This window comes from Sinocyclocheilus grahami, unplaced genomic scaffold (assembly GCF_001515645.1).
Source record: "Sinocyclocheilus grahami isolate Dianchi unplaced genomic scaffold, SAMN03320097.WGS_v1.1 scaffold195.1, whole genome shotgun sequence".
Classification (NCBI taxonomy): domain Eukaryota; kingdom Metazoa; phylum Chordata; class Actinopteri; order Cypriniformes; family Cyprinidae; genus Sinocyclocheilus; species Sinocyclocheilus grahami.
Window position 1 is genome coordinate 8947 of NW_015505374.1, and position 61979 is coordinate 70925.

Here is a 61979-nt window from a genome sequence, read left to right on the forward strand (position 1 = left end):
GCGGTGGGTGAGTGAAAATGTAACATTTTAAGAAGTGGATATTGAAAAAAATTCACAGAAATAATCCCCTGACAAATATGAATTCTGAGGGAATATGCCCTCCTCAATTTCTATGGTTGTTACAGTAATACTACTAATATTAATAGATTTAAAAAATGTGCCATAGTCACAGAATGTGTGCCCCAAATCAGGTCCTGGATTGCTCCCAATAATGCACAATTACATTTTGTATGTTATCACAATCAAACACAAACTCATCAACTCATTAGTAGAGACTCCAAGACCTGAAATGGGTCTGTCATACAAGGGAGACATCCAAAATGTGTACTGCTGTGGGTACCAAGGCTGTAATAATTATATTACATTATATTGTAATAATTATATTGTAACTAATATGAGAAAAGCCAAACACACAGATAAATTTAGAGATCATGACACATACCTTTCACTGATGAAAAACAGAATCAAGAAAGTTTTTTTCTTTGAAGAACAAGATTTTAAAAAACAATGCTCTACTCCCTGACAAAGTCTACACAGTCTAACATATTTTCCCTGCTACACTTTAACCCACTTTTGCCACTGATTTATCTCATTTATGGCTAAAATATGTTTAGTCCAACAAGATTGCATGTAAACTGTTACCATTAATGCCACATACTATGTGTGTTACCATTGAAAAATGAAAGCAGAAATTATAGTGACACCATGGTACCATTTTTATCGCCCACCGCATTATTTTTAGCATCATCTTGATAGAAAGTAGCATTACAGATTTAGCTTGTACATTCACCGATCTATGAAACTTTCCTCGTCTTTACTTTTACAAAAGTACTAGAAGCAAGACTTTCAAGGGAGTATTATGAGGAATTTCAAACACAACTTATGTTTACTCATCTTCTCTGCCAGCTTATCTTCTAGCCACCTCCTGGGGCTTTTGTTGCAGACATGTTTTTACTGTCCTCACCACTTAAAGGGATAGTTCACCAAAAAATGAAAATTACCCCATGATTTACTCACCCTCAAGCCATCCTAGGTGTATATGACATTCTTCTTTCAGACAAATACAATCAGAGTTATATTAAAGGGGTCATATGATGCGATATCAAGTTTTCCTTTCTCTTTGGAGTGTTACAAGCCATTTGTGAATAGATAAGATCCCTAAAGTTGCAAAGACTAAAGTCTCAAACCCAAAGAGATATTCTTTATAAAAGTTAAGACTCGTCCATGCCCTCCTAAAACACCTCATGTAAACACCCCCCCACATGTCTACGTCACTGTGTGGGAAGATTTGCATAACACCGCCCAAATGTTCACGAAAAGAAAGAAGGCTTAACTTTATTGTTGCTGCCACCGCCGCCGCCATGTTGTGAAGACACTGTGTGTTTCGTTGCGAAAGTGAAACTACTTTGTTTGGTCTTCCAAAAGAGGACATAACTAGAAATCAGTGGTTAAGTTGTATTTACAACACTGTTCCAGAACAGTTCAACCCAAATATTCAGATGTGTGCAGCGCATTTTATGAAGGACTGTTTCCTGATCCTGGGAGAGTAGACTACAATGCCGGCTGTTCTGACTCACGGACTGTAAGTACGCTTTCATATTTAAAGAATTTGCCACTGATGATTCAAACGCGAGTTTTGAGCAGTGTAGAGTAGCGCTTGTTGTTTGTCATTTCTCACATCACAAATGCAGACATGGTTTTATGTTTATGCGGCGCGATGGAATGCAACACGTAAAAAGACAGAATAAGTCATTATAATCAGTAATTATGTCCCCACTGGACGCAACAAATGCCTGGTTTATAATGGGTTTGAATGTTTTTGTCTCGTCGCTCAGGCCGGGACACGGCATCACACTATGGTAAGGGGCGTAACATTTCCGTCACGCACTTGAGGTATTCGGCCAATCACAACGCACTGGATAGCTGGCCAATCAGAGCACACCTCGCTTTTCAGACCGATGAGCTTTGTAAAAGTCAACACTTTTCAGAAAGGCGGGGCATAGAGGAGAAACAATAATGTACAGTGTGTGGAAAATAATGTGTTTTTTTAACCTTAAACACAAACACATTTCATTACACCAAATACACAAAATAATGTTCTTTTTAGCAACATCATATGACCCCTTTAAATAATGTCCAGGCTAATCCATGCTTTATAAAGGGAGTGGATGGTAGCCCAAAATTTGAAGTCGAAAAAATTGCACCCATCCATTATAAAAGAAGTCCACGCGGCTCCGGGGGGTAAATAAAGGCATTCTGCAATGCGTTTGTGTAAGAAAAAATATCCATATTTACAACTTTATAAACCTTAATCTCTAGCTTCCGGTAACTGTCATACGCACGTTCACGAGAGAGTGGCGTCCAGTGGATGATGTAGGACGTAGGCGTAGCATAAGCTCCAGTGAGAATATGCTAGTCTCATGAGAAACAAGTTTTGTTTACAGCAAAGGAAAACCAGTGTCCTCTTGGCTTATATCGAAATCCTCCGACATTTTTCTTTACAAATCCTAATTTTGTACTTCTAATTCGTGACCGGTGTTTTGTTTTGCTCTCTCCTCTACGCTTCCACGTTCGTCACGTCCACGTTTGTCACTTCCGCGTTCGTCACCACATTTGCCTACTTCCTACGTCATCCGCTGGACGCCACTCTCTCGTGAATGCGCGTACGACAGTTAGCGGAAGCTAGAGATAAAAGGTTTATAAAGTTGTAAATATGGATATTTTTCTTACACAAACGCATTGCGTCGCTTCAGAAGGCCTTTATTAACCCCCCGGAGCAGTGTGGACTTCTTTTATAATGGATGGGTGCAATTTTTTCAACTTCAAATTTTGGGCTACCATCCACTCCCATTATAAAGCATGGATTAGCCTGGACATTATTTAATATAACTCCGATTGGATTCGCCTGAAAGAAGAAAGTCATATACACCTAGGATGGCTTGAGGGCGAGTAAATAACAAGCTAATTTTCATTTTTGGGTGAACTAACCATATATAAAGACCACAACCACAATAATGCCAAGCACCACTGCAGCTACAACTGCTGCTATTATCACTTTGTACTTAATATTCTCCCAACGCTTCTTCTGTTTCACCTTAGTCGAGGTCTTTGAGAATTTTTCGCTCTGAAAAGAAATAAGTACAATCATTAAAATAATTATTTTAAGAGAGAGAGAGATTCTTGATGGCACAAGTGGAGTTTTTTCAGAATTAGAACTGACTTCATTTTTGACTGTTACAAAGACTCCTCATCTGAAAAATAAGAGTGGAAAAACATGCAAGGCTTTGTACTTTTGTACAGGTGTTTTGTTTTCTTAACTGTAATTATAATATTTGTTTGAACCAGTAACTGACACCAACCACACAGTGTAAATCATAAATCACACTGTGCTTGTTCATTTAGGCCACAGAAGAACTGGCTCTCCGACTGAGCCTGGCTTCCTGGGGGTTTTTTTTCCCTCCACTAGTGTCACCTGTTAAGTTTTGGTTACTTGCAACTGTTGCCTTTAGCTTGCTCAGTTAGAGTAAACACATTTGATCTGAATTTAACTGGATGACACAAACTTTGCAACATCAACATTGAACTGAATTGAGCTGAATAATGATATTGCATTATGAATTGAACTAATTTCATAATTTTATATTTAGCTTGTGATACTGAGAGTTATTCAACTGAATTAAACTAAACTGAGGTGAATAGTAACACGATTATCCTCTGTAGAGCTCCTTTACAGCTGAAATTGAATGTGTTGCTTCAAAACTGATCAATTTTACAAGTTACACTATTTCCCCTTTTATTATTGTGTTTTTATTCATTTTTATGAAGCTGCTTTGAAACAATATGTATTGAGTAAAGCTCTGTATAAACAAATGTGACTTGACCAACCAAGACTTCCAATGGGATTTTTAGTATGTTTACATAATAAAAAAAACACGAAACTAAAGTGAACTTGTTGCCTGACTGCAGGGCATGTACTGCACAAACAGCCTGCTACACTATTACACAAGTGTTGTTCATTTCATAACAAAAGGAAATGGCGTTCTAAAATTAACAAGGTAAACTAAACTCAGGATGCAAATTGTACACTCTTTTTTCCGTACACCCCACCTAGACACTATTAATAGACTCCAATTTGACATGCCATTGCTTTCCCTAAAAACACTTGAAACTCCAGAAACCTAGTTTTTGGTCATAAGATTCCTCAACAAACCATAAAACAAGATCATAGAACCATAGAGTGCATAATTAATTGGGCATGCTTTTTGTCAAGCAGTTTTAAAGGCATAAATTTAATTATATTTATTAAATGATAATATAAACTAACATGTTCAAGTAGTTTATCAGCTCGGTCCTCAAGCTCCCAGAGTTTTCCCGCACGCTCGTCAGCCTTGTTCACGTTATCCAGCATGATAACTTTGATTTCCTCCACATCCTCCTGGGCCTGACGGAGGCGGCTTTGCCCATTCTCCTGGAGACAGATGAAATAGATTTATTGGGAAACACAGAATGACTGGCAAACATCCTTTACAATACATACATTATCATCAATAAATTTCTGCAACAACATAATTTTCCCTATGAGAGACTAAATTGTCCTATTAGATGTTTAACAGAAGAGAAAAGCAATCAATGACTGATTAAACACAAAAAGTGGTAATGAAGACTTCCTGGACACCTCCCATGCATAATAGTCTTGGAGTTCTGTTGACAACAAGCACTGGGAATGGAATTCTGGAACAGAGCCTCTGCTCTCTCACAGTTTATGATGTAACAGCGCAAGGGAGAGACAGAGAAACTGTGCATTTCTACAAGCTATTGCATCAAAACCCACAATGAGGCCTTTGTGAAAACAACATGGCTGAGATCCACGAAATCCATGAGATTCATTTAGAGACAGTGACCTCTATGACATTAGCAGTCTACAGCGTCTGACACATTGTGTATATCAGCTGAGTCAGAATGTTAATTCCTCTCTTTGTGCTCAGAAGGATGCAAGTGACTTGAGGTCAAGGTTTAGTTGATGAGTGGCTCATCGTAGATGGGAAACTGTCACACAAAGATCAATGAAATTATTCATTTTACAGGAAATACCACTTATTACTCATGCCATCTCACATAAGAACCGTACACAATAGAACAGTGGTTCTCAAAAATGGGTCATAAGTTTTAACAGGAACAGCAGGGATAAAAAAAACAATGCTAAATGCAAATTGTAAGAAATGCAAACATTATAACATTGTGTCTAGACTATCAAAATAATAAGTTTATGTTTTACAAGGAGAAACCCATATATTGTTTTGTTGACACTGAAGGCTTTGCATGAATTTAAACTCTAGAGTAGCGCAATGAGCATAAATTTTTTTTTTTTTAAATATTAACAGCATGAATTTTCAAGAGACATTTATCATCTAATAATAGACCAATTAATACTTGTCAATGTTTGAATTTAAGATTTTATGAATTGAGTGTTGAATTGAACTGTTTACATTTGTACTAGAAAAAATACATATAGAATTTAAAAAAATATCTGTGTATTAATAAATAAATAACCACATATGTATGCTAAAGCAAAGCCAGTGATATAGCTAGTCTTATGAATAGAAAAAAAACAACTTCACAAAACAATCTAAACCATAAAATGGGCCACACACTGTATACATAAATATATCATGTATAAATAAATATGTAAATATCTGGATGCTAAAGCAAAATGAGTGATATAGTCTTATCGATTTAAGTAAACAAGTTTTAGGAGACAAGATTTTAGTCAAACGTGGACATTGCATAAATAAATAAATACAATTGTAATATATTGAGATATAGTATAGAAATATTCATCTTTAAAATAGTAGAAGCACAAAGGATCAAACAAAAACTTATTACAGAAGAGCATGTTGATAATGAGCTTTTCATCACACTCTTTGCATATGAACAGAACTGCAGGATACACCTCTCTTTTTACATCCTTTCTTTGCTTCCATCCTTCCTCTCTCACTTCGACTGCTATAATGAATATGGAATTTCCTTGAGACTAGACAAAATCCCCTCTCATATGTGTTTCAACTAAACACTAAGTGTCACGTTGTCATTTCAAGCCACCTGAGATGAACCAACAATAAGGGTTAAAGAGGGGGGGGGGGGGAACTAGTCATGTTAAAAAAAATTCTGACAACTTAAAAACTAAATGTTGTCTGACTTGAGAAATCAATGCTAATCAACCAGGCCCTATGTACTGTATCATATCCCTCAAAATGCGTTTGAGTGAAAACTGCTATTCTATAGACTTGTCAAAACAGTAATCGTCTATTCATCAAAATCAAAGTCAGTGTATAATTTCACTATCATAATGCAAAGTGACAGTTGGTATATATAAATACATGATGAAAGAAACTAAACCTGCTTAGACCACAGCATTTAAAGCAACTGTTTGAGTCGACAGCATTTACCTAACAAAGTTGCTTTCAAGTTTGATCTAAACAGCTTGCTTTTAAAAGTTCTTCACCCGTTACATGGCCATATTTGACCTTTTAATAACTAATGGCATTCAGCGCAAAACGAAACAAAAATAAGGCAAAGCTTCAAAGACAAAACAACTTACCATTGTTTAATCCGTTTTGTTAATACACCATAAACTGTCGCCGCATATACCGCATCTGAAAGAGACACCACCAGCAGCTAATAAGAGAAAATAACACAAGCTTGATATCTTAAAACTTCACGCACGTCTTTACACAACTCTTCCAAAGCTTTCATCTTCTACTCTACTGCTGTGAGGAGGCGCCTCCCATACGCTGGGCGTGTAAGGAACTCGCAGTGCGCAGCTGCGTGAAAGCATCTGTTACTTATTGCTATCGTTTTTGGCCATGTACCAGAATGTGTACTTTAAAGTGAGCGCACGGCAGTATTGGTAAAATATTCACAAAAAGCTAATCAAGCTGGCACGAAAGGGCTGTGTCCTAAAACATAATGTTAATCATTGTTTTGTGAATCGATTCTTTGTAAAGAATCATTTGAACCGATTCGCAAATTATGCTAATAGAAGACTTACTGCCGAAATCTGAAGGGAAAACTTTGTTGCAGATGGTGTAGGAAAAAACAAGATAAAATCACAGCTGGGGAAAATGCTGGGATAATGGATTGGTTAGTGTTCAGGTCTGGCTGTACTTGCTCTTCTTTAACCATTTTGTTTTAATGTAGCGCTACAGCTGCAGTCAAAAGTTGACATATACACAAAATCTGCAAAATGTTCATTATTAGGGATCATACAAAATGGATGTTATTTTTTTATTTAATACTGACCTGAATAAGATATTTCACATAAAGGATATTTGCAAATAGTCCACAAGAGAAAATGGAAAATGCAGATTTTTGGCTCTTAAAGGGGTCATATGATGCGATTTCAATTTTTCCTTTCTCTTTGGAGTGTTACAAGCTCTTGGTGCATAAAGAAGATCTGTAAAGTTGCAAAGACTAAAGTCTCAAATCCAAAGAGATATTCTTTGTAAAAGTTCAGAGTCAGCCACACCTACCTAAAACGGCTCGTTCTAACACGCCCCCACATATCTACCTCACCATGTGGGAAGATTTGCATAAAGCGGCCCAAATGTTCATGCAAAGAAAGAAGGCGTAACTTTTATTCTCGCTGTAGTATTGTTGACGCTGCAGCCATGTCGTGAAGACACTGTGTGCTTCGTTGTGAAAGCGAAACTACTTTGTTTGGTCTTCCAAAAGAGGACGATATCCACTTCGTCATGCCTAGAGCTTATCTGTGCTGGTCGCTGAGGGAATACATCAACTTTCATCGTGGACAAAGCGGAGTCCAGCCCGGGGTCCATCACATGTGGTTGCCGCTCATTCGTCGCATCCGCCGGGCTCAGCCGGGGCTTTGGCTCACGCTAGCCCGGCCTCAGCGCATGCTAAGCCGGGGCTTCCCCTCACGCTAGGCCGCTGTGTTTTTCGTTGTGAAAGCCAAACTACTTTGTTTGGTCTTCCAAAAGAGGACACAACTACAAATCAGTGGTTAAGTTGTATTTACAACACTGTTCCAGAACAGTTTAACCCAAATATCCAGATGTGTGCAGCACATTTTATGGAGGACTGTTTACTGATCCTGGGAGAGTAACGTTAGACTACAATGCCGGCAGTTCTGACTCACGCAAGTACGTTTTCATTTAAAGGATTTGCCACTGATGATTCAAACGCAAGTTTTGGGCAGTGTAGAGTAGCACTTGTTGTTTGTCATTTCTCCGATCACAAATGCAGACAGAGTTTTATGTTTACGCGGCGCGGCGCGATGCAATGCAACACAACGCGTAAAAAGACAGTATAAGTCATTATAATCAGTAATTATGTCCCCACTGGATGCAACAAATGCCTCGTTTGTAATGGGTTTTAATGTTGTCTCGTCGCCCCTGGCCGGACACGGCATCAACAGTATGTGAGGGGCGTAACATTTCCGTCTCACGCTTGAGGTATTCGGCCAATCACAATGCATTGGATAGCTCGCTTTTTCAGACTGATGAGCTTTGTAAAAATCCACGCGTTTCAAAAAGGCGGGGCATAGAGGAGAAACAATAATGTACAGTATGTGGAAAATAATGTGTTTTTTTAACTTTAAACCGCATAAACACATTTCATTACACCAAATACACAAAATAATGTTCTTTTTAGCAACATCATATGACCCCTTTAATGCATCATTTTTCCTTCTGGAGCATCAGTGAGCTTTGAACCCTCCGTAATAGTTGCATATGAGTCCCTCAGTTGTTCTCAGTGTGAAAAGATGCATCTCAAAATCATAGTCATTGTTGGAAAGGGTTCAAATACACAAAAATGCAGGAAACCAAAGAATTTGTGGGACCTGAAGGATTTTTCAGAAAAACAGAGGGCAGTTTAGCTTTTCAAGACAAACAAGAGACTCATGAATAACTATCACTACACACAAAAAAAACAAAAACAGCTGTGGATCATTCAGGTAACAGCACAGTGTTAAGAATCAAGTGTACTGTATATGTAAACTTTTGAACGGGGTCATTTTTATAAATTCAGCTCTTATTATTATTATTATTTTTTTCTCTTGTGGACTATATGTAAACATCTTTTATGCGAAATATCTTATTCAGGTCAGTATTAACAAATAACATTCATTTTGTATAATCCCTCTTATTTTGGTAAAATAATTAACATTTTGCAGAGTGCTATGTAAACTCAAAAGGTGTATGTAAACTGTTTGACTTCAACTGTATATGAATCTAGAGTACACAATCCACTACCTATAACAATAACACATTATTTTCCTATTGGTGTGTACATCACTTAAGTTTGTTTGGTGGCTTTCGTATCAGCTAAGGTCAAAACTTGCTTTTTGTCCCTCTCTAGAGATGTAATGCAGATTGGTGGATGTACCAAACTAAATTAATACAAACTCATACAAATAATAGAAAATTGTTTACCATTAGTGTTTTAAGATTGAAAATGAGAGGACGATAAAAAAACCATCATACTCACTTTTGCTGAGAGATTAAATTTTTATTTACAAAATATCACATTTCATTCCAGATATTTATGCTAATAAGATTCAAATCCAAGGCACTTAAATGGTTTTTAAATTATTACTTGTACTAGATGATTAAAAAATTATTCAATGTCTTGATCAAAAAGGTTCGTTTATAATAATGAGGGATAATAACATATACAACTGCTTAAGATAAGTAAGATGTTAATGGACGCAACATGAGATACAGCATAATAAGAATAAGGTTTACAAACATTAAACACAGTCAAGTCATTCTGACTACACATAGACATCCAATGCCTTGACCTCTCTGAAGCAAAGTGCATAAAGCTACCCAGAAAACAAGAACATTCAGAGAAGCGATTTTCATTGGCTGAATTGAGATATGTAAAACGTTTTTAAACAAAAACTGCAAATTGAAAAATACAGTACAGGCTCTAAAACATTCCTCCTTTTCTCGAAACAGGAAAAAGTGACATGTCTTGGGTTTCATTAAGATCCTGCAGTGCAAGGCCAAACTTTTGATGCAGTACACTCAAATTCTGATCACAGTACTGACTGCATGTGGTACAGTGCAACTGTTACACTGCATGTCAAATTCAATGCAGTGATCTGAGGATACAGAAAATATCCATCATTCCTATCTAAATGACCTTGTTCAGGTGCTCTTGTTCCATTAAAAAAAAATGATAGTTCATTCTATAAGATGAAAATCAGTTTCTCTGTTTTGAAGTTTGGGGCATTGCCAATTTTCAGTAAATATTTAAGACAGGAAATTACCCTAAACATCTTACAATTTTATAATTTCCATAATGAAATGGTGTTTTGGGTAATGCAACAGTAATAAGAACACATTTTTGTTTGACCTTTTACAAATAACATAATTGTGGGCAAAAGCACAAAGACAGTGACCCATCAAACACAAAATAGAGACACTTGAAGATCTAAAAGTATTCCATAATTACATGTAACATCTTATGTAATCGAATCTAACAGTCTTAAATACACTTCATAATTCAAAAGATAGAACTTTCACTCATTACCTTCGCCGAATCAATGCCAGTTTATGACTATTTCAAGGGTACCTTCATTATGAATAATATTGCAAGTATTTGTATACAGCTGTGGCATTTTATCAGGCTTTAGAGAACCATAAATACCACTAGGATGATCTTTTGAGGAAGAGAAAAGTATGAAAACAGACAGCATTGCGTCTATAGGCTATTTAAAATCCTTCACTTCAAGGTTTCGAAGCTGTCATTATGGAAGCTACTCATTTTAAGGTGGTGTGATACCATAAGATATGAAGGTATATGAGCTAAATGTGCAAATAAAAGGTATGTGTGTGTGTTCCTGAAGTTATGACATGTGCTGGTGTGTGGACTTGGTTGCATATATCTGTAGGTGTATGTGAGAGTGCTTGTAACTGATAGAAATCCTATGGAGTGGGAGGTTTGGGTGCGGGTGCACTGGTCGGGATCACACCAGTAGCAAGGAATATGACAATCAGTACAATGATAAGGACTATCACAACAATAACCACAATCAGCTTCACGTTCTTCCACCAGTAAGCGCGAGCAACCTTCTGAGAGGTGTGCTTAAAGTTCTGGGCCTAAGAAGCAGGAAAAAAAAAAAAACAGTAAAATGTCAACTAGTGTGCGGCTAAAGCTACATACATTAGCCTATCAGTTAGAAGTGTGGGGAAAATAAGATTCAGCAAGGATACAGTAAAGGCAGTTTTTTAATGTTACAAAAGATTTCTATTTTAAACAAATGCTGTTTTTTTTAACTTTCCATTCATTATAAATTGAAACACAGCTAATAAGTAATGTTTCTTGAGCACCACATCAGCATATTGATGAATGATTTCTGAAGGATCATGTGACACTAAAGATTGGACTAGTGACTACCGGAAATTCAGCCTTGCTATTATTATTTACATTATAAAATATATTAAAATAGAAATCAGTTATGTTCAATTGGAAAATTATTTCACAATATTATTTTATCAAAAAATGCTGATTTTTTTCATGAATGAACAGAGGCAGAAAGAATATTTTTTTCAAAAATACAGAAAAATCTTACCATCCCTAAAATTATGAATGAGAATGTACAGGTGCATCTCAATAAATTAGAATGTCATGGAAAAGTTTTGTAATGTACAATTTATTGAGATGCACCTGTATGTTGTAAAAAGGTGTTCTGGGATTACAGCTGTAATATGTGATTAGAATCAAAATTTTTGTACTGAAAGACACACCCCAGCTTGCAGGTCTTCGGATTTGCCCATAAGATCATCCAGCCTTTCTCCACGGGCCAAGATCCGATCTACATTCTGGGTCATAATATCCTTGACCCCATCCACTTGAGACTGCAGAGATTGAACTCGGTCCACATCCTGTGACGACTCTCCTTCTCTTGGCTCCTGCATTGAGAGGAATTAAAAACCAAAACATGATCAAAATAGCTCCAAGCATACATAGTTATGAAAATCTAGAAAGTTTGTAAAAAGTTATTTTGGTCAAAAGCTCATAAACCTAAGTTTAATATATATATATATATATATATATATATATACACACACATATACATATACATATACACACACACACACACACACAGTGGTGGCCAAAATTATTAGAACACTAGTATTTACACCAGCTAAAAATGGTTTTAAGTTCCTTATTTCTATTTTCTATCTTTTGCTGTAGTGTGTCAGTAGGAAATATTAGTTGACATTTCCAAACATTCATTTTGCCATTAATTGTAATGATCAAGCAAGTTTTTTGTTTGCACAAGGAGTCTGACAACAGATAGTGCTCCACACAGAGATCTGATCATCATCCAGTCTGTGTGGAATGACATGAAGAAACAGAACAAACCGAGACAGACTAAATCCAGAAGAACTGTGGCAACTAGGGCTGAAATGATTCCTCGAATACCTCGAGTAACTCGAATACAAAAAGTCATTGAGGCGTCCATTTACTGTAACTACACACGGAACACCGTGTTTCCCCACGAACCATTAATACTGACGCACAACCCGATAAACTCTGGACCAGACCATAGACTGTATAAAAACAGGGACCAGACTTAAAAAAAAAAGCGCTGGACATATTTATGACCGTAAATCAATATGGTGGCTAGTTATAATGTCCCTACGTTAGCTATGTTTTGTGAAAGACTAAACGCCATTGTGCATAAAAATACCACAGAAAGAAAGTTAGTCAATATCACACGAAGAGTGCCAGTTTTCACCTCTAAAATCAGCATGATTACAAATGTGATTTTATTCAACAGTTCAATAAACAAGAAGGTAATATTAGGAGACTTACGTTTTAGACACTATATTGCCTAGTTTTTGCCAACAAAAAAATTCCAAACACAGCCACAGCGCTGTTTTGTGTCTCTGAGCAACATGAAGGCGTTTCGTTCCTGAATGAATCAACCGTTTAAATTATTCGGTTCAATCGCAATGACTCACTTCTTAACAGTGACTTGCTGCCACCTGTTGGCGGTTTTAATTTCACATTTAAAGGGGTCATATGATGCGATTTCAATTTTTCCTTTCTCTTTGACTAGAAATCAGTGGTTAAGTTGTATTTACAACACTGTTCCAGAACACTTCAACCCAAATATTCAGATGTGTGCAGCACATTTTATGGAGGACTGTTTACTGATCCTGGTAGAGTAGACAATGCCGGCTGTTCTGACTCACGGACTGTAAGTACGGTTTTTTATATTTAAAGAGTTTTTATATTTTATATTTAAAGCAAGTTTTTTGGGCAGTGTAGAGTAGCGCTTCTTGTTTGTCATTTCTCCGATCACAAATGCAGACATGGTTTTATGTTTACGCGGCGCGATGCAACGCAACGCGTTAACAGACAGTATATTCTATATAAGTCATTATAATCCATAATTATGTCCCCACTGGATGCAACGAATGCCTCGTTTATAATGGGTTTTATAAATGTTTTTGATTCATCGCTCCGGCCTGATAGGGCATCATCACAATATGGTAAGGGGCGTAACATTTCCGTCAAACGCTTGAGGTATTCGGCCAATCACAACGCACTGGATAGCTGGCCAATCAGAGCACACCTCGCTTTTCAGACCGATGAGCTTTGTAAAAATCAACGCGTTTCAGAAAGGCGGGCCATAGAGGAGAAACAATAATGTACAGTATGTGGAAAATAATGTTTTTTTTAACCTTAAACCGCATAAACACATTTCATTACACCAAATACACAAAATAATGTTCTTTTTAGCAACATCATATGACCCCTTTAAAGTATATTTTCGTTTTTTTAAATAATTTTAAATATCAATATTCAATTTTTTATGTTTAAAATAACAAAATATGATTTATGCATTTGTAACTGCAGGTTAAATGCATTCATGTCCCTCTGTGTGGGAAATTCATCCCATGCAGCTTCTGTGTTTCCTCTGCATTGCAAAGATGAATTTTGATACTGATATAATTTGTTTGGTAACAGCCCAAATGTCTTTTAATTTTAATTGACTGATTAAATGTAAGAATTAGACTCAAAAGATGATGCACACTTTTATATTAAAAAAGGCTTTATAAAGGTAAAAAAATGCCCATAAAATGTAAAAATCAATTTAAACAGGATGCCGGGCCGTCTAGCCCCTCCCCATGCCGGGGCCAAGGCGAGAAGGATGCAGCCGCTGGACAAAGCCGCCGCCCCTCGCGTCGCGGACGGGAGAGGGGAGCACGTGCGGCCGCCGGACTCCGCCCCTTACCTGGACCCCTCCTTCCTGAGCACTGCCCTTCCCTGCACGAAGCCCGCAGCACGACGAGGACACCAGATTCCTGGTTTATTTTGGACACTAGAAGCCCCTTTTTCCCTGGACACTATAGTATTTGTCAATAAAAGCCTCTCCGAGGCCTGACGCCACACCCCCTGTGTCTGTCGTGTGCTTCCCCCGTGACAATATATATATATTTGTATTTGCATTTTGAATGTAATTTGGCAATTAAATATATTAAATGGGTTTAGTTTTCATGGTTATTAATGTATACAATTTCAGCAATAAAAATGTAAATTTTTCTAAAAAGAAAACAAATTAGTTGTTTATTTTAAGAGATTATCTTATTATCTCTTGTATATTTAGTATTGCTCTTTAATAAAAAAAATGACTTCTTACCCGATTACTCGATTAATCGATGGAATAATCGGTAGAACACTCGATTACTAAAATAATCGATAGCTACAGCCCTAGTGGCAACATCTCCAAGATGCTTCAAGAAACCTACCTGCAAAGCTACAGTACTGTTAAAAGTTTTAGGCACTTGTGTAAAAATGCTGTAAAATGAGGATGCTGTCAAAAATAATGTCATAAATAGATTTTCTTTATCAATTAACTCGTATTAACTAAATGAAATCAACATTTGGTGTGACCATCCTTTGCGTTTAAAGCAGCTTTTGCTCTGGGTGCACTTGCGCATAGTTTTTCAGGTAGCTTTGCAGGTAGGTCTCTCGAAGCATCTTGGAGACGTTGCCAAAGTTCTTCTGTATTTAGTCTGTCTCAGTTTGTTCGGTTTCTTCATGTCATTCCAGACAGACTGGATGATGATAAGATCAGATCTCTGTGTGGAGCACTGGCGTGCACTGTGTGCGATAACATTAAAACCATGTCTTTGTATGATTTTTAAATGCATATGAATATATGGAGAGCTACATTTAATCATTCTGATATAAGAAAATTACTGATTTAAGCAATTAAAAACATACAGAAAAGGCTGATATACAGTGCTGCAATTCTCAATTACAAGAACTACAATACATGACATGAAAAACCGTGCACAGTAATACCTTTAGATGCGAGATCACGTGTAATATTGACAAAAGCGATGCAACAAGATAGCTTTGCCACATTCACACCTCGAAACACTAATAAAGTACTGTAACACTGGTAAATGCAGCGCAAGACCCCATAAGAACCACCTTTTGCATTGTTCATTTTGCCATTTGAGTGCTTTCCCCCCATGTTTAGCCACATTAAACACTTTTAAGTCCTCTTGAACTGCTGAAGCTTCATAAACAAATGGTGTTACCAGGAAACCAAAAGCAATGCTGCGTCACTACCTGTCCAACCCTTTCTATTCTAGTCACTGGCTGAGTGTGTTGGTGTCACAAGGCCTTCAGAATGGCAGAAAGCTATTGGGTAACATTGGATACTGATGGCCTGAAGTACCATTATTGTGGCAAAATGGGGCCATGTGATATCTATTACTATAATGCGATGACAACAACATAATAAAATGTATCCATCCAGTTATCTATCTTCTTTAAAGACCCTCTAATACCAGCAGCCAAATGTTTTCAAGACCAAACATCACAATTTCGAAAAACGATATTTAAACCACAAAAAATGGCAGAGGATGTCTTATATTCAGTGTTGACAATTTAGCTACTTCGTAGCTAGATTTAACGACTTCCCCACCCCTTTTGAGACTTTTTTTCAAAAGTTTAGGGACAAATATAGCAACTTCTTGGACAGACCTCATCTTGCCTGCTGATCTACGTTCATCTTTATATAAATCAGTGAATTTGCCATTGTAATGTCATCTAGTGACATTTAGCTACCAGTTTTAGCTACTTTCAACTGAAAGCAGTTGGCAACACTGCTTATATTGTGGAACTGTTGAAATTGACTGAAAAAAGGTCTACTCTTGGTCAACTTCATCTTAAGCAACCCAGCATGCGGATCTCACACTTATGGTTCACTTCAACAGTCAAAGGCGACGTGTGATGTGTTCAGCATATTTGTAAACGCTAGTTAAAACATATTTAAATTAAGTAATCATTTAATAAGTGTTGAGCTCAATAGTTGGTTGTGTCTTGTAAAGCGGTTATGCTTCACAGCTCAAGGTAAATTCAATCTATCTGTGTAAACAAATCTGTACAAGAACTTTGCAGAGCAAATTGGATGAAGCTTAAGTATAAAAGTATTATCTAAACAGCACATTTGTTTTAGAAATCTCAAGCGAATTATCGACGTTAACTCACAACAGGAACGTAGAAATAAGTCCAACTTGAAAAACGAGCTTCGTCCTGTTTTAAGTGCGTCAACCCTCATCAACCGGTAAAACTAAAACTTCAAAAATATCAATCTGCTCTAGCGTAAACCTTTCTACCGCTAAAATAATACGATTTACATGGACACAGACAGAAACCGAGCTTCCACAGTAGGTTAGTTCATTTTAAATTCAATAAGCGATGCAACAACAAGAAGCACCTGCTGACTATTGTTCATTTCGTAACTTACCGTACTATTTTGATCAGCCAACCCCATGGTTTCACCGTTTGGTGTTTTAACTTATTCCACGTAAAAGGAACAATTGCACTTTTATCCTTTGAAGTTAAAATGTTTGTAACTGTTTCTTCGAATGACCGACCGATGTAAACCGCGTCTACACTTCCTGGTCTCTAATTCAGTCTTTTCCTCCAGCGAATGAGTTGGCTTTGGTCCACCTCTCTGGCCACTTCTCAGAACATCCTCAAGAGGGCGCTGGGTTCATGACGCATAAACACCTGTGAGAGCGAGAGAGAGCGAGAGAGAGCGAGAGACTCTTATGAAGCGACTCTTATCCAGCCACATATCTGCACTTCAGGAATGACAGGATTGCTCTCGTAAGGCCAGACATACCAGTGAGCCAATTGGTCTTTTCTACAAAAAAAAAAAGGATTTGTGATTTTTTTTTTTCTTCAATATTGTTTATGTCATGATTTTATTTTTTAATTTTTTTTTTTTAAGTTGTCAACATTTTTAGGGCAAAACGATTAGACTCCTGTGAAGGAAACAAAACTCTTTTCTTCCGCCAATGTAATAATTGGCTCCACCTAAATGCCTCAAGCATTACATGTATTCATGTCCAGCAGTATAACGTTCCAAAATGTCATCATACTAGACACAAAACAATACATAAACAGATGAGCTTTCCAATACTTTGATAAGTTTTATTTTTCTAAATTAGATGTAGAACATACATCGAAAAGAAGTCATAAAATGAAGTTTTACAATTTAAATAAAACATTTTTTAAAAATAGACACCAACAACAGTAACTTCATATTTACTATTACTGTAAAAAAAAACAAGTGATCAAGTTTTTTTTTGTTCCCCGGGTACGTTTTTGAGCTTTCAGTTTCACTCAGAAAAAAACAAATTCTGTGGTAGTTCCCTGTACAACATTTGTAACATGATCCTGACATCATCCTTCTCTTGACTATACTGTTTTGGCCACACATAGGTATTTTACATGACAAAGAACATAAGAAACAGCATTTACATTTTGATACAGTTAAAGACTTTTGTAAGATCTGTATCAGTTTTCAGTGGCCTTGTTTAATGATGATATCGGTCATGCCGTCAATCTTGTGCAGCTCCAAGTTCTGTTGATGGAAAGAAGAGCTTTTAGATTTACAGCAATAAAATGTTGTGATAATTCAGGAGATCACAAATATGGAGAAACATGTTTCCTCATGTAAGCTACAAAACATTCAATGCATACTAATGCAAGACAGATCTATAGACAAAAGACAACATGGTGTTATTAAATCAACAACAGACCTCCATCTACAATAGTTTTTGAAATCATTCTAAATAACAGAGTACCCACTTTCTCATTAGCCAAGTGTAGAAGGGCCACAAAAGCCAATGGTACTGAGAGATTGGTAGCCATGGTTGAGGGAAGCCTAGGGGAAAAAGAGAAAAGAAGAATTTATGTTAGGGGTGCGCTGATCCGATATTCAGTATCGGTATCTCTCCGATACTGGCATTTTTGGCCGGATCGGGTATCGGTCAGATGAGACCGATCCAAATCCGATATTCTGCGTATACTATTCTGTGTTATTGTTAAGCCCCACGAAAGGCATAAACTAAAGTAAAGTTTGTGCACTATATTTCAAGTGTTCTGAAGCCGTTCCATAGTTTAATGTGAGGTACAGATTAATATTTAAAGGGGTCATATGATGCGATTTTAAGTTTTCCTTTCTTTTTGGAGTGTTACAAGCTGATCGTGCATAGATAAGATCCCTGAAGTTGCAAAGACTAAAGTCACAAACCCAAAGAGATATTCTTTATCAAAGTTAAGACTCTGCCACGCCCCCTAAAACGGCTCGTTCTAACACGCCCCCACATATCTAGGTCACTATGTGGGAATATTTGCATAATGCACCCAAATGTTCACGCAAAGAAAGGCAGCGTGGTTTCAGTAACCGCAGTTAGTGTTGAAGCAGCATGTCAGGGAGACGCTGTGTGTTTCTAGGCGAAAGCAAAAGTACTTTATTTGGCCTTCCGAAAGTAGATGCATTTAGGAATCTTTAAGATCACTTACAACAGAACAGCAATACATTTTATGGACGACCGTTTCATGAACCTAGGAGAGGAGGTAATTCTGACTTTGCTATGACAATCTGGCGCTTCTGAATCAGCTACTGTTTTGTTATTAAAGTATTTGCTATTGACTGTTCAAATGCAGAGTTTTGCATATCGTGTGTGTGTGTGTGTGCGTGTGTGTGTACGCGCGCGCGTGTGTGTGTGTGTGTGTGAGAGAGCAGACTGCGCTTATCGGAAGGAGGGCCTTTGTAAAAAACGAAGCGTTTGAGAGAGGCGGGGCATAGAGGACCTACAATAATGTACAGTATTTGAAAAATAATGTGTTTTTTGAACATTAAAGCATGTCAACATATTCTGTTACACCAAATAATGATCTTTAAAAAAGCATCATATGACCCCTTTAAGTCAAATTTAAGTTCACTTAAACTCTTCTCTCCACTGCAGCTGTGTCATCCTCCATTCAGCGTTCAAACTGCGCGTCGGTTACGACAGTCAAGAAGACAATAAAACTCTCTCCAGGATGATACAATGTTCCTATTATTATACTTGATCTGTAGATAAAGGACTATAAAGGATAAGAGTACTTTATCTTGCTGGAGTTTAGCGCTGTTTCTGAAGCATGTTACTTTCTACCGGATGTGTTAGAGATCACTACACTGGAGTAGAAAGCAGGGCTGTCAAAACGGCTGAAAAACTAAATTCAAATTTTGTGCTTAAATATTATCAAAATTCGAATTATATTCGAATTTAAAATGCATAATTTCAGTTAGGGTGAAGAAAAGCTTTTGGCTTCTCTCTTGACAGCAAAAAAACAGGCGCATCGAGCAAAATATTACTAATGCACGTTTATTCAAAGCATAAGACAACATGACTATCTGTGAAAATAGTGCATAATGTTTATAAGCCAATTATAATTAAGTTGCTTAAACAACTGTAAACAAAACAGCATCATGTATGTATGCATAGTTTAATACAAACCGCGAAAAGCCAATCACACAGAGTACATTTTTCATTTAAAAACATGAGATGCAGTGGGATGGGGAAAAAACCCACCATAAAGTCTTGATATGTTTTTTTTTTTTTTAAGTTAAACTTGCATTAATTTTACATGTCTTTCTAAACATGCGGCTCCTTTGTGCGAGATGCGAGTGCAATGGTAATAGATGTCCCTCTAGAAAATGTGCGAAATATGCATTCTGTGTGAACGGCTTCGTTTCAGTTTTGATGTAAACAAGATCTTCTCCACATTGATGTTCTCTTTTTCCGCAATATTTTTAATTAACAACGCAGCAGCGCCGCATCTAGTGGCTTCAACTGGACAGGCTAACAAAAACATTATAATGCAACGACACTTACATCGTCATCGCATCTCATGCGCCACTGATAAGGCTGCCTCAATGCACACCTAAAATTCGAATGCAACGTTTTTGCATTCGAACGTGGATTTTTATTTCAAATTTGACGAATATTCTAAATGTTTTTTTGACAGCCCTAGAAAAGCACTATGAATTGTTCTTCATGCGCACAGTAACTGAAATTTAAAACTGTTAAAAGAAAATGCTCAATAAACCATCACACAGATACACTACACATCAATGTCTCTTCCCTTTGTGCTTTGAACTTTTCTATGCGGAGCGCTGCACGCTGTGACTCCGTGTTGCGTCAAGTGCATCATTCTGCGCACGGAATGCGCATAAGCGCTTTGTGCCGCTCCGTATGGAGCCTTTCATGTTAAAATACGTTTGCGCAATGAAAGATTAATAAGAAATGTCTTTCAATTTTATAGTATATTAATTAATATACATTAATGTATTTTACAACAATACAAAGAGCAACATGTAACATTTTACCAGTTTTAGCCCTACACTTACTCACTTTAATTTGTTCCCCACTCTTTTTTTTTTTTTCACTAAATGTTTAGATTTTATAAAATTATTGTGCACTTAGGATTTTTCTAGAGTAACTTTTGCTACTGAATTATCCACTAACCTTGTTTATAGTAGTATTTTTGTCATAGATTATGATTATATATTTATAAATTTGTTGTTTTTCTTCACAATTAAGTTGTCTTTATGTGGTAGGTTGTGTTTAACACACAAAAGAGTGATGATCAGGCCAACACATTGAGGTATGGAAATTCTACACTGATTTTTTTTTAAAAAACTGCATTGGTATCAGATCGTTATAGGCCGATACTCAGAATTTCTGGTATCGGTTCTGAAAAAGTGGTATCGTGCCAGCCCTAATTTATGTACAGTACATGCAAGAAAAATGTCAATCCTTAGTATTTCTTCCATGGGCCAGAACAGTGAAAAGATACATAGCACCAAGTTAAAAAAAAAACTGTACCTTTGTACAAGATTCCTGACAGACTGGCTGAATGATTTTTCTCCAGGTACTTCTGTTGTTTCCTCACTGTCCATCTGCTAGAAATGGTAATTTAAGTAAATAATTTAAATAAATAAATGTTCTAAACTTAACTAAAAGACTGAAAAATAAAAGAGCTTCAATAAGCCCAGAAAGTTACAATTACAAACCTTTGCTGGTTTTTCAGGACTCTCTGTTAGGAGACCCCACATAGTTGTCTTCAGCTTCTTCATGTCCATCTTTTTGGCTGTCTTGGCATAGTTTATCTCAATAGTGTTTACCTAGAGCAAACAGCAAATACAATTAAAGGCTGATTTATACTTCTGCGTCGAAACTACGCCGTAGGTTGTGCATAGTACACGCAGGCTACGGTGTAGCCTGACGTGCACCTCTCCAAAAATGTCACAGCGTGTCAAATCTACGCGGACCGCAAGGGCTGTGATTGGTCTGCTAGTACCCCTCCCTCCGTATGTATTTGAGTTTTGTGAGTGTGTTTTGCACTTTAATATATTTTAATGTTACACCTTCTTATTTAAAATAAAACAAAGCAAAGAACATGGGTCTTATCATTTATTATAAAACGTAGCATTACATCACTTTGTTGTCCGCGACAAACAGTTGTTCTGCCATGGTACAAGTCCTTGTGGAGATTGAAAGAATGCCATCTTCTCCTGTTACATTGTCGTCTCTTTTTTTTGTAGTTTTAAATAAATGATCTGTTCTTTGATATTTATTTGCCGCAGTCACGGCTGATGCTTCTCCGACAAGCTGTTTCTTCTTCAGCTTTTGCCGTGGTACCGTGCGGGTTACACAAGCAACATGGCCCTGGACACTGCAGACTAGCGGTTTGCATGTGTACTGCACGTCGTCGCGGACAACGTCGCGTATAAATGAAAACCGACGCACAGCCTACGGCGTATGTCTAACGCAGAAGTATAAATCAGCCTTAATTCATGAGTTATGCATCCAAAACATTTGAAATAAAAACAAATAATGTAGTGTACAGGGATTAAAGTTCTGTCGCTACGATGGATTTCCGTCAGTTCATAAAGACAGTCACTTGCTTCATTCCTGAATGATTCAGGCGTTCGAAGGAATCAATTGAATGAATGATTCAGTGATAAAATCAGTGACTTGCCGCCACCTGCTGGCGGATTTAGTTTAATTTTTAGCGTATAATTTCAGTTATTTGAATCATGTTTCTCTATTCAAAATTTTATATTTAAAACATTAATCTCCACATGAATTTATGAATTTAAATTGCACTCATGCAACTTCTGACCCTCATAAAACTTCTGAAAATGTACCTACAAGCCACTTTTGTGTTCTTCTGTGCCACCTCTGTAGTACAAATTAATTTATTAATACTCATTTCATATGATTGGTAACTTATTTGTCTTATTCTACATATTGTTTTAAATAGAAATTTTAAAAAGATTATAAACAAATTTTTGAATTTGACATAGATGAACATGATGCCATTACAAAGGTAAAAAGAAAATACTCCTGTAAGTCACCTTGTATTAGGAAGGCTAATTTTTGATCAGAATGTTTGATTATTGATCAGAAGGTGCTCCTAATTACGAGAAGAAAAAAAACTGCTCTTAAACTGGGTGTGTGACAGGTATGGCTGAGGAATGGGGTTTGGTCGAAGAAAAATTTCAGTCAAAAGATTTCTTTTTGCTTTAAGCAATATAATAAGACGCAGAATAAGACAAATAAGTTACCAATCATATTAAATTAGTATTAATAAATTAATTTGTACTACAGAGGTGGCACAGCAGAACACAAAAGTGGCTTGTAGGTACATTTTCAGACGTTTAATGAGGCTCAGAGGTAGCATGCAGGGGGCGGCAAGTCACTGATTTTATCACCGAATCATTCATTCAATTGATTCGTTCAAATGGCTGAATCATTCAGGAATGAAGCAAGTGACTGTCTTTATGAACTTACGTAAATCCGTCATAGCGACGGAACTTTAATCCCCGAGTGAAGGGAAGTAACCCAACATCTCTACTCTCATTTTACCTTGTGAGGCTCAGGGACAAGACAGTCCTCTCCATATGTAGAGATGTCATCCGTGTCCAGAGAGAAAGGGGTCGGTCTGTCTGTTTGGGAGTCATCGGATCCTCCAAAGCCTTCAGCATCCTCACTGTCCCCTTCCTGTTAACAGAAATCACTAACCGTTTAACAGACCATCTTCATGACTACCTATGACATTTAGCAGTAGTGTGTGCTGTACCTGAAGACCAGGACAGAAGTTGGCTGTGTCATTAGCGTTGTTGTAATCATACTCTCCTATGTCCTCACCAAGCTCTCCTGATAATCTTTTCTTTCCTTGTGCACTGAGCTGGAGTGAGAAAATAATCAGTCATATTTGTAATATGAACAAAATGAACCAATTTGGCAGTCAATCTCCTGTACAGCATTCTTCTAATGTTGTTTTAGATGTGCCACAACCAATATTCTGTAGGGTACACAGCAATGCAGACAGGAATATTAAACATTCAAGCACTTACTGTGTTGGAGGGTTTGAGGCTGAGCTGTGACAGGTTACTGGGTGGATACTGGAAGTCTGCTGGAAGTGTGGTTTTCTTATTGCTGGTGTTCAAAGCTGATTTACTAATAGTGGTTGCTGCCTGGAAATAAGCATATCATTGTCAGTTTGTCGCCAAGTAATCTGCTGCTTACTTTTACAAGCTTTTGCTGGAGGGATTAAAATGCATAGTATGAATTGCTGTTATAAAACTTTCGTCCATTTTGGTAGTCATGAAAAGACATAATATAAGAATTGGCAAATGCAAACTTACTCTAGTTGTCCGAAAGTAATTATGGAAGTTGATATCTCCCTTAAAGTCAATTACGAGAGGATTCTTTGGTGCTCGTTTCCGAGGTTCTTTGTCTGGTTTGTGATCCTCTAGACATGATAAATTAGAAAATGGGTGAAAAAAGGCACAAAGAAAGCAAGAAATTATGAAAGTGATCAAATCCACTCTGTATTTTTTGTAGTTAAACACTCCTAGGTTAATCTATGACTAGAGGTCGACCGATTGATCGGCCGGCCAATTAATCTGCCGATTTTTTGCATTTTTTAATTAATCGGCATCGGCCGATTGTGCTGCAAATTAGGCCGATTTATAGGCAGGCGCACCGCGGGCAGCTAAGCGTTGTTGCACAACTCCCTCTGAGGCTGCGTAACAGACAGAGCAGCTCACACTCTGCAGCAACGACTTGTTCACACACAGCTTCAGCTAATGGCAGGGCAAAACAGCCTGTTTCGAAAGCGGAATTACGTTTTACCCTACAAGAATTGATGCCCGGAAAGTTATCATATTCATAAGTGTAACAAGTCATTTGCATGTGAATGTAGAAACATGTTCAATTCAGACGAAACTTCTGGGCTGATTATAACGTGAACATTAACTTTCCTCATGAAATGTGTATGTGGGTCCGACAATAGCATCCACAATGTCATCGCTCGTGGCCAGCGCACTCTTAAGCAGTAACGTCACTATATTAAAACTGACCGCCACAAATAGATTTCCCAAAAGGCTTCTATACTTAGTTAAATAAAATGAGCGCTTCACTTTTCAAAATTAAAATGCAGCACAGGTGTTTTTATATGAATGTATCTTTGAAAAGAACCGAGACTGCACCAGAATGTCATTTTCATTTCGTCTTTCCTGTAATGCCTGATAAAGTAGCGTTTGTGAGCAGGGCTTATTTGGTAACGGCGTTACCGGGGAAAACGCTATATCTCCGCTCCAATAGCGCCTCCTGATGGCAGAGAATTAATTTGCAGTCTGTGGGAAACACTGGAGTCTGTCAGTAAACAAACAAAAAGCATGCTTCAGAACTGTTTTGAGAAGGTGCTTAGGTTTTGAGCCATGTATTATTACTCTAAATTGGGCACTACTACTATTACTATCTTGTACACGGCAATAATCATCTGCTCAAACTCACTTTTATGAGATGGGGGAAAAAAAAAAATAAAATAAAATAAAAAAAAATTGGCCAAACATGTCGGCAAAAAAGTGGCATCATATATCGGCCATCGGCTGCCCTGATTTCTAAATATCGGCATCGGCCAGTGAAAAACCCATATCGGTCGACCTCTTTCTATGACTTACGCTTATGTCCAGGTTTGAAGAGCCAGTAGCCAGGTCCGACCCAGGTGGCCATGGTCCTGGGACTGAAGTACGAGTACTCTCTGGGCTGATCAGACAACTGCAGACACATGGTGGCAATATCCACCTTGCCAATAGGAATAACGCCTCTGTTAATAACACAAATACACCTCACAGTGAATAGGCATAACAAAACAGCACAGAAGAAATTTTGATGCAAATGAACTGGGTTAATCTGAAAAGTCAGAGACATAAAATACAACATGAAATGTAGCAGCTAAGGTAAGGTTGAGCTTAGGTTTGATGTCTAAATAAGTGAAAATGCACAATATCAAATTGTAACTATTCACTCATTGTGAATAGTGTAAAAAGTCTGCAATGCAACAATTAGCAAACATTTGGTGCAATATATTTTGTAAGCACTAACCGTCCTTTCTGAGGACTCCTTGAACAAGCCTCTCTGTGTTCTTTAAACTCCTCACAGTCTCCCTGTCTGCCCTCGTCCACGTCTACATCTACATCTGCATCAAAATTATCCCCAAAATCTGGACCCACATCTTCATCTGGCTCAATGTCTGCATTGACATCGAATGCGTGCTCGCCCTGCTTCATATTCTCAAGAAGCTGGTTGAGGTTTGTGGTCTATATTGACAATAAGAATGAGAGAATCACATCGGTTTAAGAAACTTAATATCACACTGTACATTTAAAAAAATAAAAATAAAATAAATAATGTAATACTTTTTCCAGCAAGATGCATTAAATTGATCAAAAGTGACAGTAAAGACATTCATAGTGTTACAAAAGATTAAAAAACAAAATGCTATTCTTTTGAATTTCATCAAAGAATTCTGGAAAAGAAAAAGTATCCAAGAAAAAAAGATTCAAAACTGTCTCACATGTTCAGGAGTCCATCTAGTAAAGGAGAAATCTTCTAAGGATGGACAAATTGGTCTGTCCTCTAGTGTCTTTAAATGACCTGGAAGAATTTAAAGGAATTAAAAAGCTTGTGCTGTCAAACATCTCAGTGTGGTCATACTGCACAACACATGCAGAAACATTTAGGCTATGAATATATATTACTTAGTAAACCCAAGAGTAAACTGTCCCATGACTTTGAACAGTGCGTGATGTGCAAAGCCAGTTTACCTATAAACGGTGAGGCAGGAACATGCTGATGGGGCACCTGCACAGGAGGCAGCTGTGATTTCAGCAAGGTCATATGTGAAGGGAAACGCAGCTCACAGCGACTGTCTTCACTGAACAATACAGAGAGGAACACTCCTGCTGTACTGTTCTCATCAAAGGAAGCAGCCATGCGCTGGAACATGGGGTCCACCTGTGCAAAAGAATGTTTAAGGTCTTCCTAGATGATGTCACAGTCAAAAATGCTTGGGATCTTCACTCAATGTTCTGGGAACATTTCAGTTGTATTGCTGTCTATGCAAGGTCTGAGAGCTCTCGGATTTCATCAATATCTCAATTTGTGTTCTGAAGATGAACGAATGTCTTACGGGTTTAGAACAACATGTGGGTGAGTAATTAATGACAAAATTGTAATTTTTGGGTGAACTATCCCTTTAATGGTATGATTTTCTATAAAGCTACTTTGAAACAATGTGTATTGTGAGAAATGCCATACAAATAAATTTGACTTGTCTTGACTTTAGTCATATTATTCACCTCACACTTCATCTCTGATTCAGGGAGATTGATGTTACTGAGGTTCTGCTCCACTGTCTTCTTCTGAGGTCTTTTCTTAGTCTGTTTAGCAGCCACTTGCTCTCCCTGACCGCCCTCGGCTACCTCAGCCTCCTCCTCACCATCTTGACCTGGAATGAGATGAGAATTTATTAATACGGTGCATGGTCCTAGGATGGAGTATGACATTGTGTACTAAGACCGACGGAAAATGTAACTACAGAAGAGTCTAGTTTTAAATGGCAAAAATATCGAAAGTCTTTGGTCATTTTTGAGCGAGATGCTAACGGTCTAATCAGATTCAATGATCTATGCTAAGCTACAGCTAAAAGTGCTACCGCCAGACCCGGAGACCAGCTGAATGGATTCTAAAACGGTAAAACTCAACTGTTTAACTCTGGGGGAGTTGGAAAATGAGCTCCTTTGTTTAAAGGAGTTCTTTGGTCATTTTTGAGCGAGATGCTAACGGTCTAATCAGATTCAATGATCTATGCTAAGCTACAGCTAAAAGTGCTACCGCCAGACCCGGAGACCAGCTGAATGGATTCTAAAACGGTAAAACTCAACTGTTTAACTCTGGGGGAGTTGGAAAATGAGCCCATTTTCAAAAAAAGTGGAGCGTTCCTTTAAACAAATACTCACTCTCTTTTGGTTTGGTCTCAGATCCCAAGCCTCCTAGGACTCTGTAAGCATCAGCGTGAACTGCATCCACCCTCACCGCATAGATTTTTGTGCTGGCGTCCAGGGTTCCCGCTGCCACCTAAAATCAACCCACCAACAGTTGCGATATTGTTTCCGATAATGCGTGTAAACTGGTGCTCAAAACAAATTCAACGAGTTTCTACCTTGAAGTTGAGCTCTGAGTCTTTCTGCTTGAGAATGTCTGCCATGTAATCAATGAGGTGTAGGCCAAATGCATTCTTTGTGGTGATTTTCTGTAAAAAAAAAAAAGAAGGCAACAAGTAATAGTACTGTTGCATTTCAGATGCACACAAAGCAGGAAAACAGTAAAATACGGAATACATAAATATCAACTCACATTTTCAGTGGAAAGCTTGATGCAGGTAGAATAATGCTCAGATATCTGTGCAGATGACAGCTTAGGGACAGCAGCAGGTGTGCCTGCAGTACTATGGTAAAGAAAAAAACACAAGTTTGTACTCTGTGCTGGCTTATTTTTCTTTTGCAGCTGAACACCGGGGATTTAACCTACTTGTGGCTACCGGCCTCGTTAATGGAGGAGTCGGTCACTCCGTGAAGGTCGATGACCCTGGATCTGCGTCTTTGACGTTTCTCCTGTTCATCATCGTTTCCCTGGATATTGTCCAGCAGAGGTGTGCTGGTGGCCGACCGCGCGGCTTTGTGTCCTAATGCCGGCGAGGACCACTGTCGTGGCCGGGATGTCGGGGTACTGAATGCGCTCATAACGAAACTATGGAACAATATTAGCTTGTTATATATCCATACACCACCATGTAGCGTTTTCACCAAGTAACTTACAGTCTGCTAAACAGTAACTTACAGTTCGCTGGTAAACTCCGGAGACTTCTATGGCAAGCCGTTTTGACTTTTATTCATTCTCAGGATATGAATTCTTGATATCAACAATTACATTTTCACTAGTTCAAATTTTAATTCTTGATATCAGGAATTAGATTTCTACTAGTAACAATTGCTATTTTTGATATCAGCAACTACATTTCCACTAGTAACAATGTTAATTCTTGATATCAACAATTACTTTTCAACTAGTAAAAACTATAATTCTTGATATCTGTAATTGTATTTTCACTAGTTAAATGTCACCATAGGCTGCCATTCAAAATCAATTGTTGATATCAAGAACTGATTTCTTACTAGTTGAAATTCCAATTTCACATATCAGAAATACAATTCTTACTAGTAAAAACCTTTATTTTTGATATCAGTAATCACGTGGTTACTAGTACAGACGTCTATTCTTGATATCAACAATTTAATTGTCACTAGTGACAATGTTCATTTCTGATATCTGAAAATGTATTTCTGATATCAACAATATATCAGTAATTTATGATATCTAAAATGGCTTTCTTACTAGTAACAATCACATTCATGATATCAGAAATGAACATTGTCACTAGTGACAATTAAATTGTTGATATCAAGAATAGACGTCTGTACTAGTAACCACGTGATTACTGATATCAAAAATAAAGGTTTTTACTAGTAAGAATTGTATTTCTGATATGTGAAGTTGGAATTTCAACTAGTAAGAAATCAGTTCTTGATATCAACAATTGATTTTGAATGGCAGCCTATGGTGACATTTAACTAGTGAAAATACAATTACAGATATCAAGAATTATAGTTTTTACTAGTTGAAAAGTAATTCCTGATATCAATAATTAACATTGTTACTAGTGGAAATGTAATTGCTGATATCAAAAATAGCATTTGTTACTAGTAGAAATCCAGTTCCTGATATCAAGAATTAACATTTTAACTAGTGAAAATGTAATTGTTGATATCAAGAATTCATATCCTGAGAATGAATAAAAGTCAAAAGGGCTTGCCATAGACTTCGCTATGTAAACAACTTCAAGTAACGTTTATTTAGCTGCTTCAGATAAAAACAGATAACAAACATATCCACAATATAAACGTTATATGAAGTCAAACCTAAAACGAATTCATACATGCAAACGCTTCAGTTTCAGGATTCAATAAAGCGTTTTTTGAACCCTTGTTAGCTAGCGCTAAGCACGCTTCTGAAAACGAACGAGATTAAAATTATAAACGGTGCCTTCGCAAACGTACCTCAGAAAAAGTACAAACAACAAGAGTTCAAGTTACCTGCGATTATCTGATGATTTTTAAGCAGTACAACTGATCCAAACGTTCTCTATTCCGTCTGTTCACACAACCATTTAAAAATGAGCGCCGGACGGTTACGCGCGTCATCCGTGATGTCATACGTACAGACGTAAACGTCAGCTTGTGCGCAAAACACAATACATATTTTATTTGATCGCATTTATTAATTTACTTGTTTTCTTTCATTAGTATGCACTCAAAGTTAAACATGCGCATTATAAAAATATAGCTAAAGTAATGCCATTAAACAACTTTCTCTAAATGTTCTTTATTTCAAAAGGGTAAAAATAAAAAATGGATAAAAGCGTCTGCTAAATGACTAAATGTAAATGTAATACTGGAATTCAGTAGTAAGTGCAATATGAAAAAACAGCATCCTATTGATGGCCGGTGTGTAGACTAAAAACCTCTAACGGATTTCTCGTTGTCCGCTAGATGGCAGTAAAGTCGTTTCTGTCCATTATTCCTAGTGATTCACTGAATGAATCGAGTGTCAACTGTTTGATCTTTAGATTATTTATATTACATAGGGTAAAATGGGAGGAAAATCCCAGTCAAAGTGATTCATTTGAAAGATTAATTCATTCTAGTTTATATACAGGCATATGAATATTTGCATATTTAATGCCCATTTTTAATTGAAGATATATCATAATAGCAACACTGTGAAGGCAAATTGAATGATTTAAATTAAGTAGCCTATAGGTTTTAATGAAAAAAAACCCCATTAGTTACAATAATTAGCATATTAAATGTAAAAATAATAACACTAGTAACACTTGGGGCTACCTTTGCCAATTCTGGGTCTTATTTATTTATTGTGTTCGTTTGTTAAAATAAAATAAAAAACTATAATTGTTACTCAATAAATGTAAAAATGTGTCCACAATTCCTTCTTAAACAAATAAGACACAAAAACCTTTAATATCCAGCATAATACAATGTCATAGATCAGTGTTTTCCAGAGACACAAAATTAGATCAATTAACCGCAAAACTGTTTCGACTGACTAAATCTCACAAATGTTGACATTTAGATGAAATGGCCAAATTAAAAATAGCATAGCCATTTATCAAAAGTGTTAGGATTAGATTTTAGATTTTCGGCTGTGGTCAAGAGACAAAAAAAATAAGTTGGTGGGAGGGGGCATCTTATCCCATCTTACCCTCTATTCTATTCTATTCTGAATCTTGTTAAACGTTCATGTAATTTTGGCCTTTAATCATTAATAAATTAATGATGGCTATTGGTCTTGTAGAAGTGACCACAAGGATTCCATTTAAAAGGACAGCTGTGTTAAGGTGAGAAATATGAAACAGATTTTTGAAAATTTTTTATTTTTATTTTTATTGGATTGGAGTCCTGGATAAAAGCAAAAATCCTCCATTTACCTCTATTTAACAGCAGAGTAGATAAAAGAGGTTTTATCTACTATATTGCACCTTGAGGTCTGCATTGGTAACCTGCCTGGATAAGAAGCAAATACCTGCAGTGTGATTACTGTGATAAATTTTAAATGGATTGCTGGAGGATTCAGTTGAACCATCAAGAGAATATCTTCCTCCAAAACGGGAAAACCAAATAGGCAAGAGAGGGAACAAGTGTGCACATGGCCAATGTATATCATTAGCTATGGCATTTACCCACGTTAAATGTCAATAAGGCTAGCTGGTGGGATTTATCGTGAATGAGTTTGCAGATAACACAGCTGTATGGGCCCACTGACCGCAAAATATAAACATAACCAGATCAGCTTTGTGAATTAATGCTGATTTGGCTTTTCTTTCCTTACTTGCGTTTTTTTTTTTTTGTTTGTTTACCTTCAGCCTGTCTGTCTCTTGATTTCTTCCAATTTCCTTCTTCCTTCCTTTGCATAGAACCATATAATCTCACATACTCTCTTTCCTGTAAGCTATAGAGCTTATTTTAACCTTAAAATCAACTGCTGTGTACTGAAGCAAAGTATGAGCCTGCTAGCATTGACTTCGGTGGCAACACTGCTTCACGCCACAGAGACCCAACTCCTGCAGTCCTGCAGATAAAGATACATATTGATTTTATTTGGACTGTGAATACCTCAAGGAGAGAAGGAGCCTGAAGGTCTTTCCTCGGCTGGTGGTGACCTGGTCAGCCTTGTGATTGACATATTCATTATACTGCATATGTTGCCATAGCAAATCTCTAAGGATAAACACTGCTAATCTATTAATGCAGGAACTGATGATGAGACCACAAAAGAGTTACAAGGTGAATCAGGGCTAAGAAGGTTTTTTTTTTGCAGTGCTAAAATGTAGTCACTTTAGAGTGACAGAAACATGATGAAGACAGGAGAAGATGAAGGCCTTGAACTCCCAAGTTACAGCAGCAAGGATTTATTTTTACACCATTCTAGTGGAGTAATCCTCTGGTTAAAGGTAAAAATGGCATGGAAGGCATTTCGGAACTAGCCTTCAGTTAGTCTAGGAAGAGAGCGAGATGGCCTTGAATTTGGTATTTGATGTATTTTAGTATTCAAAGTCTTAATCAAATGAAATATTTTGATATCCAGAGTTTAACCTGCCATAAATATCTTAATATTCCCTGCTTAGCACAGTGCTATTTATTTAAAAACACTGACACTGTTCTGTTTATGTAGAGTTGCGGACAGAAAGCTTGAAAATATGATGGAACATTCTAAAACGTATATTAATTACATAATACATAATTACTATATTGTTGTTTCTTTATTCGGGCTTCAGTAATTTCCTAAACAGTAATTTCCTGCTCTACTAGTTTGTGTTATTTTTCCCTGAAGAGTTTCTGGGAAAGAAAAAAAAATGGCTGGACTGAATTACTTTGAATAAATTAGTTGTAGATCGTGTAGCCTACAGTTGTTGTTTTATGAGCTATATAAATACACATACCTAAATAAATGTGTGGTGGACAGACTTTATTCGTCTCAGTAAAACATTTACTGCCATTTTTATTCCTTATTCATTATAGTCTCATCTGACAACGTTTCCTTTTTAAGTATGTTAATTTTGATCTGCATGACTTTGTCACAATCTTTACTGAGATAAAGAACACAACAGCCTATTCATTGCAAAAGCTCTGGAGGTTTCTCATCAGTGATTTTCCTCTCAGGTGAGGGTTACATCTTGATTTCAGCAGGTTCTTCTGCTGTGTGCAGAGTTAATTAAGGGGGAGTCTGAGAGAAAGAAATTATATTGTGCTCCTTGTGTCCCCACCAATCAGTCCCCAATTATATCAGACAATTTGATCGTCTCAGGCCTGATATTATTGGACCATGCTGAGCTAAAGATGAGCTCTGTTTTAAGCATTGAAACAAATGAAAGATGTTACATCTTCCAGTTTCTAATTTACACTTGAAAAATATTGCTCTAAAAATGTACATAACTTCAGTCAAGTTTAACACTAAAAACAGTTTTAAGTTAGTTCAGTGTGTATGAAGACAAATGTGTTGATGATAAAACTGTTTTACTATCCTGTATTTACCAACCAAAACCCCAATATATGTACTGTTTTCTACTGTATTTCTACTGTTTACTGTTTGTTCTACTGTTTTATCTATTCAAAACTCAATATTTACACTGTTTTACCATCCATAACGATTTTATCATTCAAAAAGCTAATATTTATACTTACTATTTCAATAATCTACCTATGTCTTCTTCAGGACTAGAGAGTTGCTTTTAAAAAATGGCCTAAAAGTTGACTTTTAAGATTTTTAATAAACCTTGTTAGAGTAGAACAACCTGAAAATAGTTTGATTAAAATGTCTATTATTATTTTTATCATTAATGTTATGACATATAATAGCTTTAGTAGCTTTATTATTTATATGAAAGATACTTGCTGATAGATTTTATTTTTAAGTAGTGTTTTTTGAAAGACTGTGATTTACTGTGAGCAAATCTTTGAAAAATCATAGAAATGCTTCCCCACAATGGTCAGTTATTTCAGTCGGCTTTTGTAAGTTTTGGGTGGACAGTAATTCAGGTTCGTTCAGCTCTCATCTTGCTCTCATTTCTACTTTATTCAAAGGAAATTGCATTCAGTTTTAGGTAATATAAATCCAGTTTGATGGAGGAACTCTCTGCGCAATGTCTTCCTTCTTGACCTATGAAGGGGTAGACGGGATGGGTTGAGCTTTTTGGGACGGAATGACACATGCAGACACATATAAGCACATGTGCACTCTCTATTTCTTAGCCTTTTCCATTTCTTTTCATGTATCTATTCAATGCATATAAGGCTGAGTTGGTCTACAAGATATTTTCTTTCTGTCCAGACACACTTCTCTTAATCTCGTATTCTCACTTTCCACTTTGCTACTTATCTCATTATGAATTCATAATGTGTGTCCGGTTATTAATGTGAAAATATTGCAACCAAATTCGAGACATTTAGGCCTCCTCCACATGAATGCAATCACTTCATCTGCTGCCATCCGCCCACTCTTTTTCATTTTGTCCCCAAATCTCTGCCATTCTCCTTTTTGTCTCTATTTATTTCCTTCACCTTACAACAGTCCTTCCAGACTTTATACACAGCAGTTGTCAAAAATAATAATCTACGGATAATCACCAAATTAGATTCACTACATTATATGTTTACTGCATTATACAGTTTACATTATTAGCTGGATTATTTTAAACGTCTGATCCTTGCATTGCAGTTTGATATATGTTGTATTTTGGGTTTATTTGTGTTGCATGCTGTTTTATTCAGTGAGTGCTCTGTAAAAAAAAAAGCAGCAGAAGAAAAAAGTCCATTATCAAGCAATTACATTATTAAATGTAATTTTCTTCCACCACTATTTACCTCTTTGAATATCTTCCTTTTATTTTATGTGACTATTAAGCTTTTCTTTTCCATAAAATCTTGAAGATTTTATAAATAATGCAACTTTTACGCCTACACACCAGGCCCGTATTCACAAAACATTTAATCTTAAAAAAAAAAAGCAGCAGAAGAAAAAAGTCCATTATCAAGCAATTACATTATTAAATGTAATTTTCTTCCACCACTATTTACCTCTTTGAATATCTTCCTTTTATTTTATGTGACTATTAAGCTTTTCTTTTCCATAAAATCTTGGAGATTTTATAAATAATGCAACTTTTACGCCTACACACCAGGCCCGTATTCACAAAACATTTAATCTTACCACAAAGTGTTCTCCTAAATAGCAGTAAAAGTTTTTAGCTAAGAATTTTCTCTTAAAACCTATTCACAAAGCTGCAGAGACAAGCTTTTACTAAGGAATAGAGAGAAGTCTTAAGCTAAGAGTAAGGGCGGGGTTGACCTTGTTGCTCTGAAAGATGTCAGCATGCTTAGTAACTATGCACACAGTGATTGACTGAAGAAAATAAAAATGTTGCCACATTCAAATAAAGATTTTAATATGCAGGCTAAGTGTCACTATTTAAACAAGTAATGTTCAGCTAATTGGCAGCCTCTTACATGTGTGCTTCTCGTAAACTATTAGAGGATCTGCATATAAACAGTCTTTTAATTAACAGAGTAGAATAATCATGAGAGTAAGACATGCAAACGTAAAAGAAAAGCAAACTACACTCTTAAAAATAAAGGTGCTTCAAAAGGTTCTTCACAGCAGTGCCATAGAAGAACCATTTTTGGGTCCACAAAGAACCATTCAGCCAAAGGTTCTTTAAAGAACCATCTCTTTCTTACCTTTTGATAAACTGTAGAACCTTCTTTCACCACAAAGAACCTTTTGTGAAACAGAAAGGTTCTTCAGATGTTAAAGGTTCTTTATGGAACCATTTAGACAAAAAGGTTCTTCTATGGCATCGCGAAGCACCTTTATTTTTAAGAGTGTAGATGCAAAAACAGCTGTTACTTCTTGCCCAACTGGTTAATGAAAACAAAGATGTAATCAAAGGAAAATTTGGAGTTGGGATAACCTCCAAAACCAAAGGTGATGCCTTTTTAAAAGCATATTATCATCAAATGTTTCTAAAATGTTTACATTCAGAGGCAGATTACCGGCAACAGCCATTTTAGGATAGTTTGTGGCTTGGTCTTAGAGACTTAGGAGTCATCTTCACTACTCCTAACATTTCACAGATTTAGGAGCTAGTTTTAGTGCTATAACGCTTTGTGAAATACACTTAGAGCAAAAATGTAGGAGTCCTACATTTAGGACTGACACCCATTATTTTTAAGATTTTCTCTTAAATTGGCGAGTTATGAGCTACTTTTAGCCTTAAGATGTTTTGTGAATACGGGCCCAGATGTCTCTTATTAATTTTCCTGGTACAGTAAACAAATACCTCAGAAGAAATGAAAACAATGTAAAATAATCTCTCTAATAATTGTTTTTATGTACATACATATTCATATTCATGTATACATATTTCAAAGGTTTGTAGCTGTTTATAGAAGTATGTAATATATAGATATTGGCTTATCTATCTATCTATCTATCTATCTATCTATCTATCTATCTATCTATCTATCACATTTGGTCCCAATAATGTAGGGAATGCTAGGACCACACATATACACACACACACACAGTTTCCTGAGTTTGTTATGTCACTGAGGCCTTCATTACTACAATTTTCTCATGTCCTTTAGATTTTAGGGTTATTTTAATAATGTCCTCATAGTGAGAGCAATTATGTAATTCTAGCAACTATTCCATGTAAGGGTTAGAGACTAGAGGAATGCATTATAGAGACTCACTGGCAGGATGCACTAAATCAGAGGTGCAGTGTAGGGGTCACCCAGTCCCGCTCCTGCCTTGAATAATAGGTCAGAAAGCGCTTTGCGGGAGCCAAGAGCAGATGAATACTGATGGATGGCAGGAACGCTGTGAGTAGACACGCTAAGCTTTTTGGGGATCACAGACACACTGCCACCTTATATCTGCCAAACACTAGCAAAATCCCCAAAAATTACCTTGGCAACGGGACCAACCTCAGCATCCTAATTTTCCATCCTGAAATTCTTATTTGAAGTCTCTTTGATTAACTTCAGTAAGAGCTTCTCTGTTGCACTTCAACACGCATGTTTCTTGTTTTAGCTCAGGTTTGGATGCGATCGATCCACTCCTTCATGTGAAGGAGCCTTTGAAAGTGTTTATTGCATCCCATCATCCACCAAAACCGGCTCGCCAAAGTAAAATCTAAACAAATCAGTCCTGCTTAGTCTATTGATTAATGCGGTAACATGTCAAGGTGGATCTGGGGTTTCTCATGACTATTAGTGCTATCTTTTAAATGCAGGCAAATATGGAAAGCCAAATAAACATAATTCAGTTTTAGATCTTTTACAAACATAAATGTAAATGTGAACATTACAATGAAGACTGCAGACGTCAATCAAGCCCTACAAGACAAGAACTTTTAAGATAAACATAAACATTTATGACTTGTTTTTAGAGATAATATTTGGTTGCTATGATTCCTTGTTTAATTTTATGTTTCTATTTATCTCTTTGTTTTCCAGCCTCATGGAAATCATCACAGTTAAAACACAACGTTTATAAAACTGTTTCTTTAAACACAGTGTTTTTAGCATGATATATTAGTGCTTTATCTTGAATATTTTATCTATTTAAAAAAAAAAGACAGCTGGTAAATGTCTCAATAAATTAGTAAATACATGTGTTAAAATAGTAGCCATATACTAACCAGTGTTCTTGTACTGGCTGTCTTTGAAAAGCTTTGAATGTGGGCTTAAAAAAAGAATCTTTTTTGATGCCATTCTGGGATTTAATTAATTTTGTTCCATTTTTATGACAAGTTGAGTCTGTGCCGACTCCTAATCTTTCATGAAGATATAATAGCACATTATCTTTGTGCGTGCACAGATGAAGAACTTCATATTCAAGACTTCTGACGTGTTCTGTTATCTTCAATCTCCTCAGAAAGCAATAAATATTTCAGCACAACAATAAAGTGTCTTGTTTAGTTATAATAATCTGCACAATTTTACTATCTACATGCGCATTAAAATTCTCAGACGGCATTCACAACAGGTTAATGTGCACACATTTCAGTTTTGGTCAAATCTACATTTTATCATAAACTTAAAAATAAACAAAATTCATTTTAGTATACTGAAGAACGATTTCAGCATGAAAACGGTTGTGCACAGATTTTATGCAATACATGTGTGCTTAAGTTACTATACACCGACCCCTAGTAAATGAGATCCACATTTTAAGTAAACATGTGGATTTGCACTACATTTTAATGATACATAAAGAGATGTGTTTGAATTGGTATCTGATTAAGCAGTTACAATCAGCTGGAGGGAAATGGAAAATAAGAAAGTATGGATTTGGCTTTTGCAGTCAAATAAACTTAGGGAGCAAAGAAAGTTAAAGAGAGAGAGAGAGAGATGAATGGGGACTTTTGTGGAGTTACAGTAACATTTTTGTCTGTGTAGCACTTCATCATAAATCACAATCATACATCTAGGCATCCAACCATGATGCTGTCTTTTTGTTTACTCACTCCAGTTGGTCCTTCTCTTCTTTTGCTGGTCCCCCCTGAACATGTACTGATTTTTTCTCTTTCAAATTTTAGTTTTTTTTGTTTTGTAGGACAGATCTGAGAGTGTGTGCTCCACCACATGACACACTTAGTAGTCCGAGTAATAGCATGGTGACCATGAAAATCTGGACATGACGACATTGACTGAAAAACCCCTAGAGGCAGCTGATTAACCTCTATGCAGATAATTCTATTTGCAAAACAGAGAAGGCTGGTTAATGCAAGCTCAGTGTAAATGGTATTAAGGAATGATACAGACTCATGAAAGGACTTGAATCCTGATGACAAAGAAGTAAAAGGAGAGACTGACTATTTACATGCACACCAAATACACTGATAACTAAATCTAAGTCTATTGCAATAACCTGTTTACTGGTAAAGCACATTTACAACACTTCATTAAAAATCTGGTTATTAACTAGTGATTTTGTCAAAGAAAATGTATAAGCATCCATGTATTCCACGCAGAGAATTCTGTTTATATGTGTTGTGATGTTAAATAAGGCATTAAAAACCCAGAGTATTCCAAGATGTCATTGAGAAAATAGTACAGACTCATATTCTCCTATCATGCTTGAAGTTTCTACGACTGTGTCACATTATGGTTGCAAGAGATGACGAGAACACATTTTTTTTTAAATAATTTCTTGGGTCAAGAAACAGTCAGAGTGTACAATATATTTCCTCCTTCCCTGCAGTGAAAGACTCGCTCTGGTTGGATGCAAATTTGCTGAAAAGTACTCATTCTCAGGCCATCTAAGATGCAGACGAATTTGTTTCTTTATCGGAACAGATTTGGAGAAATTTAGTATTACATCACGTGGATCCTCTGCCGTGAATGGGTGCCGTCAGAATGAGACATAAAACAGCCAATAAAAGCATCACAGTAATCTACATGTAATTCACATGATGTTTTGTGAGGCATAGGCTGTTTGTAATAAAGAAATCCATCATTAAGATGTATTTAACTTAAAACGTGTCCTCTATCCATGTTATTGCTTTCTCCGGTGAAGTTGTCTAGTCTGAATGCACAGATCAAGCACTGTTTATGCGAAAACGGTCTAAAATAGTTCTAAACAAATACGTATTTTGGCCAAATATGGACTTTTTCACTGGAGGAAGCATTATTATGGAAACAGATGTGTCATTTAAATTCAAAACAGCTTAATGATGCATTTGTTTCACAAGCACACAGCTTTTAACTTCACAAGATGTTCATTGATGGACTGGAGTTATATGGATTACTTGTGGATTATTGTGATGTTTTTATCAGCTGTTTGAACTCTCATTCTGACGGCACCCATTCACTGCAGAGGATCGACTAAGTAACGTATTATTATTTGAATAACATGCCTTTCCATGTTTTCATTTTAAAATACTTATATAATTTCACGGCTTTTTCCAAGTGTTTTCAGTTTTCAGAAGATTTGATTAACCAACAGCTTTGCTTTCTCATTACTAATGCATATCCTCGCTTTTCTTCCTTGGCCCCAAGATCCTCATTAGCTATGGAATGTCTGCCTATCCAGCATACCTGACCCCGGATCACCTGCTTCGTAGCTTGATCTCACTGCTCATCTGTGTGTTTCCCACCAAGCCTGTTGTCATCATATGTAGACTCCCCATGACAGACTCTGGCTGACCTCAATTGTCACCACATCACGCTATGCTGAAGAAGCTACTCTGAAACTGTAACCTTCCAAGATACAAGCTGCTCATAATAGTTCAATTAACAACAATGAAGGGTTTTAAAATACATTTTTAATGACAGATTTAAACTTGACAAGATAATTACTTGCTAGGATTACTCAAAATACACCTACCAAAAAATAACACACTTTCAGTCAGAAAATAGTCTCGAATAGCAGCATTTTCACTTTATATAAAATCTAAAGTATAGGTTATGAAAACCTATTCGTTTTTTAACTGGTTTAATTAGGGTGACCATACGTGCCATTTTCCCAGGACACATCCTGGCCAGGACTTCTATATTGCCTAAAATATCTAGGATTTGGCTTTGTTTGCGTGTGCAGACCGATCGGTGTATGACATCAAAATACCATACAGACGCTTTCAAAATGCTCTCGAGGTATTTTGATGTCATACGGTCTGCACACGCAAACAAAGCCAAAACCTAGATATTTTAGGCAATATAGAAATCCTGGCCAGGACGCGTCCTGGGAAAATGGCATGTATGGTCACCCTAGTTTAATAAACCATCCAAACAAACAGTTTAGAAGAGTGAGTTGGATTATTGTTGGCTGTAAAGCCACTACAACAGTGAAGTGTTTTGCTGTATGCCTTCTTGAAAACAGCTTCATTCTCTACTATCATTCAAACTCCTTATAAGGTTGCTTCCTTACTCTGAGCAGTTTTTTAGCCATTGTCTCTTGACTAGTGTCACACCCCTGTGGACTGTGGATTGTGGTTTTTCCCTCTGTGTCCTTTATTTGGTTGTTCCTGTTCTTGTTATTAGTTAATCACCTCATTGTGCGCACCTGTCTGCCCCTCGTTATCTGCCCTATATCTGTCCCTGTCTCTTGTATTCAAGTTTGTCGGTTATTGTCAATGTTACCCTGAATGTGGATGTCTACCCTGTCTGAGGTCCCTGTTGTCAAATCATTAAATAGCCATTTCTTCATCGTCCGGCCTGGTCTCTAGAACACCCTGCCCATGACAACTAGATGTCAAGAATTAATTTTCTGTTTAAAAAAAGCTTTGAGATAAATACTACTGCAAAATAATGCGTTGCAGTGAATTGAACTTAGGGAGAGAGAAATGAGCACATGTTCAAGTGCAAAAATGTGTGAATGTGAAAAAAAAATCTGAAGAACACCAGCGGTTCCTCACACATTTGTGTGTGTTAGTGTGCGTCACTGAGAGATCATGCCTTTGGTCTAAAGTTTTAAACAAGCTCTCACTTAGTTGCAGTGGGTGGAAGGTGTTGATTTTATTCCACTACTTGAAACTCTATTTTGACAAAGTCAAAGACAGCTAGTGGTTAAAGATGCATGGATATACTTGAATGAATATGGTCCATTAAGCTAACAAAAAAGAGAAGCTTTGAACTTAGCAAACATTTAAAACACTTTGCTCATGAATATGTAGAGAAGAAAGCACAAGATGGGGTGATGGTTTTATTATCAGATTTTATTATCTCAGGATCCAACAACATTGCGATTATCTTATTGTGATCCTATAAGTAGGTTTTGCCTAGCAAATCATTTTTTCAATGTACATTGTTGGCAGTAAGTACGTTTTTTTTATTCTTTTAAAAAGTTTCTTTTAAACTTTTGAAGTGGAGTAAAATAAGCAGACATTTTAAAGTTTCAGGCTCTTCCATAATGTAAAAAAGCAATGAACAGCAGACAAGTGCATTATAATTGTACTACATTGATAAGTTTTATGTTGTCAGTGTTATGTCAAATGATAAACAAGGACATTTTCGTTTGCCCTTTTTAAAGGACATCAGCATGGTTACCTTTTATGTATCTATATGACAGGTAATTTCTCACAGAGAGCTGAGCAAATAGATAGGCGTAAACCTGCACAATAATGGACAATGGTGAGCACACTCCTGCCTAGAGCAAAAAAGCCTTAATGTTCCTATGCATATTTGTGTATGCATGCATGTGCATATATCTTCGTGAATGTCAAAGTTGTTTTCTGTATGCCGCGTCCAGCTGGCTGGGATCTAGCAATAGTCTTTTAATTCCATTAGTGAAGGAAGGGTGAAATGCACACAGAGAAACAGGCTCTCCATCAATGTGTCTCATCTGTCATATTAACAACCATTGGCACCCTACATACTCAACAGGACTCCAGCTGTCTTCAAGACCATTGATTAGACACAGGAAATCACTCACTCAAGATAACAGTTTGTCCTCGCCTTTAAATTTGCTCTTAGATCACGTTTTATATTACAACACTTACTGCATTACATTCTCGATATTTACTCTAATAGTGGCGGAGATGCAAATGTACTACACTAGTAATTTATCAGGCGTGTACTAAAATGGCAGCGCTAATGATAGGGTTTATGCAGTATTTGCAGCTTTTAGTTTCCATTATAACAGAACATTTCAATGCGTAAAAGGTACTTGATGCAGTCAATATGGTGTTTATATCTACAGCTGTGGAACAGGACATAATGCACCTGCACCCATCAGTGTAGTAGTTAACACCATTACAGGCACTCACCGTGTTTCAAGTAATGTATTGAAACAGAGGCTGGTGTATAATGCATAAGTTTTGGAGCTTCTAGAAAACACAGTGTGTTTTTTTCCCCCCGGCAAACCTCTAGCGGGGAATCCGCCCTATACAGCCTCACTGGGAGATTTTGGCATGGAGCTTTCAGCAGGTTGAGGAATTATAATTGGTAGGGGAAGCAGGATGAGGCTAATGCAGGCGTTTCTCATCCTGTGCCCCTCTACTAAGGTTCATGGTCTCGGTGGGGGTTATCCCACCCTCCTCCGGGCTGGAATGTCAACATCCCCTCCTGCAGAGCAAGTGAGAGATAGACAGAAGGGAACAGAAAGAGGATGAATGAGAGGAGAGAATGTCAGCCCCTTACTGCTTTCCATTAGGCTGAATAGAGAGGTAGGAGGGACCTTTAGTCTTTGTCATGAGCAGGTGAAATCTGTCTACACTGGCTGAGGCCGCCACATTCACTCAAGTCTCAAGTGAGATTGAACACAGATAAGTAGTTCTGTTAGCACAAAATTTTGGAGTCGGTAGAATTTTTTGGTAACACTTTACTTAAAGCCTTCATGCATAATACATTATAAAGGGTTATTAAAGGGTCTAATGCATTATAATTAGTCATAATGTGTGTTGTAATATATTATATCATGTCGTAAATAATAACAATGAATTCATTAATGTTATAATGCATTAACTGTGGTTACAATCATTCATGAGATTGTACAATGTGCATTACATGGCATAATTAATGCATTACAATTATAAAGCATTATACATCAAGTGTTACTGATTTCTTAATGCTCTTATGTTTCTTTTGCTCACCCAGGCTGCATTAATTTAATAAAAAAATACAGCAATACTGTGAAATTTAAGGTTTACTAATTTAACACGTTTTAATATGTCATTTATTCAGATGATGTTCAGTAGCCATCAGTTCAGTTGCAAGTCTTCAGTGTCAAATAAATGTATTATTATTATTACAAGTTTTTTCCAGGATTATTTGATTAATAGAAAATCCAAACAAACAGCATATATTTGTAATAAAACATTTTTGCTGTATGTATATAATACACACAGCATTTTGTATTATATATATATATATACATATATATAAAGTGCCCTCCACTAATATTGGCACCCTTGGTAAATATGAGCAAAGGCGGCTGTGAAAATAAATCTGCATTGTTTATCCTTTTGATCTTTCATTAAAAAAAATCACAAAATTCTAACCTATCATTGAAGTAAAACAATTGAAAGTGGGAAGACAATATCATGATGAAATAAATATTTTTCCCCCAATGCATGTTGGTCACAATTATTGGCACCCCTAGAAATTCTTATTAGTAAAATATCTCTGAAGTATATTCCCATTTATTTTTATATGTTTTTAGCACACCAGGGTGACTAGGAGCATGAAATTGTCCAGCCATGGCTTCCTGTTAAGGGAATTTGGCCTTTGTTCCAAAGACCAAATTCCCTTAATCATCCATCACGAGTAAAACCAAATAATCTATCTATCTATCTATCTATCTATCTATCTATCTATCTATCTATCTATCTATCTATCTATCTATCTATCTATCTGTCTATCTATCTATCTACACACACAATATTTTATCGAATATATTTAATAAATCCATGCACAGTATTTATAATTAACATTATTTCCTATTTTTTACAGAGATTTTACAAAGAACACGTTCCTGCTGCCATAAATTTTGGCCAAAACAGGTTGTCTGAAGATATATTCGGAGCAGTCTTTTTGTGGTGGCAGTGCATATGATGCCTATGGATGCAGATCATTAGCAGTTCTGGAGCATAACAAGTATGTGTGAAACTATCTTTGATGTTCAGCAGCTCCATGCTTTGGGAGCATCACATGATTTAAATGAAGAACCCTTAAAATGGTGACAAACCTAATCTAAAATCAGGCTGGATCCATTTTAAAACAAGATTTCGATGATGTATTATATCTATTAATAAAATGCACCGAGGATGAAAAATGTAATTTCTTTTCTAATGATGAGATTGATTACCAAGCTGCTGTTTGTTGTAGAATTTCAGCTTGACCTTTAAGTTTCCCCGCAACAGGATGTTAGCATTAGATTAAGGACAGAAATGCTGTTTGAATCCAGATGAGTGAGAGATTAACGGTGCAATACCAAGGGCAGTGCAATGTGGGACATGAAATCTACTGCAAATGCAAAAGAAGGATAGAGAGGATAGAGAAACAAATCCACAATATAAAACAGAGAAAGAGCTATTCTTACATGCCTACAACAGAAAAATCACCAGCACACTCCTCCATATTCCACATGCCCTGTCAACAAGAGGCAATTTAATTTGTCATATCCAATGTGTTCGCTGCAGGCCAAACACATCATTTTTGTTATTATTTAATCACGTGTGGAGAGCTTGATCGGAAACTGAAAGAAAAAGGATGTCAGGAAGGAGAAACCAGAGGGGTACCCAGGCAGCTTGAGTCTTTTTCCGTTTTTCTTCCTCCTACTATTTCAGTTCTGACAAACCCGGTGTCCAGAGGGTTTGAACCGCGACTTAGAAAGTTGCTTCGATTTATTTAGTTAATAGTATCTTCACCAAAGTAGCATATGAGATAGCTATAATAACTCAAATGCATGTTAAATATTTTGGATCAACAAGGGCTATGAGTGGAGCTTCTAGCGGCAGCACTGATTCAGCCTGTCTCAGTTTGTGAGAAAGAGAAGAGACAGAAGAGAAAAATATCAGTATACAAACATAAAACACAGCACACTCATTCATATGATGTTTCTAAGCATAACTTTTGATTTAAAAACAAAACAAAACATTTCACAGGATTTATTGTTTATTCTTTAAATGCAGGTAACATATTTATACTTTGACTTACAATAGCATTTTTCTCTGAGTTGACTAAACAACTTAAAGGGGCATAAGCGACTGGTTTTCCAATACAACCATTTTAAAATGGCACATTGAGGGAAATAATAACATTATTGTTCAGTGATGAACTGTAACATCTTTTAAATTGAACATCTACACACCATTTTATAACTATGAAGACAGGTTTTAGAAAGACAACTTGTATTCAGGCACTGATTTGAAAGTTTGCAATTCACAAATGTTTTAAGAGGTCTTCTGTTTTAAGAATCATTGTACACATATTTTATCTTCACAAGAGAAAAAGTCACTCAAAATGAGGCCTTTTTTTGGGTCTTATCTTGAAAAATGTTGACATGCCTAGACCTGTTCTGCTTAGATTTAAAATCCATATTTTGTCTGTTTAGTATATACAAGGCTTTGAGAGTTGAATAGAAGCACTGACTACCAAAATTCTAGTGGAAGACCTCCGTCCTCCACTCTTGCTTTTCCACAAAAGGATCAGGTAAAAGAATGTAAACATTGTTATAATTCAGAACCACCCTTGAAGTGGCAACTCCACTGAATTGTAGGGAAAATCCTTATATAAAGCCCCTGACTTCAAGATCCTTTGAATTCTTTGAGTTCGTTTGAGTTGAGTTCGCAAAAGGAGAAATAACTCTTAAGCTTCAATGAGCGGTAAAGTCCAGACATAATAATTAGACTTTGCTTCATCTTTGTAAAGCCCCAAGTGATCTCTGCTTCTATTTGATCTTTCTCCCTCATTCACTCAATGATTTGGTGCATTGATTGTTTTATTTAGTCAATTTTTACCTGTCTATCAAGCTATTTATTTTGGTTTTTTCAGTTTCATGCTTTTTCTCAGATGCTAAAACTTTTTTTTTTTTCTTTCTGTCATGCCCTAATAATTTCCAAGAAGTTATTGTCTTAGTTCATAAACTTAGCATGGATGCACGGATATTCAAATTCTAATAAAGATAAGCTAAAAATGTTATGTTATATAGCTAAAAACTGATATATAGTTCAGTCATGAAACTCTAGATGGCGCATTCTGACGGGGTGTTAACGTAACTGATGATATTCAGAGAGTTAAACGACTTGGCACAAGCTGATTGGTTCATGCTGCATATGCAGCCAATGTGCTTACTGCTTTGCATTTATATGGCTGGCTAGCATTCACTTGAGATTCCTGCAGCGCGCTTTCAGAGTTCTCTGAAACCCTCCACCTTCCCCAGCTCCACCTGTATAGATCTGCTACGGGGTTATTTTATATGCTATTTGTGCAGCAGCAGTATGTCTGGCAATCGACAGCACGAAGTTGAAGTATTTCCTCAGCGACCAGCACGGATCAGCTCCAGGCATGACGAAGCGATATCGTCCTCTTTTGGAAGGCCAAACAAAGTAGTTTCGCTTTCACAAAGAAGCACACAGCGGCATCACGACATGGTGGTGGTGGCAACAATACTACACCGAGAATAAAGTTACGCCTTCTTTCTTTGCGTGAACATTTGGGTGGCGTTATGCAAATTTTCCCACATAGTGACATAGATATGTGGGGGCGTGTTAGAACGAGCCGTTTTAGGTAGGTGTGGCTGACTCTTAAATTTTATAAAGAATATCTCTTTGGATTTGAGACTTTAGTCTTTGCAACTTTACAGATCTTCTTTATGCACCAAGAGCTTGTAACACTCCAAAGAGAAAGGAAAAATTGAAATCGCATCATATGACCCCTTTAACATTGTCATATCCATCACCATGCCAAAATGTTCAGAGTTTTCATGATTGAAATATACTTTTTTATCTTAGTTTTAAAAAATCCATAGTTCCAAGTGAATTTTTCACAACATTATAGTATATAATATGAAAAACCAATATACATTTTTTTATTCAATATTCACCAATATTTTATTCAATATTCTTCAATATTCATGTTTTCTAAAGATTACATTTGACTTTTTATTAAATTATTAGTGTTTTTAAAAGATGAAATGTAAAAAATTAAATATATTTGCATCCCTAAAAAATTAATAATTCTATAAAAATATATAAAAAATAATAAAAATATAATATTAAATTAAACTTTAAAATGTTGTTTGAAATGAATACGTTTAGCTGTTAATGCAGAACACAAAGTCAACTACAGCACTGAATATATAAAAATGAATTCTTTAGAGATTTGCCACAAGTCTCCAAAACCGTCTTAAGAAATGAGGGCGGCAAAACAGATTGACTTAGAGTAACTCTTTTTGACAGCATTTGTAGGAGCAACAAAGATCAACCCTGCTCAGCAGACGGGGCACAACTCAACATCTTACCAAACAAACTGAGTGGAATTTCAACAAGACATCACTAGCTCTACCCTTTACTGTGAGACACAGACGTTTGTCTTTCTCTCTGCTTATTAACTTCAATGGCTCATTTCGTGTGTCACAAATGATTGACGTGATCTGTCTGAACTAGCTGAACCTGCTTGGTTTGCTTCACGACTTATAATGCCAAATGGAGATGTTCAAACTTTTTCCCTTCAGAGCACACATAGGCCTGAATACAGATATTTTAGACAAAGCATACAGAGGCATATGCATACAAAATCCTTTACAAAAGCATACATAAATGAGTGCAAGCCAGCACAACATTAAAAGCGAAAGTGGATGGTTATTATTTTAGTTACAACTTGGCCCACTGGTACTGAAAGTTCAGTTTAGCCATATCTGGTTCATTTTGTTCATGTATATTCAGTCATACAACATAATAAACTAACTCTTTTATAATAGAATACAAACACATATTTGGGAAACCACTGCCAAAAGCATATAAGAAATATTTACATACTGTTTAGCTCATTAACAGGCAACGTAAGGTTAAACTTTCATTAATAAGTCATTAACAATTATATTCTTAACTGATCAGTTGTTGATGTACTTCCAAATATGAATATACAGTACATATGAAAATATATGAATCAAAGTAATGATCTGTACACCATTCCGTAATATAATAATGTCTGTTTAAGGGGTCCAAATAATCTAATTGAAAACATTTGATGTAGAAAGTAACTAAAGGCATAAAAAATGAATGATAAAAGGCATAACATTTATGATAAAAGATGTGGGGTGGCATCTGAGACTCTGCATGGTTTTCTAAAGGAACTGAAGTTATATTTTACCAAGGTCCCAATCATTTCAGCCTGACCTTACATATAAGTGCGCAGATGTTGTTTTGTGAACCTGTCACATTGTAATGCAGGCTTTGCAAAGAGAGTGTTACTGAAAGATGGAGCAGCGCCAACTCTATTAGACAACAAATCCCCAATACACAAGTAAGCACTGGTACTCTTTTTGCAAAAAAAAGAGAGGAAGAATACGCAGAAAACCTAAAAGTACAGCAGCAAAATGGCTTGATGAATTCAAAATGTCGGAAAATGGCCATAAAATCTAAATTACGACAGAAAAAAAAACACTGACAGAAAAATTACTTTAAAAATGATGTCATGACCCCTCGAAAGCTAATGAAAGCATTGTCTTATAGGACAGTGGAACCAGCATTCCAGGCCTCCTGAGCTGGATGGAAATCAAAGTGCATCTTTCTTTCTGAATAACTGATGAACTATACCAGCTGGACTCATGTAGAGGTATGTTTAAACACGCACACTCTCACTCACACTCACTATGTTTACGTACAAACACGAATAATAACTTTGAGTGAAATTAAGCAGCCATGCAGAATGGCCTTGGGAGGGATGTGAGGAATGCTGGAGGGTGGATGAATCTGTGCGTGAATGCTTTCATACACAGCTGTCGTCCTCCCCTCTGTGTTCTCTTCTCTTGGGTAATTACTCTGATTATAGAGAGATAGAGGTGATGAGAGCAAATCCTCCTGTGCTCACACTCGCATAGATAAACATGGTCCACAGACAGAGGTGCCACAAAACCCCAACTGGCAGATGAACAAAACTTGAATTGTGACCCTGGACCACAAAACCAGTCACAAGGGTCATAAACCAATCATACACATCATCTGAAAGTGGAATAAATAAGCTTTCCATTGATGTATGGTTTGTTAGGATAGGAAAATATGTGGCTGAGATACAACTATTTGAAAATCTGAGAAAAAAAATCTAAATACTGAGAAGTTTTTAGCAATGCATATTACTAATCAAAAATTAAGTTTTGATATATTTACAGTAGGAAATTAACAAAATATCTTCATGGAACATGATCTTTACTTAATATCCTAATGACTTTTGGTATAAAAGAAAAATCATTAATTTCGACCCATACAATGTATATTTGACTATATTGCTACAAATATACCCGTGCTACTTAAGACTGTTTTTTTGGTCCATGGCCACAATTAGTCTTTTTATGTATGCGATTACCTATATGCCTTTCTCATCAGACATTCCTTATGTTCATCTTATAGGGATTGTTTACCCAAAAATGAAAATTCTGTCATTGTTTACTTGCCCTCATGTTGATTCAAACCTGTATGACTTGCTTTTTATGACAAAATAAAATATTTTGAAAAATGGAGTTCTGGTGTTGTAACTTTTATTGTACGGACAAAAAATATCTTCAAAATATCTTATTTTGCATTCTGCAGAAGAAACCATAAGGGTTTCAATTTCATAAAGGTTTGGAATGACATGACAATAAACAATAACCTAATTTTCCCTTTTGGGTGCAGATATATACTGTATACTACTGGTCATAATTAAGAAAAGACATTGGAATAAGATATTATAATGTTTTTTAAAGAAGTCTCTGCTAACCAAGGCAGCACATGTTTTATACAGTAAAAACAGTAATATTGTGAAATATTATTACAATTTAAACGTAATGTATTTAACGTATAATTTTTTCCTGTCATGGCAAAGCTGAATTTTTAGCAGCCATAGTCGTACATTTACATTTAGTCATTTAGCAGACGCTTTTATCCAAAGCGACTTACAAATGAGGACAATAGAAGCAATCAAAACTAACAAAAGAGCAACAATTTGTAAGTGCAAATGACAAGTCTCGGTTAGCCTAACGCAGTACACGTAGCAAGGCATTATATATATATATACACACACACACACACACACACACACACAAAGAAAAACAAGTAGATAGAATAGAAAAAATAGAAAGCTAGTGGGTTTTTTTTTATAAAAAAGAAGATAAATAGATAAAGTAGAATTAAAATAGAATAGAAAGTGCTAGAGTTAGAGGGTCAAATTGTCGTCAGTGCCAACTGATCCTTCAGAAATCTAAAATGCTGATTTGGTGCAGCTTTGGTGAGCATAAGAGACTTCTTTCAAAAACATTAAAAAACCTCTCTCTCTCTCTCTATATATATATACAGTGTGAAGGCAGATGCAGCATAAGCATCACAGACAGTTCTGAATTTCTAAAAAAGATCAGGAACAGAGTGTGGTTCATTTATTCCTGGAATAAGCTGTCAGCACCTGCCAAACAGTCAGGCACATTCAGATCACAGTCATTTACCGTCCGAAATATTCTGAACATATTGCACCATAACAAGCCTGCTGCCACTGTGTGAACAATGAAAGTTCAGAACCAATCATGTGACGAGCCAGTCTGTTATAAGAACAGCATGGACCTCCGTTTTGGAAAACGGACACCACTGTCACAATCCCAGTTAAGAACAGCAGCAGGTGGTCACTTCAATCTCCCCTTTTGTCCCATAATCCTGTGTACCCACAGTATCATATTGCTGTGACTGTATCAAGGGAGGAGCCTGAAGGGCTAATTTTACTCTTGCCTTGTCCAGTGTGAGAGGAATGTGACCGTGTGAATGCTTGTACAACAGAACATCTACAGAATTGGCACTTGGCTAAGCTCCGCCTAATGACTTATCATACCTCAGCAGTCAGCAACTGTTGTGTCCATCCAGACATGCAAAAATCTGAGTATGCAGCATAGAAAGGCACTGCAGAGGCGCAGCTCGAAATGGGCTGCCAAAATCACAACTGGTACATGTAGGCATCGGTCGGCTATCCCCCACTCCATTCCCCAACCTCCTGGTCTGACTGAGATATTCTTACATACATATACATATTATTGTTTTGTTGCCAGTGGTCAGGTGACACAAAAAGGTATCTAGAGATTGAAATGGGAGTCAAATCACAAAAAGAATTGACTCTTTGATTCGTTGTGAATTGAAGGTTGACTCCAAAGTTTGAGTGGAATCGACTCAGAAGTAGTGGGTATGATTTGGTTCATCCTAATCACTCGAATCTTTACAAAGAAGGCAACTGTTGCTTCTTTCTGAGTATTATAAGTGAGTGTTCGAATCATTCAAGACTGCGTTTTTTAGAAGCTCCCATTAAAAAGACAGGTAGCACAAATCGATAGCAAAAAATGCTACCTATCAGATTGTGCTACCAGCATCTTATTCATGTGGTTTGAGGCTTTTTTTAATGTCCATACCTACCCCTACCCGTCCACACCTACCCTTACCCTAAATTTACCCTTAAAGCAATGTAAATATATATTTTGGTAGTACAATCTGATAGGCAGCATGTTTCGTCGGTACACCGGTGGTTAACGATCTACTTACTGTTTATGATGCATTAGGAAAACGTAGCCAAGAGTTCTTCAAAAACACTTGTTCTCGACCGCAACACCTATAGCAGCGCTAATATAGATTTTATATGAAAGAATATTACAATAGTTGTTAATTGAATTGTAATGGTAATTATTATACTCATCTCTTTTTTTTTCTTGCGAATCGATGTCATTGTAAATTCATGTCATTGTAGTGTTCAAAAGTACCACAGTTAATGTAAATATTAGGAACAGTTCTGTTATATACTGATATACTTCACTATTGCTTTTCAGCTGACTGAGAAGTGTTTGCCTTGATTTTCACTTGCAGTCTCTGAAGCTTTTAATCAAATATATTTTTGGTAGCACAATCTGATAGGCAGCATGTTTCGTCGGTACACCGGTGGTTAACATTACTGAGTGCATAATTCTAAAAAGTAAGATCTAATCAATTCTTACCACTTTATGAGCACTTTTCACTAATAATCTTGCTGTTCATCTCCAGTTCATTCCAAGGAGTAAGCCACAGTAACCAGGTTGGCAACAGTAACCAAGGGGCGGAGCGTAGCAAAGGGTCAATTAGAACAAAAAAAAGCAGATAGGGAGAGAAAAAATAATAATTGACAGAAGACAAAAAAAATACCTAGTACAAAAATTCTCTGCGCATCATTTTTTCCCCTCCAGATCTATTCTTCAGAGCACAAAAAATCAGGACAGGCATTCAGAGCTTTCACCACCACGCAGGTGTGTTTCCAGGCACACCTTGAAAAGTCATTTAATATTGTTCTTTTGTATTTGCCTGTGTAGCTACAAGGTGTTGATATTGGCAACTGACATTGTTCATTTTCATTTCACAGGCTGGATCATCGCTCTAACTGACCGTGAAGCCACCGAGGCATTTTCAATAGTATAATCCCTGCCCTCTGTGTTTTTGTTCAGTCTCAGCCAATTTAGAGATTTTGAAGGTGCTTGCAGAGAAAATATGCTGTGAAGTCTGCAGTAATCTCCCACCTGCAGATAAAGCACTGAAGAAACAACACGTGCTCAGGTATCATTTGAGCCGGGAGGGCAATCTTTAGAGACTCGGGGGATTAAGAGGGGTACTTTCGCTGATATTCCTATTCCTATTACAGTCGGGTTGTTGTTAGCAAGACGATAGACCAGGGGTGGCGAACTCCGGTCCTGGAGAGCCGCAGTCCTGCAGAGCTAAGCTCCAACCCTAATTAAAACTCACCTGCCTGTAGCTTCCTAGTAACCCTTCAGGCCTTGATTAGTGTGTTCAGGTGTGTTTTTCATTAGGGTTGAAGCAAAACTCTGCAGGGCTGCGGCTCTCCAGGACCGACGTTCGCCACCCCTGCGATAGACCAATATAAGCGGTCATTTTCAATATATTCAATGTTCCACTGCATCATATGTCCATTAATGTAAACTTTTAAAATGTCTTCAGTGATTGCAGGATCAATCAATCAGGCTCTCATTTAAGCCAGCACAAAGCAATATGTCATTTACATCACTTTGGTAAGAAAGCATTTCCAAAAAAAAATCAATGTAAATGTTCCTCTAATCATAATTATGAACCTCATGAATAGAATGTGACAAGAATGAAAGATGAAGGATCGTTCGAAATTAAAGACACTTAGCGTGTGTGTACTCAAGCAGCTAAAACACACACTCAGGTTAATCCTCAAGATTTACACTGGGGGGAGGACTGAAGAGGATTCGTCAAACTATTACATCTCCACAAAAATAGTGGCATTCGGTCTCCTTGACTCTTGTGCTTTTGCGCTCTCATTCTTGTAGGTTGTTACTAGAGTAAAAGCTGGAGGTCTCCGACACGGTTTTGGAGATGCTGCGAGATGACGAGCCATTGGAGGTGAGGTCCCTGGAGGGGCTGTGAACTGCTGGCCTCTTGGCGGCCCCTCTGATGACCTTCTGGCCATCTTCACACGGCTGCATCACGCAGGACACTGTGGTCTCCATTCGACTGGCCCTGTACAAACTGGTCTGGGTTTGAAGGTACCGGGTGGACTTGAGCTCTAGACCCTCGTAGGATCCCTCAGGGACGCACGGACAGCAGCGGAACGCTTGCTTAAATCCGGCACGGAACCTGAGGAGACATTTAGAAATGTAAGAGACGAATAGTCACATGATGATGCGTTTAAAGTTGAAAATTGACTAGAAGATATTAAAGCTTTGTTGTCTTTCAAAGGCTTTTGTGATGGATTTTCAGTGTCTGAGTGAGGCGGTAAAACCAGGATACATTAGAGAATAATACATCACAGCTTTGGACTGCATTTTATGGCACAAAAAGATGGATCATTTTGAACAATAATGATATTATAGCGAATATTACAGGGACTCTGGAAAGAGCTAGACGTGCATGTGTGTATGTGTGTGCGCGTCAATTACTGTGTTTTCACTCCAGGTGAAATTACCTGTCATTGAGGCAGCAGTAGATAATGGGGTTGTACATAGTGGAGCTCATTGCCAGCCACATGATAGTCAGATAGACCTGCTGAATGAAGGGATGCTCAAACAGGTGCGGGTAGAACTGGTGAATCAGGAAATAGACGTGATAGGGGAGCCAGCAAACAGCGAACGTACATACCACCACAATCATCATCTTCACCACCTGAGGGTCGGGCAAGAAGAGAACATTTCTGTAAATACATATTCTGTCCTTCAAGCTGATTTCCTGGGCTTTGCATGCTGCCCACATTGCACAAAAACTGGCAGAATGCTGACAATCGAAATGTTCCCTAATAATTTTCTTGACAACTTTTAGGTGGTTCAGTTGTCTTAATTTACCACCAACAAGCAGCATGCAAACATGTCATTAAAAATCACATTAAAACAATGGCATTAGTAACTGAAATCTTTTGTGTGATGCTGCATTCATGTTTCTTCAGCATATGTCCAAAATGGTACTTGTATATAAAAAAAAAATACTGAGTGCACCTTCAAATAGCACCTTATTTTTCAGCTAATGCATCTTATTTTTCACTACGTTGACTTTCTTATTTTATCATTGTTGTTCTACCATAGATAAAGCTGCCTTTGGACTGCCGTCAATAAGCTGCACCTGTCCCGACTACTCCAGGTCTGTGAAAGGTAGGTCTAGGCTGCCTTAAACTACTCTTGTTCTTTAGACGCTAGAGATTCCTGATCCTGAAATGGGCCTGAAATCAGCATGAAAACCACAGTGACACACTCTGCCAGAAGCCAGAGCATGTAGTAGCAAATCACTCAGTCACCAGCAGACTGTCAGAGGCTCTTTGATGTTTATGAAGCTCAAACAGAAGACGGGGATGCTCAGAGGTAATATGTCACATTGTGTCATCACAAGTACTAACGTTGGTTGCTTAAAAAATAGATTAAGATATTTTATGTGAGGAAGAAAAGGACGAAGGTGAGGAATAAAATGCTATAGCAATGATATGTAAAGTAGATATTGGAGAGGAAACATATCTTGACTTCATATCCTTCAAGTGTGGTGAATGAGGCACACACACATGCACACAGAGAATACAGATGAAAGAACCAGATGGACCTTCTCACTGCGGGTGAGTTTCATAGTGATTATTTCATGCGGCCTTGTCTGACCCTCCTCCCCTTGCGTGTGAACTCTGTCTGCTTTGTTAACTCATAGTTCAGAGTCTGACCTGGACTGTGTGTAGGCAAATGTCACAGGCTTAAAGGATAGAGGAAAGAGGAGCAAGAGGATGATGTGATGAAGACCTTGCGTTTGGCGGTCAGCTGCTCTTGATAACGGTCAGATGAATCTCCTGGGATCTCACTGGCCCACAGAGTCAAACCCACCACCAGGTAAGCACAGCCCATCACCAGGAGAGGGAGGAAGTAAATCAGCACTGCTACACACACAAAATACCTTCAAAAGGATAGAAAGAAAGAAATATTTTTATATTAATACAATTGTAACCAGTGTTGGGGAAAGTTACTTTCAAAAGTAATGCATTACAATATTGCGTTACTCCATAAAAAAGTAACTAATTACGTTACTTAGTTACTTTTTATGGAAAGTAATGTGTTACGTTACTTTCGCCTTCCTTTTTAAATCTGGACAGGGCTTGCTTGTTTGTTTTTTAAATAAAAAAGTTATATTTTTGGCAAATATAAAAGCCTTTTCACACCAAAAGTGAAATGAATAAGCCTCAGGCTGAAGGGAAAGTAAATTTAAGTCCGTGCAGTAGAATGAAGAAGAAGAAATGTAAACACTTCAGCAATAAAAAAGACACACAAATGTTTGTCTAGAGTAATTTGTGCTTATTAGTATGGTTGAACTGGATCATCGAAGGTCAGAAGCAAAGACATTGGTTAATAGAATGGGATTAAATACATAAAGGATATTTGTGTTGTTTAACATTTAATTATTGCAGGTTTGCGTCATATTCTGAGTTGCATTATTTTTATTCATTTTGAGGAATACTAAATCTGTGTTTTTTTTTGTGAGTGAGAAGAATTAATGCATATTCATATTTATTTTAGAACTACAGTAACATCTTCTGATTTCTCTCAACATGGGGACAGGAGAGCTGTTAATCAATAATTTGGGGAAAAAAAGTAACTCGGATATTCTCTTGTAAATTAAAAAGTAATGCGTTACTTTACTAGTTACTTGAAAAAAGTAATCTGATTACGTAACTCGTGTTACTTGTAATGAGTTACCCCCAACACTGATTGTAACTAATGTCTAGATAATAATTAAATTTGCATGCAATTTCAGAATTCTTATTCACTAACACCTGAAATTCTGTTTGCTATTTTAATTTTCTGGTTTTCGTGGAATGGGCAAAACCAACAGGAAAGTCCACACTAATTTGATCTATTTAAAGAAATTTTTTGTAATTTTAATATGCAAATATGTACCATTTCATCCATCCTATTGATTTTATTTATCGGTTTAATTGAACTCTCATTCTTACATAGCCCTCATGAATGTTAAATAGCCCAGTTCCAAAGTAATCTTAAACCATCCATTCATGTTGTAATTGATATTCATGAGACAAACCAATTTCAGATTGCGTTATGTGACTGCGCTCCTATAAAAATCCCTTTTTCTCCAAAATGAACAAACTGGCGATGTTCTCTAAGAGCAGGCAGTAAACACTGCAGGAAATGCCCTGAGGGCCAGACTGAGAGATACTCGTATCAGGAATGCCACCTGCCAATCTGAAGACAACACAAGAGACGAGTTCTCTGTAATATTGTTGCTTTCAGTGATTCCCTCCATGAGGGAGTTGAAAAACGAGGCCATGATTAATTATACTTCCATTGCTTCATATTTCTTAGTGACACAGGTGGAATGCTGTCATCAGGAGACTTGGACTTGGCCCCATTCATCCGCCCCCTTCCTAAGCTAACAGCTTCTCCAGGAAAGATGATTGAACCAGGTACGGCATCAAAGAACTCTGATGAGGCAGTTTAGTCACCTCTTGCTGACCACAGCTTATACCTCGCTCACCATTTCACTAGCAATTAAGTGCAATCAGGAAAACAGGTGTCGAGAGAAAGAAAAGAGAAGGCAAGAGACTGAGAAAGAAAGCTTAACATTTCTTTTTCTAGTTTCAGATTATGATGCTACTTTAAAGAGGTAATGGTGTTCTTTCGCCCCTGCAATAAGAAATATACTGGTCAATGGTTTGGAATAATTAAGATCTTTTCAAATGTTGTTGAAAGAAGTCTCTAATGCTTACCAAGGCTGCATTTATTTGATCAAAATAGAGTAAAACCAGCAATATGATAAAATATTATTACAATTTAAAATAGCTGTTTTCTGTTTGAATATATTTTTAAATGTAATTTTATTCTTGTGATGGCAAAGCTGAATCTTCAGCAGCCATCCAGTGTTCAGTGTCACATGATCCTTCAGAAATGATTCTAATATGCCGATTTACAGTTGTTATTTTTTTGTGGAAATACTTTTGTGGAAGCCATGGCAGACTGCCATGAATTATTCCAAACTTTTGACTGGCAAAGTGTGTAAAATATTTTTAATGAGGAATAAATGAATGAGTACACTTTTAAATAGGTGAGGAAATGAGAAAACACGCAGTGCTGAATCTAAAAAATCAAGTGTTTGAATCTCAATTGTAATTGATTAAAAAAGGGTGAAAATCAAATCACTTATTTCAGGAGACCAAATTTACATTTATATCGGCAATCAGTGCACTATTAACAGTTAGCTTTTTTTTTCTTATTGCATCTTGATGGTAAATTGTTGCCAATTTTGTTTTAAGAATTGAATGGGATAGTTCATTCAAAAATGTCATTATTACTGTTATTCTCATCTTGTTCCAAACTTATATGACTTTCTTTCTTCTGTGGAGCACAAAAGCAGATATTTTGAAAAATAATCTCTGTGTTTTTTATATAAACAATGACAGCGGGGTCTAATGTTATTTTGGACACCATTGACTTTTGAAATACAGTTGAAATATTCATCAAAATGCTGTATAATCTTTATGATAGAGTCAGGTAAAAGAGAATTTTCCTTTTTGATGTACTTCGAATTCCTTTAACTATACAGATTGAATCCATTTATTTCTTAATATTAAACGCTAATGTAAAATATCCGAGCAAACTTAATATAGCAACTCTACATACAGGGCCATACAACTGCAGCACTTTATGAATGCACAGAACATCAGTTTATGAATAGTGCAAAGGTTTGGCTGATGAATATCAATTACGTAATGTGGATGGATGGTTTAAGATTACCTAACAACATAAAAAAGGAGATAATTAATATGATATTGCCAAATATAATATGATGTCAAATAGTGATACCACAACCTAACCATCTTTTCCCGGCCCAATCTAAAACTCATTCTGACGCCACGTACGCACTTTCGTGCATTCCAGTACATTTAGGCAAAGTAAAATTCCAGACCGAAAGTGATTTTTCATCTGTGGATGTGGAAATTTCATCAACATTACTGAGAAGTTCCTGTATGACATATTATAGTAGTTAAGTGGCGAATTGCGGTCTTAGTTCATTGAGTATATTAGAATGCCATATGTCAGAACAACCGGTCAATTCACAGTCACAGGTAATGAAGAGATGCAGCAGTATGCCAGCTAGACTGATTGCTTTCAGTGTCAAAGCCAAGACTTTCTACTTGCACTATGACAAATCATCTGACAGAACTGTGTTGAAAAAAAGGCTGCCAGTTAGAAGTGATGGCTCAGTATCAGACTTCCAATTTGGTTTACACCTTTCAGATTTGGAGTGTCTGTGTTTACCATGAGCAAACAGTGTGAGGAACTGTCATGCGGCAGTAACTCACTAATGATATCTAAAATACAAGTTACTGTTTTGTTCCAGCAGCAGCACATTTTGGTAATTAGAGCATAAAGAACATCACGATATGTCTGTTATCAGCTTCCTTCCCACACAAAAAGAAAAATGAGAGTGATTAATGAAACATGCTAACAGAATGTTTGCTTTTTGAACGCCTCGCAGATAGGACTAATGAATTAATACCCAAGGTAGAACACCTTTATGGATTTTGTCATCCAAAAAAAAACAGCAATCAGCTATTAGTGAGGACATTTGCAATAGAGGGAGAAATTGGCACCTATTTAATTTGAATCAAGACCAAGAATTGGTAAAAGTATGCAATGAAACTACCAGATGGAACCCTAATTATAAAGCAAATAAAGGTTGTTTTTTCCTCATTCTCACCTCTGTATATCCTCTAGCTTCTTCCCTGGATCTCTGAGTCTGAGGCGAACATTTGCAAAAACAATCTTTGAATTTGTTCTTTCAGGATTTGGACACGTCAGTCAAGTATCGGAATAACAGGAAGGGAGAGAGACTGGAACATCTGATATGGTTTACATGTGTCGGACAGGGTGATTATCCCTTATTTAGCATTACTTCACATCATATCGCTACCACCAAATGTTTGACCAATTATGGAAATGCCTAAAGTGCAAAAATGTTGTGGCTAAGGGTTGAGAAATTTGTGTAAGGAAATACTCAACGTTATTTTCTTTGTATGTAGTTTGTTGAATTGTGCAATGTGTATTTGTTCTCCTTAAATGCTATTTTTATGTTAGAAAAAGTATTCAAAATAATGGTAAACAATAAATAAGATTAATGCAAATTAATGAGTTAATAAGAGTAATTTGAGAGTAATAAAATGTAGATGAATGAAAATGTATTTATTTTGGTGTAATTTGTGTTCTAGGCAAAATTGTTTTATGAATTATATTCATGTTTAGGGTGAAAACTAAATGCAAAATCGACACTATTTTCATATAACTTATCAATCAAAAGATTTCTATTTCACATAAATGCTGTTCTTTTAAATTTTATATTCTTCAAAGAATCCTGAAAAAAATGTAGCATGGCGCATTAAATTGATCAAAAGTGACAAAGACGTTTATAATGTTACATACAGTACATTATATTTATAATGTTTTCTGTCTCATAAACATGGGTATTTCTAATTTCAAAAGCATACAATTATTATTGACATGTTATTGAAATGTTATTTATTTGACCCCTTTTTTGCACACTGGTCCCTCTGCAGATCTCTTCTTTTTAAATTTCTATGACAGCTACCGGATGTGTCTTTTGTCATCAACATGCATCTCCAGACGCCTCATTGGAACTAATAATTCATATTAGCTCATATTTGTGGAGTATTTTTTCTCTGTAATCTCTGGTAAAAAAAAAAAAAAGAATAGCTAGCTGCACTGCAAGTTCTTCTGGTTGAGTCTCATGGCAATTTGCCGAAATCAGTGCCGCACGGAGAGCACCCTGTCAGAATCCAGATTGAGGAGAGCTCAATTTCCCCCTTTTCTCGCAAGAGCTGAGAAGAAATGAGAGAGACGGAGGGAGAGAGAGAGAGAGAGAGATGAAGCCTGCAGCAAGCCTGTGGGTCACCCAAAAAGACATCCGAGTTTCAGGCTAGGCAAACTGAAACAGACTGGCCATATGCTGTTAGTGAGCTGTCAGTTTTTAGGTAGGGATGGCGGAGAATGTGGTATCTGTGAACCACCATCAAGCAGAACACGATGAAAGGGTCAGAACAGTGGTGGGGTGCTGAGATAACATCATGCATCTCTGCACTTTTTGTAGTCACGCTTTCCTGAATTTTTTTGAGGAAAGATAATGTGGTATTGTTACATCCCATGTTAAAATTATGATGTGTTTTGGGTACGGTGTTTGTTTTTCCCTCTCTTTTTTTTCTCTTTGTTTTTACTTTCATTTTCAGCAGGGAGACACGGGTACCTGAGTGGTCTAATTCTCTGTCAATCATCAAGATGCTTAGTGACGACAACGCATGGCTTCACCAATGAGGGCGCGCTATTTGATTATAAAGACTGCACCTGTGCGAGAAGCGAGAGGGCTCTTGCATGCTAGAGCACTCGTTTTGTTGTGATGGCACTTGCGTGCTTGTTTGTTTGTTTGTTTGTTTGTCCTGTATCATCTTGAGGTTTGAGTACTGTTCGTGGTAAAGTCTGTGTTCTTTGATAACTTGGTGAACAATGGCCCATTCGATCTTTCTTCTCTTTGAGGTTTTCACCGTTTCTGTTACATGGTTTTTGAACCAATGTTACTAAACGGGGAAAGAGAAAAACAACAGGTAAGATATCACGTGATATAAATGTGCCACACTGAGTTTTCAATTGTGTATAGAACACTAGGTTAGTGACACGTGCCACCTGATTGTATTGAATTGGTTGGTAGTAAGAGTAGTATATTTAGGGCGTCCTTGATGCTGAAGATTTTTCTTTCTATTTAGGGGTCTGTTTGTGAATATTGATGGTTGAGTTAGATTATAAGTTTTGTTTTGTTCTTAGTAAGATTAGTTATGTTTTGTTTATTTCTTTGATTTGGCACGGTCTCGTTCTTCT

At 36.8% G+C, this 61979-nt stretch overlaps 4 protein-coding genes across 6 annotated transcripts in view; all 4 read right to left on the reverse strand.

Annotated features, from left to right (window-relative positions):
* Positions 1–2937: 2937 nt before the first annotated feature.
* LOC107594989 (vesicle-associated membrane protein 5-like) lies at positions 2938–6770 on the reverse strand. Its single transcript, XM_016285236.1, has 3 exons — positions 6599–6770; positions 4325–4468; positions 2938–3124 (listed from the first exon to the last, which is right to left on the reverse strand). The coding sequence occupies exons 1-3, from the start codon at positions 6599–6601 to the stop codon at positions 2984–2986; spliced, it is 288 nt and encodes a 95-aa protein (XP_016140722.1). The 5' UTR covers positions 6602–6770; the 3' UTR covers positions 2938–2983.
* A 3223-nt stretch (positions 6771–9993) lies between these two features.
* On the reverse strand, positions 9994–17020 carry LOC107594988 (vesicle-associated membrane protein 8-like). Its single transcript, XM_016285235.1, has 3 exons — positions 16808–17020; positions 11775–11939; positions 9994–11126 (listed from the first exon to the last, which is right to left on the reverse strand). The coding sequence occupies exons 1-3, from the start codon at positions 16832–16834 to the stop codon at positions 10953–10955; spliced, it is 366 nt and encodes a 121-aa protein (XP_016140721.1). The 5' UTR covers positions 16835–17020; the 3' UTR covers positions 9994–10952.
* Positions 17021–17646: 626 nt separating this feature from the next.
* Positions 17647–30032, reverse strand: LOC107594987 (condensin complex subunit 2-like). Of its 3 annotated transcripts, none has more exons than XM_016285234.1 (18): positions 29909–30032; positions 28287–28505; positions 28113–28203; positions 27919–28008; positions 27716–27833; positions 27056–27204; positions 26522–26711; positions 26272–26351; positions 25800–26014; positions 25376–25521; positions 24056–24162; positions 23765–23884; positions 23488–23595; positions 23274–23408; positions 21416–21526; positions 21228–21301; positions 18160–18235; positions 17647–17932 (listed from the first exon to the last, which is right to left on the reverse strand). In XM_016285234.1, the coding sequence occupies exons 2-18, from the start codon at positions 28496–28498 to the stop codon at positions 17873–17875; spliced, it is 2082 nt and encodes a 693-aa protein (XP_016140720.1). In that variant the 5' UTR covers positions 28499–28505; positions 29909–30032; the 3' UTR covers positions 17647–17872. The 3 variants fall into 3 exon arrangements, with proteins under 3 accessions (XP_016140720.1, XP_016140718.1, XP_016140719.1); XM_016285232.1 differs by having other exon boundaries at positions 21228–21304; XM_016285233.1 differs by lacking the exon at positions 29909–30032 and adding an exon at positions 28596–28616 and having other exon boundaries at positions 21228–21304.
* Positions 30033–53794: 23762 nt separating this feature from the next.
* tacr1a (tachykinin receptor 1a) overlaps positions 53795–61979 on the reverse strand; it is a 27121-nt gene continuing 18936 nt past the window's right edge. Inside the window, exons 3-5 of the mRNA XM_016285238.1 lie at positions 55830–55980; positions 54527–54723; positions 53795–54198 (exon numbers count right to left, since the gene is read on the reverse strand). Coding sequence (XP_016140724.1) covers positions 53880–54198; positions 54527–54723; positions 55830–55980 — 667 coding nt within the window. The 3' untranslated portion in view covers positions 53795–53879. The remainder of the gene's footprint in view (positions 54199–54526; positions 54724–55829; positions 55981–61979) is intronic.

Coding starts and splice junctions, on each gene's coding strand:
- LOC107594989 (XM_016285236.1), bottom strand. Junction 3,125..4,324: donor CTGATAAACTACTTGAACAT/GTTAGTTTATAT, acceptor ATTTCTTTTCAG/AGCGAAAAATTCTCAAAGAC.
- LOC107594988 (XM_016285235.1), bottom strand. CDS start 16,834: ATGGGGTTGGCTGATCAAAATAGTACG. Junction 11,940..16,807: donor TGGCTGATCAAAATAGTACG/GTAAGTTACGAA, acceptor CTCTCAATGCAG/GAGCCAAGAGAAGGAGAGTC. Junction 11,127..11,774: donor CCGAAGACCTGCAAGCTGGG/GTGTGTCTTTCA, acceptor CCTGCTTCTTAG/GCCCAGAACTTTAAGCACAC.
- LOC107594987 (XM_016285232.1), bottom strand. CDS start 28,498: ATGAGCGCATTCAGTACCCCGACATCCCGGCCACGACAGTGGTCCTCG. Junction 23,885..24,055: donor ATTACTTTCGGACAACTAGA/GTAAGTTTGCAT, acceptor GCTTATTTCCAG/GCAGCAACCACTATTAGTAA. Junction 21,527..23,273: donor TTGTCCCTGAGCCTCACAAG/GTAAAATGAGAG, acceptor TGTTTGCTCTAG/GTAAACACTATTGAGATAAA.